The sequence below is a fragment of the Centroberyx gerrardi genome, chromosome 24 (genome assembly GCF_048128805.1).
Source record: "Centroberyx gerrardi isolate f3 chromosome 24, fCenGer3.hap1.cur.20231027, whole genome shotgun sequence".
NCBI lineage: Eukaryota > Metazoa > Chordata > Actinopteri > Beryciformes > Berycidae > Centroberyx > Centroberyx gerrardi.
Genome location: NC_136020.1, coordinates 9999584 through 10070652, shown reverse-complemented (window position 1 = coordinate 10070652; position 71069 = coordinate 9999584). Strand labels below are relative to the sequence as shown.

The 71069-nt window shown below is 43.3% G+C and overlaps 1 protein-coding gene across 1 annotated transcript; it reads left to right on the top strand.

Annotated features, from left to right (window-relative positions):
• The first annotated feature begins 10779 nt into the window (after positions 1-10779).
• Positions 10780-66181, top strand: pcloa (piccolo presynaptic cytomatrix protein a). The gene is made up of 26 exons (XM_071905641.2): positions 10780-10991; positions 13793-14756; positions 16689-17663; positions 31690-31893; positions 34481-38555; positions 38926-40469; positions 42374-44444; positions 46054-46101; positions 46749-46831; positions 47045-47120; positions 48136-48261; positions 51177-51285; positions 51920-51984; positions 52655-52843; positions 53595-53641; positions 54104-54234; positions 56242-56268; positions 57533-57626; positions 58544-58615; positions 58700-58946; positions 61063-61251; positions 62499-62640; positions 62888-62949; positions 64343-64477; positions 65364-65509; positions 66038-66181. The coding sequence occupies exons 1-26, from the start codon at positions 10780-10782 to the stop codon at positions 66179-66181; spliced, it is 12177 nt and encodes a 4058-aa protein (XP_071761742.1).
• The last annotated feature ends 4888 nt before the right edge of the window (positions 66182-71069 follow it).

The following is a 71069-nucleotide window of genomic DNA, read 5'->3' as shown; positions in this document are numbered from 1 at the left end:
CAAAAAATGTATTCTGGCTTAGTTCTAAAAAACAAATGGACAGGATGTGTGTCACATGCGTCATTCCACTCTGGTCAAATCCCATGGGTCAAGTCTTATGTTTCCTGATGATAAGCCAATTGTCAGCTCACATAAAAGAGTTTCCTCACTCAGAAAGAAGCAAAAGCCAGTGAGCAAAACCCTTCAGAATGCATTAGCAGCTGGAACTATTAGCTATTCAGCTTGACTATTCAGTAAGGATTAATACACGAGTATGAAGTATGAAGCACCAGCATTCTGTCAACTGTAATGGTAAAAAGCATCCAGATTTACCAAGAGAGACAATTCAGGTAGGAGATTGATGCACAGAGGTACAAAAAATTATTTTCTGACCATGTGGCACAGATTTCACCTTTTCATTGTCAACAAATTAAATTGGATATTTTGGAATCTGATTTGTCCTCAAACTTATGATAGATGACCTTCATTTTTTAGACTTACAAAGGGAAAGTATAAGTCAGTGGAGCACCATTACGGTGTCCCCTCTTCATTCAAGGAACGTTACAGGGGTTATAGCAAACTAAATTTACATTGTAATATACATCATGCAATTCCAGGTGTTGACCAGTAACATATCTAACAAAAGACACATGAACAATTTAATTTTGTCAACAGCTGGACTAATTGCGAGATTTAATGTTAAATCACATGAAGTAATCCTGTGGAGCATGATGGCAGCTGGATGGTGTATGTTATGAACCAGTTGTGAAACAAACAGTGACACTGCCGCAGTTGGTTATGATTTAATGTAATTACACACTTGTATGCATACACACACACAGTCTTTATTGGTGACAATCTTTATTTGTTGTACTGTACAGTATGTGGGACATAAAGCAGATGGACCATGTTATGACTTTTACTTGTAATAACCACTAGGTGGCTTTGAGCGTGGTGCACTAACTTCTCACCAATATGAACATTCAACATCACTCTGTGTGTGTGTGTGTGTGGTGGTTGAAGTGACCTAGCGATGAGTCACCTGAGGAGAATGAAATTACCTCCATCTATCCCCAAACTAATCAAGCACCAGACAGCTAGAGACATTTGAGTGTCTTTGCACATATCCATCAGACCATATGGTGTGTGTGTGTGTGTGTGTGTGTGCGCGTGCGTGTGTGTGCATGCGTGTGTGTGTGTGTGTGTGTGTGTGTGTGTCTGTGTGTGTGTCGGTATGAAAGAGAGAAAGACGGAGATTGGGCCTGTGATATTTAACGTGTTTCTACGTTGCCTTAGGCTAAGCACGTGTGTTTACACATTTATATACATGTAGTGTGTGTGTGTGTGTGTGTGTGTGTGTGTATGTGTGCGTGCACAATCGCATATGTGTGTGTGTTCATTTCCCAATCTCCTCACGACTCTTGAGAGTGGGCTCTCTTCAGAAGCTCTGACTCACTCCTTCCTGCCCAGGAGCAAGCCCAAAGGATTGTGGGAAATCAAGTCTGTGGGCAAGGAGAGAGGAGGAGATTTAGGTCAGCTGCAGGACAACACACCAGCAGGCTGCTAAACCCACAGCTAGTCCCCTCCGTCTACACATGTATCTGTCTGTCTCTGTCTCTCTGTCTTTCTCCCTCTCTCATTCTCTTTCATTGTGTATCTCTCGCACAGGCATTCCCTCTCTATCTCATTTCCCTTACTTCGTATTTCCCTCTCTCCTCCTCTCATCTTCACGCTCCCTCTCCTCACTCTCCCTCCTCCCCTCCTCGTTTCTCTCATCAGCTCCCGCTCGGCTCTCCGCCCTCCGCTGATGTCCAAACATCTGTAAAGCTTTGAACTCTATTTCATCCATCCTATTCCCTTGCTGACTCACTTTGCTCAGTGTAAACTGCTAAACTGCAGTGCAAAGCAATGCTACACTTGACTTTCACATTCCATCGCTTGGCCTTACATGCGCATAACATGCACACTTACAGCTGTAGCCTCTGTCGGAGTCCTACTGTACATTGTGCTGTGAGGGACTGTAAATGCACCATTGCTCTACTGTTGCACGATCCCATAATTAGGAACCCTGCAGGTGAGTGGCAGCTGCCTCGGAAACCATGGCAACCGCGAAGGGGGCTAATACAGAGCGAGTCTCCTTGATGATAGATGACATTTTGTATCTTGATTGAGCCCTACGGAGATGTAGGCCCCATTATATTCTCTAGTTTCTTTCCTCACCTCCTTTTAAGTAATTACGTTTTGGATTTACTGGAATGGTAGAATTGTTTAGAAAAGCATATTATATAAGCATATCACCATGTTTTGGATTGTCCTTTTCAATATCATGTTGTGACAACGAGTACAGTTTCCTTTTTAAGTGCTTCTTTGTTTAGTAATGCAACATCAAATTATGACTCTGTGTCTCAGCCTACACAACACGGCTGCTATACTTTCCTATGGTTTACCAAGAAGCCTTTATTCTTAGTAACTGGCAGTTCCACTACATTAATTAACACTTAAGAAATGATGATGGCTGTGATGGTCCATTACATTTCAACACTGAAGGAGATGCCACTCAGTCCGGCTTTTGGCAGGCAGTAGAGTCAAACGCTGATCGCATAACCAAGCGCTTTGTCTCTCTCCCAAGATATTCCTGGGGGTTTGAGTGTGTGCAGTGCCCACTGGGAGCGCTGCATCCCTGTCTGTTGTTAAGAAGCCATGATTTATTGCTGTGATCCCACCTTCTCAACACCAAGCTACAAGGTTGGGACTCATAAACAGAGACACCTTACACAGCCGGGCACGAGTGCACGGACAGGCACAAACACACAAATACACACAAGAATGAGCACACAGATACACACACACCACTTTGACTCATATACTCTCCTCACGCTGATTGCTTGGGATTGATGAGGTGATCAATGACCTGTCCCTCTCTGGAGAGAATACAGATTGACGCCGGGCTGCAAAGTGAAGTGGAAGGACATAGGAAAGCATCAAGACTTGGTTTCGCAAAAGCTTTCTGGTCCTACGATCACCTTAGTTACGTTACAAGCCAATAGAAAAAGATAATATTAATGCTGAAGCACTTTTTGGAAACTTCCTATAATCCTATAATATAGAGACAGTTGGCTTTCTCTGCTTTGCACTTCATATTGGATATTTGTTAGTATTTTATGTGACCCCTTTCTTAATGATTTGGGTGTTGCCTTCAGAGTAACGTGTGTGTGTGTGTGTGTGTGTGTGTGTGTGTGTATGTGCGTCTTTCCTTCAGTGTGACTCATCTGTGGCAAGCCTAGCTAATCACAAGGGCCCTGCCCCCACGCTACAAAGTGATGACATCACCACCTGTGACGCACCACCTTGACAACAGGTGTGTGTTGCTAAGGATTCATGAACGGCGGGGGTGTGTATGACTTGATCGGAAGTGCTAGTAAAAACACTCATTACTTTGGCATTGTCTCTCGTCTCTCTCTCTGTCTCTCTCTCTCTCTCTCTCTCTCTCTCTCTCTCTCCCTCCCTCTCTCTCTCTCCTTCTCTTTCAGAAATGATCAGACATGAGTATTGGTAAAGGATCCCTCCCAGTCCACTTCCACTACTGATGAATGGGCCCATTAGACCTGGGTGCTTCATCAGCTGAGATGTCAGCTGCTGTCAATTCACTTGAGGAAAAATGAGAATGAAAGAGTGTGAGGGTGAGACGGGGAGACGGAGGCAGTGGGGAGGAATTGCGGATGTGACGACCAACACAAATCCATTTTCCTGGTCGCCCAGGCTTTTGAGGCTTTTGCTCAAATCCCACATTTCTATTAAGCACAATCAGACTTGGGAGTTCAATCGTGTAAAAATGTTAACGTTAGCTCCACGGTACAGATATAATCCAAAGGATGGAGTAGCAAAAACAAAGATTATACAGTATAACAGATAGGTCCGGTCCTCAGTTCTGATTGGTTAAACCATGTTTGAGGTAAAAAAAAAAAAACAATAAATGCACACAAGACTGCATAATTCAGTTAATTTGAATATTAATGTATCAACCAAAAATCACCACTCATACTGCTACTTATGTGTTGCTTAGCAACAAGATTTAACTGCTTTACAGTGGAAGAATGACATTATTGTGATATTATGATTATTACTGATTAAAAATTAAAGTACTAATCCACCACATTTTCATATAAATTATTGTTAATTTTCCTGCTCCATATCACAGATTGATATAACACAATAGTGATTAAACCTATACCTATTTCATGAAAGCTTTAACATTTGCTGCTCTAACCGCCTGCTGTCTGGTAGGTATTTTGCAGGAAAAATCCTGTGGCACACAGGAAGTGATGTGTTTTAGTTTCCGGCTCAGGAATAGAAGTTTGTTTGGAATAAATACAATAAATAGAGAAAGAACTGAGTAGTTAGCATCAGCAGCGATAGACGCCATGGCTGAACAGACAAAGAAAAGAGCGCCACCTACAAAAACTCAAACTTCATCAACAGAAAATTCAAGGAAAAAGACGTCACAGTACTGGACACACTGTTTGATTGACAGGTGATCTCTGGGAAGTGCAGTGCAGAAACACCACGGCGATACCATGGCCATGGTTGCTGGTATCATGGCCACTTAGGAGACGGCAACCATATACATTTGGTCAGCAGAAGCTTTGTCATGGCTTGTCTTGAGGAACTCTTCCTAAGTGTTCTTACTTCACCTCCTCTCCAATAATTTCATCCCTGCCGTTGAACCAGTCTTGGCCAGTGGCTTTGCAGATTGGCTCCCAGACAACGACCAGTAAATCCTATTAACAGTCCTATTAACAGTCAAAGTCTCCTTCCCATGCCCTTCACTAAAGCACCAAAACAACTTCCCTGGAATAACACCTTCAGACAGTGATTTCAGTCAGTGATGTCAGTGATTTTCTCTTTATCGTCCTAAAATGATAATCTTTACCATTGGAAGGCAAACTGTAAGGAGCGCCTGTTCTCTTAGTGGCTTAGACTGACCACATGAACTGAGGTGAATGCTATGATCCCTTACTGACTCCACCTAGTAAATCCACTGCAGTCATGACGGGGTAGATGAAGGAGAGGTGACGCGGTACAAAAGGAGTGTTAGGCCTTGAGACAACTGAGACACAGAATATGCAAAAGCATGCATGTGTTCCTGATATTTTGTCCACTCAATGTAATGTAACCAAAAAAGAGAATTTTCACCCTATTCAACCAAAGCCAAAGCCAAAGCTTTTCGGCAGTACATGCGTATGCTCATGCCTTTGTGTTTGTGCCAGTGTATGTTTGTATGAAACAAAGGGCTTAGATGGACTTATATAACTCTGAGGCTCTCTGACATTGTGCTGAGTCTCTGAATCACACTTCTTTTCATGTCTTCAGAGAGCAGGGAACATTATTCACAGGGAATCTGGCTGGAAAGAAACTGCTTGTACATGCCGTGAGACAGACGTGCTCAATTTCTCAAATACTGTGTAATCATATATGTTTTATATAATGTTTAGTAGAGATACAGCTATGCCAGCCACTACCCTTCATTGTGTGAACTGGTGGCAACAGATGGCGTTCATCTCAATGCAGCTTTGGAGGCGTTTGCGGCTGCTGTGAGGGGAAAAGTATTCTGTGGGTAAACACTAATGTACTTTGGCCCGGGAATAAATAATTGATCATGACAGCCTTTTTTCTGGCTTGTTCATTTGTTGTCGTTTCAGGTGATTGCAGTTCAACCAATGAGTTGACCCTCAACTGAGGCTCTGAGAGCCAGGACTTCATGCACTCTGTGTACAAGAAAACAGCTTACTGTGCACAGCAGTGTGTGATTGGCCTATCTCTCAGAAGAAAAGAGGATTAGGTGGGACTGCACCTCCTCAGTGTGTGCATGTGAGCGCGTGTGTGTGCGTATGTGCACGTGCACGTAGAGGCAGGTGCGGGCGACCGTGCCTAGCCGGGTGCCAGTGTGTGTGCATAGGAGATAGTAAGATTGAGTAAGAAGTGGCGCCGCTGTGCCTTTAAAAGTATTTATAGTCCGAGGTGTCTCGCTGGTCAGCGGTCAGGGGAAATTGGCGTTGAGGGCGGAATTAGGCGCGTGCAAGGCCGCTAATAGGGATGGAAAAGGCTCAGTCCTAATGTACCAGAAATTAAACATCGCTCCAAGGTACAGCGTCACTCAGGAGCCCGCTCACACTGACTTCAAGGATACCACCAAATACACACTCCTACACACATACTGTCCAGCAAAGTAAAGGTATGTACCGGTAACTCCTCTTTGTTTGTGTATTGGAAAGGTAACGACTTGTTAGAGGATTTAGAGAGTTAAAGCGGTCGAGATAAGAATGTGTGTCTGGTAGTTTGTCTAGACAGAAATTTAACCTTACCACACGGGAGAAAGATCTGTTCTGGTACATATACAGTCTCAAAAGTATCTTAGGCCTATATGGGTAGCTTTGGTTAAAGGTATTGTTGTGTAAATCTGTCACTTGTTGGGTTAGGGTTAGCTTGGTATTGTTAGTGGTTTAGACTCGAGTTTCACCGTTCAACTGCCACTGAGGTCCGGAGCAAAGGACAGGGCCTTCGTTAGCTTCTTTGCTTCATACCCCGACTGAGTATTCAAATTTAATGAACAGAGTGCAGTGTGTGTTATCTGATTACCAGACTCAAGTTACGTTCTGCACCGGCCAAGCAAGACACTGCACAGACAGACAGACAGACACACACACACAAACACCTCACACACACTGTAAATATCCAGAAATACAGAGGTTGACCAAAATGTATATTGAACATGAGGCACATTTTATATTTCTTTTTGCTCTGTGGGTAAATAGGATCTTGGTCATGTGGTAACATAAATTAATTGCATGATAAAACAGGAAGTGATAGCACTGTTCCTCAGATTCAATGTAGACTGTAAGTGTGTTTGTGTGTGTGTGTGTGTGTAAATCGCTGTGTTTGCATATGCCTTGGGGTGCGCTTGTCCCAAGGCCTGTGTTTGATGTTGTGTATTTACACCTGTGTGTGTGAGTGTGTGTGTGTGTGTGTATGTCTGTGTGTGTGTGTGTGTGTGTTTATGCTCTGCATGACTGCATGCTTCAGTTAGTGTATTTATGTGAATGTGTGGGTGAGATACAGAGAGACAGACAGAGGGAGAGAGAGAGAGAGAGAGAGAGGGAGAGACAGCAGGCACGTATGGGCCGCTTCCGCCTCACAGCGTAGAGACAATCAGGCCATGCTTCAGTAGTCAGTGGGAAGAAGGGGAGGAGCAGAGCTATATGTACACTACCATCGTTTATCACTGAAGACAGAAACCAAAACTCACCTCTGCCTACACACACAGACTCATACACACTAAGAGGAGGAGGAGGAGGAGGAGGAGGAGGGAGGAAGGCTGAGAGGAAAGGAAGGAGAGAGAATTATGAAAGAAGAAGCATGTGAAAACAGGAAAGCCAAGGCAAGAGAAAGGGTATGACGTGGTGATGAGCAAGAGAGGATACTAAATAGTGAGAGAAGAAAAAAGGAGTGACGAAGGAGGGCTATCTGCAGGGAATGAAGGAAAACACAAGGGAAAGAGAGAGGCAAAAGTACTGGATTTGAACCCTGTGCAAGGTCAACAGTATATTCACTAAATCACCAAATTCCCTCTACTTTGTTGTAAATACTACTAAAGCTGTCATAACACTACACACCACATTAGCACTACACAGCATCAGTAAAGCACTAAGCAAACATTGCATATCACTGTTGTGTGAAAACCTTGTAACTCCAATTTTGGTGATTTTCATGTTTTAACTTCAGCTGAAAGATTACGTGACCTTTTAGAGACAATTCTGCAACCCCTTCGGCACATGAAACCCTTTAAAACCCACTAGGCTATATACACTCAAAAATGCAAAAACAAAAAAACAAACAAAAAAAAAAAACTATATTTTTTTTATTTTATTTATTTATTTTATTTATTTATTTATATAGCCCTTTACACACAACACAGTTGATCCAAAGTGCTTTACAACACACACAAAGGAAAACAGAACAAAAGAAGGAGACAAACACAATAGAAGAGGAGAAAAGATCAGAGTGATGATAAATAATGATGATAATAATAATTAGTAAAGGCACATGGTCACACAGAGCCCAAGTGACAACACAGACCTACAGAGACTCCAGGAGAAATACCTGAGCTGGTTAAGTTAAGTTAGGCACAGTTAAAAGCTAGTGAGTAGAAGTGTGTTTTAAGATGACTCTTGAAGATCTCAATAGTGGGGGAGAATCGGATGGTGGGAGGAAGAGAATTCCATAGTTTTGGGGCAGCGATAGAGAAGGCCCTGTCCCCATAACACTTAGTCCTGGATCTCGGGACAGACAGAAGTCTTTGGTCAGACGATCTCAGTACTCTGACAGTGTGATATGGGGACAGCAGTTCTGTAATTTTAAGAGGGGGCGAAACCATTTAACACCTTGTAAACAAACATCAGGATTTTAAAATCAATTCTGTAGCTAACAGGCAGCCAGTGTAGGGAGGCAAGAATGGGAGAAATGTGCTCCCTCTTTTTTGACCTTGTCAAAACTCTTGCTGCTGCATTTTGAACTAGTTGGAGACGGGATAAACAAGACTGAGTGATACCAAAATATAGCGAGTTGCAATAATCAAGGCGGGATGATATGAAGGCATGGATGACTTTCTCCAGGTCAGAAGTACAGAGAATTGATCTGAGTTTGGAGATGATGCGGAGCTGCATGAAGCTTAATTTTACCACCTGATTGATTTGTTTGTCAAACTTCAATCCTGAATCGAATATGACTGCTTAGTTTGCTTAGTTCCTGGAAATTTGACATTTGAGAGATACACAGTTTTTACCCAACAGCAACAATATAATAATAATGATAATGATAATAATTGCATCTAAAATTACATTTCTATTGGTTGTAATGAAGAGCTGTAATGCCGCAAGTTGTAAATGCATTTTTTCAGAGGCTTTTCCATGTTGTGGAAAAAACCCCTGATTGAAACGCTGCACTATTAGTCATCTCAGTGACTCTGGTACCCTTGGTACAGTATCTTGTCAGGGGTCTTCTCCTCCACCTCTGCCCAGGGAGCGAGAGCTCTGAGCTGGGTGCACAGAGGACACATCTGCCCCAGAGCTCTACACACACACACACACTCACACACATACACACACACACACGCCGTGAACGAGCAGTAGCTGTCATACTGCAACACGTCTAGCTGATGTACAGCAGAGCGGACATATTTTAATATCCACTGATTCTGGTGACTGGCTTCGCATATACTCCGTACAGTGGAGCTAAATATAGGTTTGTTTTGCAGCCTTTCTCAGTGTGTGTAAGCGGATGGGCGTTGTAATGCAATTGTACTCTCATTTTGTCTTTGTGTGTGAGGGTGTCATGTTTTAAAACTGTAACATAGTACTGTGGCCTCTGTACTGTCTTCTTATTTCATTATGGAGCTTTTATATTACGCTCACTTGATCACATGTTACATCCTCCACAATAACACCAGTCATCAGTTCATCAGTAGAGAGGAGGAGATTTGTCAAGCTACTGTGGCAAACTGACTTCCTCTTATATTTAATTGTGCCAGCTTCAAAATGAGATAACCTCTAGTTGAAAGAAATTAAAGCATACTCTTACAGAATGATTGCTGGCATGAAAGTAAAGTATATTATGGGTTACTGTTAAAGTTATGAGTCATCTTTACTGACAAACGTATGTTATGAGGAATAATCTATTTAGAATATTGACTGGTGAATTTCAGGCAGTGTGTGTGTGTGTGCGTGTGTGTGTGTGTGTGTGTGTGTGTGTGTGTCTGAATGAATTTCCAAGAGCCTCTCAGTGGAGCCCCAAATACTTGACCCACAAATAGTTACAAGTGCATCCACAGCATGCTGACCCGTTTTGTTTTGTACTGTAAAAAAGAACGAGAAAAAAGCAGCACTGAATAAAACTCAAAGCTTCAGTGATCGCACCTGTCCTCTATTTTCCACTCAAGCCTCGCCTCTTTAAACTATCAAACCAAACGCATTTAGGTAAGTTTGTCCCCTTTAAAAACATTTTTTCCTCCAGTGATGTCTTCTGATCACCTGTCAGAGGCGGAACATGCGCGGTGGGGAGGACAGCGGAGGTGCTGATGGAAAAGTGCGTCAAGTTAACCAGTGGCAGCGAGAATAAGACAGGAAGTTGGGCGATTTTGCCTTCGACATAAAAGCGTAAAATTTCTCACTTTGGAGGGAGAACAAAAATGAAGCGGGATGGGTACAGAGCATAAACAACAATCGCGATCAATTGAAGTTAGAAGACATCCTTCCCAGTTGTCGGGTATGTTGGGTTTTGTGGACTGCGATTTTTCGCAGCCCATATCTATCTGTGAATGTATGCTGTGAAAAGGACATTTTGAAAATAAAATCAATTATTAGGCTACAGATTCCTCCTTAAAACTATTCTTCATTTCACGTTGTTTCTTTGCATTAAAATCAATAGTCAGTAAGGGTTTTATTTTGTAAAATAGTACCGGAAATAGTGTTTTGTAGTTTTGTGTAACTTGACACTAGTAGAGCGGAGACCCCCTGACGGAAAACTGTGGTTTACAGCTGCAGAGATGCGCGACACAGAAAAACACAGAGAAACGAGGGTAATGGAAAGGCAGGACGGGGGAGGGAAGTAACGACGGAGAACAAAATAATCTGAGATGCTCCGAGAAACCGAGGAATACCGTCTTCGCCGCGCACTTTGGAGATAAAAACGCAGAGAGAGATCGGATCGCGCATTGATCCGGAATAGAGGGGACGGGAGGGGTCGATCATGGGGAACGAAGCGAGCCTGGAAGGAGGCGAAGGGCCGCTGTCTGGGCTACCGGAGGGGCTGGTACCTGACGGGAAGGGAGGCTTCGTCCGGGTCTCCGGTGGGACGGAGGCCGACCTGAGCCAACTCAGCGAGGAAGACAGGAGGCAGCTCGCCGCGGCGATGTCAAGGGCGCAAAGCAGGCAGTCCGGAGGCGCAGCAGCTGCACGAAGGCAGGGCTCTTTGTATAGTATTTTTTTTCCTGCACTTAAAATATCCACACTAGCACCCGTAATAATAGGTGAGAGAGGAACGAGAGGCTGTGTTGTGATAATGTGTCTGCAGGTTGTGTGCAGCGCATCATTTGGGAAGCACAGGACTCTTATAAAGAAGCAGAGCGCCCGTTCACGCCCATTTATAATCCTCCCAACCGCACCAAGAAATTATTCAATTCCTAGAGCTCGCATTAATGGATTATCGTTAACATCTGCTGTCTTGTATGGCTCAGAAAGATAGATGTCTCTCTCGCAGGGAACATGTTGTTATTAGCTCTAATTTGGAACGGACGCATCCATTTGATGCTTTGAGCGTTTTGTCACTACATCTAACAGCGATGCACAAGCCGCTCGTTTTAACTATTTGGCCTATGATGATGCCTCAATCTTAAATGTCTGGAATGGGCCTAAATTGGTGAATTGTTTGTGTCAATATCTCGTCTCTTCTTGGCTTGTCTCGGTGTGAGATCAGTGGAGAGAGAGACACACCTCCACTATTTGTGCGAAATAATCGAAATGCCTGCTGGGTAAGAAAATCTTCTGTCGTGCTCAGTGTTTTTTTTCCCAGTTGAACGACGCCTTAACACCCCCTCAAAACAAATACGCTACCAATATCAGCTGTGTATCTGCTTTCTAATTTTGTCAATTATACAGTCTAGTTTTGAATTTCCCTAAATTGGCTTTTGCATCGGTTGTGTAAAGGCACAGGTTGTGTCGTGGATGCAGAGCTCACAATGAAAACAATATGCCCCCAATTCCATACTGCCTCAAATTTTGGATGTAATTCTCATAATCGCCAAAGATTTTCCCAATTCCTCGGTATCAAATGGAATGACATGTTGTGCGTTATTTTAATTGCTTCCATTCGGGGGTGACTTGTTATTTATATCTGAGCTGGAAATGGGGGGAGGGGTGCATAAATATTAATATGACTATAAATAGAACAGCTAGCGCAAATGTCATCACTCATAGATTCCCCTCCTGCTGCTTTTTTAAATGTTTTCATTTAAACGGCAGATGTCATCTTATCAGCCTCGGAATGAGAGTCTGGTCGCTGTCCATGGTGCTGAAACACACTGCTGCGGTGGACTGGCCTACAGCGGGCATTTCAACAGCACTGCTTGTTGTCAGTGTTGGGCTCTTTACTCAATAAAGTCCCTTATTACTCATCACTCGGTACTCATTTCAAAAGTAATCTGATTACTTTACTTATTACTCTCTGGGAGCAGTAATTCGTTACACGCACTCAATGTTTGCATCCTCTCTTGCCTTCAAAAATCAGGTTAACGCTGGTACCTCTCCTGTGGATGATTAGGGGAACAAAATAGCAATTTGAAAAGTAATAATGTTACTGTAACATGACACTGAATTACACATTACCACTCAACACTGCTTGTTATTACAATAGCATGCTGATGTTCTGGCAGTCTTTATCTAAGATCATTTGTAAAAATTCCTGAGTAAACCCTAGCTCCAATCATTTGGTCCTCAATCATGAACTGTTAGATAGCATAACATGATGTCTTGGACATCATAGCAGAAGCACCATACCATAGGACATACAAATAGGTTAACAACACATCATCATCATCATGGGGCAAAAAAACATCATCCAATCCATCCATCAGACAAAAGCACACCATACACACATCACTGTTGGATAAAAGCCCATATCATAATTAACAAATGTCCATATAATTAACTAATTTCCAGCTTGCCATCGATTTGATTCCTCTAACGTTCCCATTGACGTTCATGGTTGTGCCTGTCAGTGTGTGTAGGTTGTCTGCGTTGCCTCTCAGCCCAAGCTAACAAAGACGTCTCAGCTTACCCCCATGGAGCCGAGCGTCTCCCTCTCTATCTCAATGATCTACACTCCATGTCATTCAGCGGTATTCACTTTCCTGTCAGCTTTACCCTAGGGCTGCTAGCTTCATGTTTTTGTGTTCACTGATGTGATGAAAGGGCCTTAGATCGGAGAGAGCTAGTGCTAAGGCCTTAACTTGTTATTATTAGTGTGATGATGCACCAGTATACTACAGTTACGGCGATGGAGTTGGGCAATTGGTACATGGATTGAAAACATGTGGATAAGATAGTGGGCACACAATTATAATCGCAAAAAAAGAGTAGATCATTTACCCATCCACATTAACTCAAAATGTTGCCCGTGTATTGTGGCCTTTAGGCCAGAGAAACAGCTTTGTTTCACCATTAGTATGCAGTCTACACAGTTGTGTCGCCCCGCCATACATCTCATACTGATGATCTCATATTCCAAGCATAGTCATGAAGCCCAGATATGTCTAGGTATCAAAAGAAACTTCATTTTTGTGATGGATTTTATTCATGTCAATCTAATGTTGACATTATTTCAGACTATGTGAGTGAGTGTGTGATTTGAGTCTTCAAATCCAGGCTGTATTGAATAATGCAAGAGAAGGAGCTATTTATGATATGCTCTCCATGGGTATTTGTTTCAGCTGTTCAACGCCATGATAAATTAGCAGATAAAGGAACTATATTACAGGACTATCCAGATCTTAGGGTTAGCGTTATATTGATTTAGGTTCTGGATCAGCTGAAGGTTTTGTGTTGATTTGGCTTATGTTTCTCTCTGAATTCAGATCAAAGAGATTTAGTGGGATTGATACGATCATCTTACAATGCCAGATGCCAAAGTAAACACACAAGAACAGTAGCAACAACAGCAATACTGACAAAAACACTCTCTGTCTCTTTCTCTCTCTCTTTGCCAGACCTTCAGATGCTGATGCCCAGCAGCGTTCCCAGCAGGTAGGAGTTGGGGCCTCCAAGGGCCCAACTGGTCTCAGTAAGAGCCGTACTGTAGACGCCTTCAACCAGGGTCCAGCTGGCAAGCCCACACCGGGCCGCAGCCCCTCGTCCCTCAGCCTCCTCGAGTCCCGATTCCGGCAAGAGCCAAAAGACCCTGAGACCAAGTCCAGCGGCATGTTTGGCTCCAGCTTCCTCAGCGGGGCCAACCCGCTCAGCGCCATGACCTCCTCCGTCTCCTCCTCCATGTCCTCCATGGGCGACGCTGTCAACATCCCCAAGTTTGGCCTGTTTGGGGATGATGAGGAGGGAGACACGTCTGCAACACCTGGGACCAAGCAGGGAGGAAAGCCACCAGGCAAGGGCCCCCAACAAGGCCCAGGACCCAAGGGACCACAACAAGGCCCAGGACCCAAGGGACCACAACCGGGGGGACCCCAAAAACAGGGTCAGGGTCCCCCTGGACAAGGGCCAAAGCCAGGGCAAGGACCTCCTGGGCAGGGGCCCAGGCAAGGTCAGGGACCACCAGGTCAAGGGTCCAAACCAGGCCAGGGTCCTCCAGGACAAGGGCCCCCAGGGCAACAGGGGCCCAGGCAAGGTCAAGGACCACCAGGGCAAGGACCACCAGGTCAAGGCACCAAACAGGGTGGCCCTCCCCAGCAAAAAGGGGCCCCCCCTCCACAAGGACCTGGGAAGCCTGGGCCTCAGCAGCAAGGGCCACGTGGCCCTGGTGCACAGCCAGGGGAGCCAGCTAAGGGCAGAGGGCCTCCTGCTCAGCCGGGGCCTGGAAAGCCTGGAGGTGGGCTCTGTCCGCTGTGCAAGACCACCCAGCTGAACATGGGGTCCAAGGAGCCGCCCAACTACAATAACTGCACTGAGTGTAAGAATCAGGTCTGCAGCCTGTGTGGGTTCAGCCCCCCAGACTCTGCGGTAAGAGAGTGATGCGTTTTCTTTTGTTTTCTTTTGTTTTCTTTTGCATTCTGCATTCAAGCATAATTCCAATCACTACAGGGTATGCTGCCATATTGTTGACACATTCATCTAATATTACACAAGACAGCCCATGTTATTGATGGCAATGGGAGGAAAAGGTCACATCAATTTGTGACCACAGATGCAACATTATTCAATTTCCTGTGTGTGAAATATCAGATTATCCAGTCAAAGTTTGCTCCCTCCATTACACACTGCAAACATCTCCATCTTAACAAGTCACGTAGTCTAGTATTGAGTCGTAAAATCTTATTTTTCTTAAAACAATTGAAAAAATCTGCCAATGGGAGGAGGTAATTTCACTCATGTAAATCAACTTGCATCAAGAATTTTCTTGAATCAAGTGACTTGTAGAGTGGTCGGCCTTATTTCAAGATATTGTGGCTTGTTTCAACAAAATTCTTGAAAAGGTGAAAAAACATTGGAAGTAAGTGAAATGATCTCACCCTAGATTGACAGTTTTGTTTCACTTGTTTAAAGGAAACAGCATTTTAATATGTAATACCAGACTTAATGACTTAAGTTGTATATTTTTGCAGTGTAGTTGAATCCAGCAGTAGCTTGTTAGCATATTGCTGCATGGTTAAACATTCCCTGAGTCCAAACATGACAGTGAGAGCCTGGCAAGGGAAATGCGACTCATAAGAGAGTGGCACATGATTTGAGGAACAGAGGGACCATATGGACCCAGGGAACGTTGATCAAGGTGACTCATGTCATGGCCACAGGAAGATATTGTGCCAGCCAGTGAGGACACTCAGCCACACATGGACTATAAACTCTGATGGGCCGTGATGCAGTACAGCAGAATGACTGGTTCCCACTGCATCAGCTTCTTCTGGGAATTTGTTAGTATATGTATCAAGGACGGGGTCAATTCCTTTTCTGTTTGATCAATTCAGGAGGTGGAGTTTCCTCAATTTTCCAAAAACTGGTAATCATTCACCACAAAAAAGCTCTTATATCTATCAATGAAGAAATCTTTGAGAATAAAAGCTCTATCAGTATGATTTGCTATTTCACTATACATTTTAAATTGCCTGAATGGACCCCAACCCTGGTTTGGATGTTACGCTTTGACTACCATTATACATAGAAAATGCACACACTGTTCTATTCTAGATAGTAATCAAATTGTCAACATTGGTCCTTTTAAAGACTGGTTTGTACACAGTGGAAACCAAGGGGATATGCTGTTCACCAAACAAAGATAGCATTGTGGTGGAGCCAGGCTTGTTGGGAACAGGTGTTGAGATATATTGTCAGAACAGAGACAATGAAAAGCAAGATAATCCAATGTTCTACTGTATACCTAAAGGAAAATAGGAAAAATACTGTTTCATCAACAGTATTCATCCTATTGCTAACTGTCCATGTAATATAATCTCTTAGATTATTATAGAAAAGAATCCTTAGGCCAACAAACTTTGTTTTATTCACTGAATGAAATCATCTGTAGAAATAATAGGTTTTTATTCCCATTCAATAAGAAAAATACTCAGTATTCTATTCATAAAACATCTCATTTTCAGTATTGCCCTAATACACAGTTCCAATGCTATTGTTAGTTTAAGAATGATTAGTATTTATGTAACAGTTCCCAAATTTGAAATCCCTCATGCTATGAGAAACAATTTGGCATGTGAAAACAGGATTCCACATCATTTGAAACGGCCTAATTAATAGACTTGTTTTCTCTCTTAATGAATTTGCCTTTATGTTAGGCTAAAAAAAGGATGTGATTATTTTGGGGGTTTGATTGTTTGTGCTTGCATGTGTCTATAACTACACATGCCATTAACGCCTGTGCTCACAACGGTGTGTCAATGTGTTCCAGACAAATCTAACCCATCTTTTGTTTCTGCGCAGGGTAAAGAGTGGCTGTGTCTGAACTGCCAGATGCAGCGAGCGATGGGAGGCATGGATCCCCCTGGCTTGACGAAGCCCAAGCAGGGCTCAGCCCCTCCCTCGCCCCAGAGACAGGTGCCGGGCAAGCCAGGCAAACTGCTGATCAAGCAGCAGAGTACCACCGATCCAGGGTTAACTCCACCAACCACACCCAAGCAGAAATCCCCAGGTCCTACCTCTCCAGGACCTCTGTCCCCAGCCTCCTCTGCGGCAGGATCCCCAAAAATTGACCCCAAGACAGGCCGCCCCATTCAGCAGAAATCCAGCCCCCAGCCCTCCCCAGCTAAAACCAAGCAGGAGTCCAGCTTCTTCGGGGGTTTGGGGGGTATTAGTCTGGGAGGCCTCACTGATGCAGCCAAACCCCCGGCAGCTGCAGAGTCTGTTACAGGGAAGCTGTTTGGAGGGTTTGGTGGGTTGGTGGAATCGGCGAAGCCCCAAGGGCAGGCCGCTCCGAAGTTGTTTGGAGGTTTTGGATCCTCCCTCTTGAGTTCGGCCACTAATCTTGTCACTGGTGCGGAAGACACGGCGGATTCACCACCTGGGTCGCCCCCGGACTCCCCCGACGACTCGGGTCCAGGGTCCCCTCCCGATTCTGACCCCGGCTCAACCCCCGACTCCCCCTTCTCTGCTCCTGGGTCTCCCCCTGATTCTGAGTCCGCTCCTGACACCCCACCAGCTAAGTCCAAGAGAGCCCCCAAATCCCTTTCCGTGGAGGATGAAGGGAAGGCCCCAGCACCTGCACCCACTCCGGGGCCTCCAAAGGCAGCTGACTCAGCTGCTCCAGCTTCAGCCTCCACAGCCAAGGAAAACTGCCCTCTCTGTAAAGTGGAGCTGAACGTGGGATCAGCAGACACACCCAACTACAGTCACTGCACTGAGTGCAAGAAGACGGTGTGTAATCTGTGTGGATTCAATCCTACTCCCCACCTTGGAGAGGTAAGAGACCTGCAATATTCCCCACAAAACAAAACAAATAAATTACAACAGTACAACAGACATTCTCATTTGCCCGACCTTCATTCCCAGATACAGGGCTTTGATTATTTGAGTCATGGTATTCTCCAGAGCTGCAGCTTCCCATGCTCTGCAATGGTTATTCAACATGCTGCAACTACCAGTAATTTATGCATTCTATCCTATATAAATAGAACACAAACATCCTCTGGATGTTTCCTTGAAATAGGTCACTGTTAAGATACCATCAGGAGCGATAGTTAGTTTCCAGCAGTACATTTGCCACTAGCATCGAGCAAAATACTCTGAGCAGAATAGCACATTATTAGTTACACTAATACCTTAGCTTAGCCCAAACTAACATTGTGTGTCATCATGACGTCATCATCACATCTGCACATGTTTGACCACTGAGGGAATGGATGTGGTCAATATGTTTAATCTTAAAGTGACAGTCACCCTACTATCAAGCAGCCAGAAATGTGAAGATAAATTAGGTCGTCTAAATGGACGTCTCATCATTCAGGAGCACTTCAAACAATTGACACTTGACTCTGAAATGTAACACTCTGTGCGCGCGCGCGTGTGTGTGTTTGTGTGTTCGTGTATGCTCGTGTATGTGCACATTTCTTCCTATGGACAGTATATCTTTGTGTGTGTGGGTGTGTGCATGCTTGTACGAGTGTGTGTACACGCGCATGCCCATACTTGCTTGTGTGTGTATGTGAGAGCGTGTCCATTCATGCTGACCTAGCCTGCCTAATGATGGACATGGAAACCAAACACGTTTGGCCTGCTTATCTTCCGGGGGCTGGGGGCCAGTTTGCTGGTGTTACCATGATGCATTGCTCCATATTGATGCATCATTACAAGGCTGTGAGTTCCAGAGAACAGATGGTACTCTATGTAGGTTCAGTATATTATGGCAATGGTTAAGCGGCCAAAAAACACTTACGGTTCAGTGGTTTCTCAACATGCAGTCAAAACATATTCACATATGCTGTGAAGTAACCAACTCAGTGTCATTGTACCACTCATAATTTACACATTCTGTAAATTCACTGAAATGTATGAGCCAGTCATGGTTGAATGCACTGAAGGCATAGGTCATGTTGAACGCTTGATTATATCCCCTTGAAACAGACGTGAACGTGCAAGTCAGGTCACGCTCACACGTTTGTCACCCAGCAGACTAGCAGGTATATCCGAGCTTCACGTGTTAACCTCTTCGTTTGCCGGTGGTTTTAGTGTGTCCCTTTAGTAATCTGCTGTGGGTCTATTTCTGGCTCTCTGAGGAGTTCTGGGGATTAAAAGGGTGCACTTCTGGATTCTCGTCACATGGTAAGAACCTGGACTTGGCCAGCACTCTCCTCAGCACCAGTGTCCATATATCATGGTCTAAATATCCAAATAAGAGCCTTTCTTAAACTGTAACACCCACTGGAACTGGCCCCCCAACCCCACCATACCTACAATGAAACTGTACAGGAACTGCTAAAGTCTTGTAGGAAATCAACTTTTCATTTCATAAAGAAAATGTCTGTTGGAGTGCTATAGTTCTCAGAACCAAACTATGCTTCACATTAGTATTACCAATGTTTTGTTTACGATGACTATCAAGAAAGGCATAAAGATGAATACTACTAAATCTAAGAATGTACATATTATTTTGTTATGGCTAAGTTATTCAGTCCAATCAGTATCTTTGAACTTTAACAACACCCTAACATGCCAGAGCGCAGCCTGGACCTTGAAAGGCAGAATGACACTCATACTAATATGTTTGCCTGGCCTTTCATGCCTACACAACCTTTATATTTTAGTAGTATTATCATCTTTAGTAGTATTATCACTCGCTGGCAGAAAATCATCCTGGGTGCTGCCACAGACATTGTCTGTTTAGCTGTATATTGGTGTGACACTGCAGATTAGGGAGTAGGGCAAACTAGTCTCTCTATTTCTTGCTAAGACAGTAATGAATGCTTGTTCATATTGATGGAACTGTCCTGGGGCATGGGAATATATGTATACCCTCCCCATTTAGCACTACTCCTACTACAAAATGGCCACCATTTGTTTACCATAATGACAGCACTATGAAAGACTCAATATTTCTCTCAAGTTTCAGATTCTTGTCCTTCTCTACAGCTCTTAATTGCATACCCTTGCTTGGATAATGAGGAGCTGAACGGCACATTCGTTTAATAGAGGCCAAGCATGGGGAAAAGTGTAATTATGCTGGAGAGATCAGCGTCCACGCCACTGATGCTCTAATTGGATATAGATTAGCCACTTCAACACCATCATGTCTTAATGCCAGAACTATAAGTTCAGTTTTAGAATGAACAATGATGTATATAGTTTTTTAAAAATATTTCACAGATGCATGATACAGGAGGAAGCTGTCATTCATTTTTGATTCACCCAAGACTGAATGAGATTAACAAATCATTGAAAACAATGGGATTCCACTGAACTACAATGTAGCTCACACACACACACACACACACAAACACACAAGCACACTCTATCTCACTCTCACACACACACACACACACTCACCACCTTGGTTGAGTCATCTACCCCCTATGTGCTGTGCCTCGCTTCTGTGTCATTCGCTGTCATAATGTTGGCTGTCAGCAAGGATTCATTTGCTGACGCATGTATGTGGGTCAGTATGTGTGTGTGTGTGTGTGTGTGTTTGTGTATGAACCGAACAGTACATTCTATTTGCAAGAATGTGTGAGGGGTTGTGTTAGTTGAGTATGGTGTAGACTGGGTGTGTGTTTGTATCGGTAGTTTTTTTGGGTCTGTGGAACTATTCGTCAACAGAATATATGTGTGTGTGTGCATACATGTAGGAGTGTGTGTATGAATTTAGTGCTTGTACTTTGGTATGTCATTGTGTCTAAAAACTCCTTAAAAACAGTGTGAAAGGTGAGAGTGCACGTGTATGTATGTGTGTGTATGTGTGAACATGTGTAAGTGTGTGTGTAGGCGTAATCTCTGTTTCCTAAAAGGATTTAAAGGGCAACAGGAAGCCTGTCATTTCTGCCGAGGCTTGATCCCTGACTCAGGTAGCCGTGCCTAATCCCCATCAATATGAGGAGCGAGAACAGGCGCCTTAGTAGCAAAAGCACTCACCTTATAGTGGTTTGTCTTTCTTTCTTTTTCTCTCTCCCCCTCTGTCACAATCTCTCTTTCTGTCTCTCTTTATCTCTCTCTGCCACTGTTTTCTTCTCACCTTTCAGATCTCCGCATCTTGGATTATTTGTTCTGTCCTTGTTCTCTGTATCCTTTTATCTGTCTCTGTCTTTCTAAGGCAAAGGGGGGACTTCGTGTCAACAGTGGCTCGGTGGTTACCCTCCTTTTAAACACTTTTTTCTCTGTATGCCATCGTTAGACTCTACCTTAGAGGTGCTATCCCCCTGCTTTTCTCACTGTCGCTCCCTTTGATGTAGGGAACGTCTGCAAAGTGTGTGTGTGCGCGCACTAGTCAGAGCTGGTGCTATAGCTCAGGCTCCATGTCATGTTGCCCTTATCAGACTGTAATGAGCGTGCTAGTCAGAGAAGCCTTATGTAATAAGGCTAAGATAGGAGACTGCGAGCTGCAGCCTACATCACCCACACAAGGAAAACCAACTAAAATCTCACTTTCTTACCAAGTTCTAATGAATGAATTAAGTATTCAAGCCCACACCTGCTGAAGTCTTCATAGTTTGAGAATTATGCTGAAGCTTATTAAAAATCCTTGGTTCATTTAGTAGCCTGCAGCTTAGGAAGATCCAATCATAGGTATACAGTGATGTACTGGAGGGTGAACCCACCTAAACCCAGTTTACCCATGATATATCAAATGCATAGTATTTTTGATATCACTTGTTCATAGTGGTGGATTGGTTTGCCTTATGATGATCTCCGATTGGAAGACATAGTTAACCCACTTTTTTATTTACCATTACATCACTACAGGTATACAACTGACAAGTTGTCTCACCTGGCAGAAGACTGTGCTTTACTCTAATACAATACATCAAACTGGTAGTTGGTCTGTCTCCGAGGACTCCATTTTGAAATCCTCCCTCCTCTCTGGGATCAAAAGTGCTGAGCAATTGAAGGGTTTCATTCCAAAATGCCTCATATCCATCACAGATGACACTATCCTTAAAAAGTAGAAAGCAAAGGTCTTAAGATGGTAAGATGGTAAAATGGCTTAAATCGCACTCGCATGCTTTTACTGTTGAGTGTGTGTGTGTATGCGTGTGTATGCATGTGTGTATGCATGTGTGTGTGTGTGTGCGTGTGTGTGTGTCCCTGCACTTGGTAGGCCTCCATCCTGCACCCATTACCCGTCTGACTTTCTGTCTGTGTCCTCACATGTCTTTCAGGCGTGATAGGGTAACACACACACACACACACACGCACACACACACACACTCAGATTCTTCTCTCTGCGTGGTGTTTCCTGTGTCCTGCTCCCTCATTGTTATTCCGCGACCGTGCCCACGCCTCCTCCCACACTCCGAACCCTCCTCAGCAGACACTGGCAGATGATCAAGCCTCGCTCCTTGGTCTCACACACACACACACATGTACATGTACATTAACCGCCTTTGATATCATCCAACTGTCATACACATAGATGACACACATGCAGTAAAGTCCCATACACACACACCCAGCCTGGTGTAGTTTGTTCTCCTCCTTACATAATCCATCACATCTTGAATATACAACCCACGTTATGTGCATCTGTTGTTTACTCTACCTTAAATCCTTGTGTGTGTGTGTGTGTGTGTGTGTGTGTGTGTGTGTGTGTGTGTGTCTAACCCTATGTGTAAGCCTGTCTGTATCTGCCCCATACCGTCCAGTTGCCTCACATCTTTCCTGCTCTTCCCATCACTTGCCCAGGAGACTGAAGTGTACAGAAATAGTCATGGCCACAAAAGAGCCACAAAGGCGAGAACACAAGCTACTGCAGGGCCTCTCTCTCTCTCTCTCTCTCTCTCTCTCTCTCTCTCTCTCTCTCTCTCTCTCTCTCTCTCTCTCTCTCTCTCTCTCTCTCTCTCTCTCTCTCTCTCTCTCTCTCTCTCTCTCTCCCAGTCTCTTCCAGTTCTTTTGTGTTCCCTCTTCCACATGTCTTCCTTTGAAAGGGTCTTTCTGCTGCACCAAGCTACCCACAGAGTCCCCCACATGGCCACGCTGGAAGCCTTGAAATAGATGGTATTTTTAGACATGAAGGTGTGTGTGTGTGTCTGTGTTTGTTTGTGTGTGCGTGTGCATGCTTTGGAAGAGTGTCTGCGTGTCTGTTGGCGGAGTATTTTAGCAAAGTTGGCGGTGTATATGGTGGTGCAAATGAATATAAAATTCATGTTTTGCCTGAGAGATGGCACATATAGGCTTTATGCAGGCTATATTTCTCTTGGGAGAAATAAGCATTGTGATGATGTCAAAGTTCAGAATACATTGTGTCACTACATACTGTAGGTTCACTCTCCATTACTGTTGCATTTGAAACGGTACACAAAACACAGTAGTTTTGGGTCATATGGTTTAGCATGTTTTCATCAGTAGAGCCGTGAAAACATGTCATTTCCAACTCTAAATTTAATTTTGGGGGGCATCTTCCTCAGAACAAACCTGTTTTCACATTTAATATTTAGCATTTTTAGCAAGTGAAGGCTTTCCCGCATTCAGGGTCCCCATACCCCGTGTATAATTACAAGAGTATTACAGTAAACTAAGACTGTCAGTCTCCTCACCAAATGTCCAGCCAGGTTATGAAACAAATCGCTCACAACCTGTGAGAAGTGGTTCATTCTCGTTTTTGAAATTGCTGTGATTGAACCAAGCTGTGCTGTTCACATGTGCGCCACAAATAGCTTCTTTTTTTTTTACACATCCCACTCCAGCCCTACTACAGAATGATTTCCAATTATCCCCCTTCTACTTTACAAGTGCTTGGATGCTTAGCAAGGGCCACATTTTAGCCACTGTGCCTTTGGTGCCAAGAAGAGAGGGGGAAAAATGCCAGGGCATCGTCTGTGCCAGCACCAAGTCCTGGTGAGACCGAGAGGCAGAAACAAACACACACATGTAAACATACACACACTTGCACAGACCTCATCTAGTCAGCACAGGCTGTTGTATTTACGTCATGACTGTTTCAGCTATCTCTAACACCCCACATGCACACACACACACACACACTTACTACAATGACAGGCGAGTCCCTCTAGATAATTTGAGTTGAAACGGTGCAGTTGGTATTGTGGATACAGCGCCTGACTGTTACTCCCTATCGAAAAATTCATGCTCAGTAGCTGAGCCCAAAAGCAGAGCTTGGATTAGGAAATGGCTTCAAGTCATAAGTCAAGTCATTTATGTGTATCTGGTTTGAAAACCTGAGAGGCAAGTGCATCAGCTCTTTTGACGTTTTAAGGTAGCACCTTTCAGTTCCTATTGAAAAATGTGGAGTGTGTTATAGGAAAGCATAGAGGGAGTGCAGCTGGAAGGCCCATGTTGGAGTGACAGATGGTGAGAGACACAGCCTGGATCCAAACCCACATATCACTCTTTTTTTTTTCTCATTTGCAATTAAGTAGTAAGGTGGTTGATGAGAAAATGTGTGAAAACAAAAATGAGCAATTCATAGAGCTTTTTCCAGGCGAAAAAACACATAACGTGCATTGTAGAACGATTGGAGAGAAAAGATGTGAGGAAGAGATGAACAAAGGGAACGTAGAGAGCAGTGGAGGACTCGTGCTCGTCTCCGAGGATCACTGAGCGAAAGAATAGACAGATAACATTTGAATGTGGAGTGGAGGAGGATGGGCCCCGACACGGAGGAGAGAAGAGGAGAGAGAGATGACTGTGACAGAGGGAAGAGCCCAGCAGGGTAGTTGAGGGGGGGTGTCACAAAGGATATGGGTGCCAGCTCACGCTACCCTAAGCACAGCAGACCATGGCAACCTGACTATTGTCATTTGTTTTAGCACTAGTGAGTCATGCTTGTGAGTCACACCCAACAGCACCTATAGGCAGAATTTACCGTCACCCAGAAACATCTGACCAAGCAAGAATCACAACATCGCAAAATTTTCGGAGAGTAGAGGAGCCAACGAACAGCTTAAAGTAGTTGAAACTCAACACAGCATTAGTAGTTCTGGCTAGAATGTTGTGTTGATGTTAAGTTTTTTACAGAGTTAGATTTAGACTGATTTAGTATTCAAATGGTTATGTTAGTATTTCAAATATGTTTTGAGCTGGAACATTATATTCTGTTGAGATGAACTATGTCTCTGTCCATTCAAGTATTTTGGTGTGAATTATACATGGAAAGGCTGAATGGAAACAGACAGAATGAATGGAAATGGCAAATTTTGATAAAATATCCTGAATATCACACTTTTTTTTTTAGGTTTGTTGAGGTGGAAATGTTTTTTGTTGCAACAAATTTAGAAATAAACATGTGATTGAAACATATTTTTCAAGTAAATAATGATGTAGTGTAAAGACTCAATTTTTCTTATGGATGTGTTTTCTGACACAGCTATATTCTACGTTCACGAGGCCTATTTATATACTTCAACACAGCTGATGTAAACACTCCTACAGTAATTTGCATTTCATTTTCGGAAAACATGGCTACTTATTCTCTCTCTGTGCGTCTCCCCCTCTCATTACTCCTAACCTTTAAACTGAAAGGAGGAGTGGGTGGAGATCTACTATCTCCCCTCCGTGCCTCTTTCTCCTCCCTTCTTAGCTCTCTTTTACTCCGGCAGCACAGGCAAGCTGGCACCTTACACCTGTGCTGACAAGCTTGGTAGTAGTAAAAACGGCACACACACACACACACACACACACACACACACACAAACACCAAATGATGAGGCTACACGCACTTGCAGTTGGTATAAATTGACATAATGTGAGAGGTAATTGGACATAATTCAGTCTGACAGAAACAAATCAATGGTCCTGTATAGCTAAATGGGTAGATTTAGGAGGATTAGTGGTTTGATTCCCACTGGGGTCACCCAAACAGAATATATGCACTCCTTTTTGCTGTAAGGCTCTTTGGATATAAGTGTCCACTACATGACATATGATATATAGAGTGACAGATGTAGAATGTAATATAAAGGACCTTAACTTGACCCAGTATTTTCTAATGTTCTGAAATGTTTCTGTTGCATTTTGTTCTGAAAGAGAAGAGAAGAAGAAGATACTTACTAGACAGTGACTAAAGAGAGAAAACTGAAGGTCTTAAAAATCCTTGAGTGCGTTTAATGCAAAATTCAGTAACTTGCTTTATTTCAAATTGAAATTCTTACACACACGGACAGTTTATGAACTGGGTTGTGGATCGACAAAGTGACAGGCAGAAAACACCCTCAAACATACCTCTCCCTCCTTATTCCCCCAGCTCAGGGTATATATAGGCACTGTCTCTCACCTCCTCCTTTGTGTCAGATCCACTTCAAACACACACACACACACACACTTGTACACACGAACACACACCGTCTGTCTCTTTTGTCTTCCTCTCTCTCTCTCACCTGACAGGGGGATACTTATCCACAAGGGAACAACACATCCTGATACTCTTGTCAAGAGAGAGCAGAAACATTCAGGCTCTCATTTGTTGCGTGTCAGCTTTGAGTTGGGTAAAAGATTTGTGTATAGAGTGGCATAATTAACTTTTATTTCAACCTTTATTTACTCAGGGAATGCATGCTCTGCTTTTTGTGCTTCACTCTCATTCAGTTACTCACTTTCACATCTGGGAGCGGCCCATTACAACCACACGGTCTTGGGATTCAAGCCAGCCACCTTCTGGTCACAAGCCCAGTTCTGTAACCTTGAGGCTACCACCACTCATATAACACTTATTTCCATGATTAAAACGAGTATTACATCAACACATGAGCACGAATCCCACGAAAGGATGCTCACACTACATCGAGGAGGAGATGTGAACGTCTGTAACAGCAGGACTTTTATTAGGCCAAAGATCTTTCTTGGCTTGCAGATGAGCTGATGCTCGCAGTCTAGTGCATTATAATTAAGTTGGCCACTCAGCATCCCTCATCAATGAGAAAAGGGCAGCGACTTCCAGACTTTCATTCTGACAAGAGCTTCATGGGTGAAAGTTGGCTTGAGCGCTGTTTCTGTGATGACTGTGGCAGAGAAAACACACTGAAATATTGTATTTGCCTTGACTCTGTGGTGTTCGATACATCTGGGTTATGATCCTGTCATATCAGGTAAAGAGCTGCAAGCAGAAGCAGAAGCAGAGCATAAGGTTTGTTCGCCCGATGTGATGTGCTGGGATTTTACACAGATATCCAAAGACTATGTGTGTGTGTGTGTGTGTGTGTCCTTACCAACATTCAACAATCATTCTCGGCAGTCAAGCGCTGTAGCTTGTCTTGACCTCCTGTTGATTGAATTGTAGATTTAGAGGGTGGTAATGTTAAGCTTGTTGGCAGGAGCCTGCGTTGAGTCACCTCTGATGGCCATCAAGTCCTCCCTCCTTCCTCTACCTCTCTCTCTCTCACTGCCTCCACCTCTCCCTCTCCTCATGCCTTTTGTCTCCTGCCGCTTCTCCCTCTTCCTCTCTCTCATTCTCCTCACTCTCCCTGCCTCTCTCTCTCTCCTCCCTCCCCTCCATCATCACCCTTCTCTTCCTCCCACATCTCCCTCCTCTCTCATCCTCTCCTCCTTCCTCTACTTCTCTCCCGCTCCATCCTCTCCTCTGTCTTCATCCCTCTGTACCACCACCCTCCTCCTCTAGATCCCCTACCTCTCTCTCTCTCTCTCTCTCTCTCTCTCTCTCTCTCTCTCTCTCTCTCTCTCTCTCTCTCTCTCTCTCTCTCTCTCTCTCTCTCTCTCTCTCTCTCTCTCTCTCTCTGTTGTCTCTGTGCCAGGCTCTGTCTAAATTTAGATGGGCAAAACCCTCGCAGGATCCCTCTTCGTAATCAAAGGGCTGCACCGACCTTCACAACACTCCAACTCCCCAGAGATTGGAAACACAACCGAACAGGGCTACAACCCATCGCTTCTTAGTATCTGGTTGCCGTCTGCGGTTTTCTCTTTCGGTGTGTCCTTGAAGGAAGTTTGAGGAAGATGGAAAGTTTGGAACACTCATATTGGATGCTACTTATTCATACATATGTATGTGTTTGTGTGTGCGTGTGTTTGTGTGTGTGGGAAGAGAGATCAAGTCATTTCCCTCTGCTGCTACAAGAGTCACTGGTTTGAGTGTATGTCATCAACACCGTCACAAGCTCAATCCTCTCTATGGATGCTGGCATGTGCCAACTCTTTGGTACATACGCACACAAGTGACTCTATAAAACTTCCTTTTAAGCGCAACGTGGCTCCTGCTTGGTTATGAATCATCCATGCTGCTGTTTGCAGAGCTCATGGTCTACAAGGGGTTGGTAAACATGAACGTGCTGTGTGCAGTTCACTGACGTCACGTTATATGATTTCTGGGTATTGAAGTTCAAATTTCTCAAACAGTTACTTGCTGCCATTTGGAGCTGCCAATGTGCGAAGTTGCCTAGTGCAGCTTCATGCTGCAATCCATTGGAAGTTGGAAGTCGATAGTTCCGAGTTGGTATTCCCGACTTCCGATCTGAATGCATTCCAGTGCGTCTGCTCAGGAAAACATGGACGCAACACCCTTTACCCACTAACGTTAGCTATCTGACAGTGCTAAACTAACGTTAGTAGGCTAGTTCATACTAGCAAAGACTTCGATCTAGTAACGAAGCAACCATATTACATTACAAATGGAAACTACAAAGTTGTTACCACACGTTTTCATAACACAAAAACTACATGTCAAGTAATCAAGTTTTATTACAAATTGATGCAAAGGGAATTCAGTTTACCTTTCACCGTGTGCTCCGCATGTCAGGTGTGTTTATGTCGGCGAACTTGGGCGAGATGGATCTTGCCTGAATTTCTGACTGGGAACTCCGACTTGAACGACTTGAAGTTCCGTTGCCCTTTTCTGTGTCGGAAGTCGTTTTTTTCCGAGTTCCGAGTACAATGGAACGCACCATTAAATGAGGCCAGGAATACGCTTCGCCACTTAATGACTCGATTGGCCCTTTGTGTTCAGAGTGATTACTGAAAGGCATGTCAGTAGGAAATGCTTTGGATATGGCCACTTAGCATCAGTGACTGGAATTAACATCCCTGCTTCAACAGGGAAGTCATTCAAAATGGCTTAAAAAGAGGTGATTCAGCTCTGCACGGTAGTCATAAGACACACGCTGTGCCAACACACATCCACCTATCTGAGGAGTTTGTGAGTGCATGTGTGGCATGTGTACTCTTCAGTGATTGTGTGTGTGTGTGTGTGTGTGTGTGTGTGACCTTGTCTGTGTGAGGGGGCAGCAAAGCTTTTCACTGCGCCTGCTGTGATGTGTTGATAACGTCAGCGATGACAGAGCCTGAAGTGGCTGAGGCTGGCTGGCTGACTGGCTGACTAAGTGACTGACTGGATTTTCAGCATTTCCTATCGGCGGCCATCTCTCTGTGTCTGTCTCTCTCAGGCTACTCTCTCTGGTGTAATAGACAGAGCGGTCAAGCTGGAGAAACTCCCATTGCAAGTTCTCCCAAGGGTGGGGGTGAGTTGCAGGGTGGGGGGGGGGGGGGGGGAGTGGATGGGGAGGGGTCATATTGATAGAGCGTGTTGGTGCGCACACACACACACACACACACACACACACACATCTACGTCCATGTACTGAGTCTATCATCATGTCTGAGGATTAACTGGATTTCTGTAGAGTCAGGGAATATAACTCCCTGCCGTCAGCAAACCTCAGAGACGGAGGGAGAAGCGGTTCTGTGGCATCTCCGTCCCTTATTCTTTTCCTTTGGCCTCTGTCTATCTGTCAGTATGTCTATATGTCTGCTTCTCGCTATCTCTTTCCAGCTATTAAATCATCTCACTTCTTCCATCACCCTCTCTTCTCGGCTTCTGTATCTCTCGTTCCCTCCTCACACACACTCTCAAACATTCATCTTTTCAAAACAATTTCTCTGCCTCTTTATAGTTGTGTTCCTGGCACTGTGAGGTGTGTGTGCGGCTGTGTCTGTCTCTGTCTGTCTTTATGTAGGATATGTTTTATACTGTTAAGGCGTGGCAGGCCGTCTGCGGCTATGCGTGACATGGTGGCTCATGCCTTATTTACCCTGGCTTTGCCGCTGCGACATGGCCAGCCATGCACTCTCTCTCCTCGCTTGCTCTACACTCCTCTTCCTTTGTCTGTCACTCTGTCTCATTCTCTTTCTCTTGCTCTTTCTCTCCCTTTTTCCCTCCTCTTCCTCTCTCCCTCTTCCTCTCTCTCTCTCTCTGCACTCTGGAGAGTGGCCTATCTGTGCTGGGTGGCTTAACAAGGCTGCGATCTTCTCTGAAGGCTGAATTTAGCATAAACCCTGTTGTTAAGCCGGGCAAAGGCATGCATAAGAGGGGGTCACAGAGGAGCATTACAGCGCTGCAAAGCTCAAGTTGGCGGTGTGGGAAATGAGGTGTTTACGTCAGAATGGATGCTCGATGGAAACATGCTGACTATTACCTCCTCTGAGACTTATGTGTGTGTGTGTGCAAGTGGTGTGTGAGAGAGAGAGAAAGAGAGAGAGAGAGAGAGAGAGTCTATATTGTTCTCTATCCTATGAGAGGCTTTAAGAAAGTATTAGATAAAGGATTCCTGGTTGAATTTGTAGTTCATAAAATCATTATTCTTCGCACTTAATAAAAGAACCAAGAAAAGTTGTGAGTTCACTAAGTCGGCACTGTTTCATATTCCTCTAGTTAGCTATGCAGTGTTTTTCAAATCCCAAGGTGTTGAATGTTTATCATCACTTTTATTTTCCCCTTTTGTGTTGGATAATAAAGCAGTATTGGATATTAAACCCCATTAATGGCTACAACACTTGAATCATAGCCCCCGACAGGGCCTTCAGCCTTAATATATTCCTCTCGAGCCCTGTGTTTTTAAGTGAGCACCTGAGAATATGCAGCAATAATAAGATAACCATGACAGGACAGAATTAGCAGAGCTCTGAGATGACAGATTAGCACAGCTGTGCCAGCAATATGTTTGTTTCTTGTGCCGTTGCAACACTGTTTTCTTTTTATTTTCAGAGCTTTTGTGATGGACTACATCCCAGCTGACTTGATTGTACTTAAAGAATAAACAGCACACTGAAAACATTCTTTAAATTGCCCTATGTTAGGCTTCAGTGTTTGAAGGCAAGCTTAATTGGAACTAAATAAGATCTTCAGAGAGCAGAGAGTCTCTCTAAGAAGGTCTTGACAAAAACAGTTGTGGTTCACTGCCTCACCCATTTGTAATGCAAGCTGACCTAGTTTTTTGAGTCATGAATGTTTGTAAATGGTTGAATTTGGAGGGAAAAGACTGGTTTAGGATTCACACATACTACTGACATGTGCACAACACATATACAAACACACACACAAAGACACACACACCAAGCTATACAATCTTACAGATACACGTACACACTCAAACTCAGTCTCTCTGCTAAGTCTGCGCCATGAAATGTCTGCACAGGCCACCCAAGCCTTTCTGACATGCTTTGGTAAACCCCTGTCCCATTACCATGCATTATGGATGGGCCTATCTCTAAGTCCCATAAATGTAAAAAGCTGGCCTTGAAATAGAAGAAGTTACATTGGCTCCTTGTCACAGTGACGTTTTAACTACGTAGAAACTCAGTAACATTGTTCAGTAACATGTTTCAGAATGGAATATACATTTCCTAATGTAATTCTATGCTAGGATTCCCTGCACAGTGTTGTGAAGTCATTTCATGCAATGCAAACCAGGCACTTCATATAAAAGATCTATACCAACTACTAATTTACTAATGAAGAGTTAGAAACCATAATATGAAACGATAACTGAAAGTTTTAAACAATTTATATTAATTTCCAACTATTTATTTTTTGTCTTTACAGAAAGAATGGCTTTGCCTGAACTGCCAGACCCAAAGAGCCATGTCGGGCCAGCTGGGAGACATGCCACCTCCAGCCATGGCTTCCCCCAAGAAGCAAACACCTGCTCCAGCCCCTCCCCTCTCCTCCACCCCTGCCCCTGCTGCTATAGATAGCAAACCTGTGGTAGAAGCAGCAGAACAAACCCCATCAGCTCCTGAGACCAAGGTAGTGCTTGCACCCACCCCAGCACCCGATAGTGCACCAGTTCCACCTGAGGACAATTTCCCTCTCCCTCGTGCCCCTCCTTCTGATATCAGCCCTCAGGGGGCACCACAGTCAAAAGAACAAGAACAGCCTCAAGCAACTGAACCAGTATCTGAGCCTATATCTGAGCCTGTGCAAGAAGCTCCCATTTCAGAGAGTGTAGTTGAGAATGTCCCCGAAATCCCAGCAGTTGAGCAACGGCAGAGTAGCTCTGAGAAAGCAGTAGAGGAGCAGCCTTCACCTAAGACAGAGCCATCTAATGCTGAGCAACAAGCACAGAGTGAAACTGCTCCTACAGAAAAGCCGGCATCCTCAAAGGAAGCGCCTTCACCCCCAGCTGAGGTTGTAGAAAATTCAGCTCCAGTAGCCCCTGTTGACAAAGTTGAGGTCCCAGAGCCACCAAAAGATTTAGAAAATGTAAAAGAAAGCCCCCCAGTTGCAGAGAAAGAACAGCCTGTCTCCGCTCCAGAGGAGAAAGGTGAGGCTAAAGAGGTAGAACACTCTGCTTACATAGTAGAAGAGAAAGTGACTGAGGAGAAAATAGTTAAGGAGAAAGCTGTTGAGGAGTATGTGGTTGAGAAGAAAGTAGTTGAGAAGGAAGCTAAGTTTGAGGAAAAAACAGTTGAGGAGAAGGCTGTTGGAGAGAAAGCAGCTAAGGAGGGGGCTGTTGAGGAGAAAGCACTTCAACAGAAAACAGCTGAGAAGGCCAATGACCAGAAACTTCTTGAGGAGAAAGTTAATGATAAAGAATCAGAATCAAGTCCAGCACCCTTCTCTACTGAAACCGTTATGGAGAAAAAAGAATTGGAAAGAGCCGGAGAGCCATGTCTGCTGCCCAAAGAAGCAGAGCCAGCTCTGACTGTCCCAGTTAGTGAAAAAGTCTCTGAAGAAGAGAAACAGACACATCAAGAGGCAAAACCAGCAGCACAAAGTGAGCCATTCCCAGCTAAGGAAAGCCCTGTGGAGATAGTCTCACTGGCAGAGAAGTCTGAAGAGAAAGAAAAAATGGTCAAAGCAGAGAGTGTAGCACAGAAGGGGGAAAAGCAGAAACCTGTAGATACAAAGGTTGAAGCACCAAAAGTAGATGATAAATCTGAAAAAGCAGTGGTCAAGTCTGTTCCCCCAGCTCCTGATGCTAATGAGCAAGAAAAGGTCAATGTCAAAGAGCCACAGCAAAGTGCGGAGATGGTGTCCTCATCTGTGGTTAGTGAGGCACAAGGCTCAGATAAAGTCTCTGAAGAGAAACTCATACAGAAAGAGGCAGAAGCTGAAACACAAAAGACAAATAGCACTGCTGAAGTTGCTGAGCAAAAAGTGTCAACCAAAGAGAAGGAAGCAAAGCTTGACAAAAATGAGAAAGAAGTTGAGTCACAACCTGTTGTTGGCAACAAACAGGAACATATTTCAGTATCAGAGGCGAACACAGTCTGTAACAAAGAGGGCAGTGCAGGGAATGATGTAGGAGAGAACACAATATCAAAGGAGGATAAAACATCTGAGACTGCTTTTCAAAATGAAGGTTTTTCTATAGCTCCAGTCCCTCTAGCAGACACCCCAGTCTCTGTAGTTAGTAAGCAGGAAAAAGACAAAGGCCCAAAGGAAGAGAATGCTGACACAGAAGAGAAAAAGGAGGCTGAAGCTCAGCTTCTGGAAAAGCCCAATGATGCAGATGCAGTTGCAGAGGTGACTGTAGTATGTAGCACAAGTAGTGGTCTAGTGTTGTATTAGAGTGCTCCTACTTTGATGACTTAAAAGGCTTGATTCTGACCGATTACCATAAATATATTTAATCTCATTCATATAATAGCAGTGTACTTTATTATCTTTTTACATCATTCGCTATATTTCTATTTTATGTAACAAATGCATTAAGTTACATGTGGAAGTTACATTTCCACTATGCTGGGAAATGGTTCAACTAAATATTGTACAATATTTAAAATGATTATCTTTTGTACAATAATAGCATTGATTACAGATTTTTTTGACAACGGCATTTATCACTTACATTCTTGAAGAGTGGGGCTTATAGAGTAGCTTACAGCTTGCAAATAATTCTAATTCTAATTCTGTGCACTCTTTAGCTGTCTAGTCCTGTTGTGCTGTTCTTGTATAGAAGTATGAATTAATCACTTTAAAAAGAATTGAAAACGATGCCTCAAATCCCATGTTTTGGCTTCCTGTGTTCCTTTAGTACTTTAACTAATAAATATAAACAACATCTTAGCCCCACCACAGAAATCCAAAACACGGAGTGAAGCCAACATTTTTGACATGAAACTGATTAACAGAGCTCTTGACTCTACTGTTAAACATGAATTTAAATGTACATTCAAATTACTTTATTTATCTAATAAATAAATGAAGTTGCAAAAAGCCTATTTCCATCCACATTTCCTCCTTCTCAAGAATCTATATGCATACAGTATGTAGTACACATTTAGCACACTCAAATTATCCCATATTTGGGCTATAATTTAAGGGTGTTATTGTAATGTTTGAAGAAAAATTTTAATTGTTTCTTATTTCATTCCAACAGGCTAAAAAGGTGAAGGAGACCCTGAAAGAGCCTGGAGAAAAAGAAATAGCTGCCAAGGAGAGCAGTCCCACCAGCCCCTCAGACTTAGCTAAGCTGGAGAGCACAGTCCTTCCCATTCTTGAGGCCCAGGCAAGCACGCAACCAAAGGATGATGAGGAGAAACTCACTGACACACTAAAGACCAGGCGTAAATTAGAGGTGCTTCCTCTCTCACCTGACTCGCCCAGCTCAGAAGAAGACAGAGAACTTTCTGAGAAGAAAAATACCACTGGTACCCCAAAGAAAAAACTCCTTGTGCCCACAGATTCATTGGATGACAGCAGTGAGAGCTTTGGAAAAGAAAGCCCTGTGTCTGGGGATGAGGAGGATTTCATTCGAAAACAGATCATGGAAATGAGTGAGAATGAGGATGCTTCTCCATCTGATGAGGAAAACCTAATCCGGCGAAAGATCAGAGACGAGGAGAAGAAACGGACGGAGCAGAAAACTGACATCAGGACATCAGGAAAAGCCAGACGACTTCTCAAGAAGAGCACCATAAGCCCAGATGATGAAGAAGACAAGCAACTCTGCTCCTCATTGAATAAACCTGAGACAGAGAAAGAAGTGGGACCAGAACCGAAAGAAGGGGAGCCAGAGAGTGGCATCGCAGTTCGTAAATTCCGAACTATGGAGCTCAACGCAACGAGCACCCCTATGCGTGTACCTAATGATGATGGAGAGCTTGAAATGGAAAGCCTCACAGACTCACCAGATGACCGGTCCAGAGGTGAGGGGTCATCCAGTCTGCATGCATCCAGTTTCACTCCTGGCACATCTCCAACATCCCTCTCCTCTCTGGATGAAGACAGTGATAGTAGTAGCCCCAGCCATATCCGCACTGGTGAGGGGAAACAACACAGAAAAGCCAAACACAGACAACCTGGCCAGATGCTACCAACTATTGAAGACTCTTCTGAGGAAGAAGAGTTACGGGAGGAGGAGGAGCTGCTCAGGGAACAAGAGAAACAGAAGGGATCTGGGAAAAAGTCCAAGAAAGACAAAGAAGAGATTCGCCAGAGGAGACGAGAGCGTCCAAAGACACCACCGAGCAACCTCTCTCCCATTGAAGATGCCTCACCAACCGAAGAATTAAGGCAAGAGGCTGAAATGGAGGAGATCAGACGCTCATCCTGCTCTGATTTCTCCCCCAGCATTGAGTCTGAGCCTGAAGGGTTTGAAATCAATGCTGCAAAGATTGCAGCCGTCCAGAAAAGTTATCAACTGCCTACATCAGTATCTCTTCACTCCCCAACTGATGATCAAAATGCTGACAAACCACAGATAAAACCTCTCAAAACCGCTGATGAGGCTTATGAAGAGATAATGCTGAGGGCTAAGTCTCCAACAGTTGAGAAACATGAGATCCAACCAGGGAAAGAGTCCCTTTATGGAGGAATGCTCATTGAGGACTATGCCTACGAGTCCCTTATTGATAGTTCAAAAGCCGAATCAGAGAAGATCATTGTTCCTCCTCAGCCCAAAAAGCTGAGATCACCAGATGAAGTTTACGAAGACATGATAAAGAAAAGGAAGGAGTTCATGCAGCTGGAGCAGGAATATCAAAAGATGCAGCCAGTAAAAGAAAGCACCAAACCAGAAATTGTTTTGCAACCTGCTGAGTGTACCATCTCCAAAAGCAGTACAGTAACACTAGGAAAGGATGGGAAGCCATTGCTTGATGCTGAAGCTGCCTATGAAGAGCTCATGAAGAGAGTTCTGACTCCTGGAACGAGTCCAACTCAACAGGAGCCAGAGGTTGAAGGCACAGCATCTAGAAGGGCACTCCACCCCATTCCAGACTTAAAGGTGACACAGTGCTCTTCAGGAGAATTGTCTTCTGATGAAGAGATGAGTGTGATTAAAAAGGGAGAAGAAACAACTGCTTCATCAGAAACACCAGTAGTAACATCACCTATGGAAACTGAGCCTGTAGCGGTGGTTTGTGAGGTTCCTCCATCATCCACATCAGATAAGCAACCTCAGACCACCATTGCAGCATCCCAGTCTGATGTTGTAGATTTATCCAGTGCACCCCCAAGACCATCAGCTCCTGTGGTTGCCAGTGTATCACCCTTACCTACCGTCCCCCAGTACACACCCACTACACCCAGCTTAGTGTCAACTGCCCCACCTGTGCCCCCTAAGCCAAACATCCTACGCAGGGCTAACTCTCAGGAAAAAGCGGATGTACCTGTTGCACCTCCACTGCCTCCTCCCACCCCACCAAAGCCTACAGTTTTCCCCAGGAAACCTCCAGTTCCACTTCCAGCTCAGGCTCCAGCAACTCCAATCAGGCCAGAACCAATGGCATTGACTACAGCTCAAGGATCATCTGTAAGACAACCAGTCACACCAACATACAAACCTCATGTTCCCCCTCCAGTTCCCCCAAAGCCATCCATTCCCGCTGGGATGACATATAGCCACAGGCCAGGGGATGGTGTCAAACCACCAATTGCACCAAAACCTGGCTCCCAGCCATCTTCGCCTGCCCATGTCCCACATCCACCAAGACCCACTGTACTTGCCACAAGCCCCACTGACGTAGCCCTGAATCTGAGTCCCTCTTCTGAAAGCAAGCAGTTTCACCCCTCACCAAAGTCTCCTTCTTCACCAAGATATGCCAGCAATCTTCGTGACACTTATGTGGTCATCACATTGCCATCTCAGCCCAGTTCTCCAGTAGAGGGTGTCTCAACCCAAGCCCCCTCTAGTCCTGGTCCAGCATCTCCTTCACGACAAGCTCAACCCCAAAGTTATCATCAACCACAGCCTCAACCTCAATCATATCCACAGCAACATCCACAACTACCCCCTCCGCAAACAACCAGGGTGCCTCTGGCATACACACGAGTCACTGAGTCTGTAGAAAGCCAAGAGATTTGTGGCCCAGAAAAACATGTATCTAGTTCTTGTCATATTATTGAAGCTATATCTGCCTCGGCACAGCCACCTGTGGTTATGCCTAACCATGTCTCTCAAGTGGTCACTACTGAAGTCCAAAGAACCACTGTCTCTGTTGTACATGAAAGGACACCACCTCCAATGCCAGCTCCAAGAGCAAATGGTGTTCCAATCTCAATGGAGAAACCCCAACTGCCAGCACAGAATGGACAGGCCTACCAACCTGGTGAGGTGGTAGACCTTAGGACCATGAAGGTGGACCCAGAATCAGACATGAAAGGTGTGGATCTATCTGCTGGCCCAGAGTCAAGACATCAGTCCTTTGCAACTGACGTCAATGCTCGTCAGAACAGTGCAGTGCAGTCACCTGTGGTCAACCTCAGCGCTGAATCATCCACTGTTTCCATTGTTACTGATAGCATCACCATCGTTACCTGCGCTGCCACTATCCAGCGGTATGACAGTGTAGACACCTCACAAGCATCTTCAGTGCCCCTTCAGCTAACAAAAAACAAATCATTTGAGCCTATTTCTCAAATTATCTATCGACCAATTGATTCTCAGCCCTCCACCACTACCAATGCAGAGATTCCCATCAACCTCTCAGTTGGATCAAGCACAGGTGGAGGAACCTTCCAGACCCCTCCTATCACTGTCGCACCCACTCCTGTTCCAGGTTGTGTGGCCAATGGATTAACTACGGGTACAGCTACAGTGGCAGGAGCCGTGGACCTTAGCACAACAAAACCATTCAACACTGTGGTATCAGTGGATGCTGCTTCTGCAGAAGTGGTGACAGCTGTGATCACAGAGGATGATGGCAAACCTGTGGATCTAACTGCAGGGAAAAGAGCCGTATGTTGTGATGTTGTATACAAGCTCCCATTCGCAGGAAGCTGTACCACTCAGCAGCCCACCACACCTCTGCCCGAAGACCGTTTTGGATATCGAGATGACCATTACCAGTATGACCGCTCACCCTATGGCATGAGAGGCTTCGGTGGAATCAAACCGTCGATGTCTGACACTAACCTGGCAGAAGCTGGACTCTTCTTCTACAAGAGCAAGAACAGCTATAATTTCAATGGCACCACAGAGGGTGCAGTAGACCTTACCTCAGCAAAGATTTCCGATGCAGGTCAGTGCAGCGACATTGCAGACCTCTCACTGAAATGTCACTTCGAACTGCCTCCACTCATTCACGGCTAATACATGTGGCATTTTTGTTTTGTTTTTTGTTTGTTTCATCCTTTATCATCCTGATTTGCATGGACGTTCAATTTTCTTTGTTTTTTGTTCTTTCGTGATGATATTTTTGCATGTGCCTGCATGCTGTTACATATTGTTTGGGCTTGTCGCACTTCTGGAGATTGGAGTTTTTATTTTTATTTTTTTCCCTTTTTCTGCCTTTTTCATAATTTGGATGAAGCATGGCTTACTGTTTACTTCTTCAACGTTGAACTAGTCTGTATTATTTGGATTCAACTGATATTTTTGACTTTTGACAGGTGAAGCTGTGGACTACTCCAAAAAAGGGGCATATGCAGGAATGACAATTCCACCTTATTCGCAAGCCAGAGTAACAGGTGCTGTTGGTACACTCTTTGGCACAAGCAGTGTCTTAAGGTCATCAAATGGGGTGGTCTATTCTTCTGTCGCAGCACCAATCCCATCTACATATGCCATTACCACCCAACCTGGGTCCATCTTTAGTACTACATACAACACCCTCTCGGGTATGCATACCAGTGACACCATGCCATCCCTGTCCAACCTCCAGAACTTGCCACTTACACGGTCCCATAGTTTCCTCTCTACCATCTCCACTACTGCAACAGGAGAGCAAGGAGATGCCCCACTGAATCTGGAGATCTCCAAGGAGGGCACCACTGCTGCTGATGGTGTCACCACCACAACAACCTCACTATCCCTTGACACCTACACTGACGCGTCCCTGGAGGCCATAGCTGCCTCACTGGAGGCTCTGTCCTCACCCATGGTTCCTGGGGATGGCCAGTACCAGGCAGAGCGTGAGAGGCTAGAGATGGAGAAGCTCAAGCAACAGCGCCTGGCTGAAGAGTTAGAGTGGGAGCGCCAAGAGATACAACGTTTCCGTGAACAGGAGCAACTCATTGTACAGAAGGAGCTGGAGGAGCTGCAGGCCATGAAGCAGCATATCCTGGCCCAGCAAGAGGAGGAGAGACAGGCTCACCTTATGATGCAAAAAGAGACCTATGCCCAGCAGCAGCAGCAGCTTGAGCAGATTCAGAGGCTCCAAGAGCAGCTTCGTGTGCAACTGGAGGAGCAAAAGCTTCGACAGATGTATCCAGGTGGAGACATACCGGGGCATGGCCCACAGGAGGCAGTCGTCCTAGGACCTGATGGCACAGTGCTGTCCCGAAAGATCACAGATAGCGGGTGCCAGACAGATGAAGAGGATGATGCAGTCAGCAAAGCTTACACAGCAGGGAGGAAGAAGAGAAGTGGTAAAAAGAGTGTTGATAGTTGCGTGCAGACTGATGATGAGGATCAAGAGGAGTGGGAAGCTCAGTCAAGAGGCCGGCGAAGCCGTCCTCGCACTGCAAGGGGAGATAGAAGTGGGCAGTCAGACATGTCTCTTCAAGCCCACACAGAGATCTCTATACAGACTGACACAGAGGGGAACATAAGAATGGACACCAGAATGGAGCTGTCTGATTCTGAAAGGACCTCACCAAAGAAACGACCCACTCCCTTAGAAATAGGCCAGTCCCCCAACCTCAAAGCTGAGTCCTCCACCCTTCAAGCCCCTCCCAAATCTCCCAAAGTACTCTATTCCCCTATATCCCCCTGTATATCTCCTAGCAAATCCCTTGAGTTTGTGTCCTATGAGAAATCATTGGGTGACACAAGCCCACAAAAACTAAGAGGAAGTACTGAACCATCCAAAGTCTCTCCAGCAAGTCCTAGGGGACCAAAGGCCATGCAGAGATCCATGTCTGACCCTAAGCCCATGAGTCCAACAGGAGAAGAAAGAGCGTCATCTGGTACACAGTATGGCGATAGCTACACTGTGAGTATATGATTATCACTCTAATGGACACAAATGTAAGAAATGACATAAACACTGGCATATAATAATACACAACTGGGTTTATTTTGTCTTTATGAAAATGAGGGCCTTATTTGTGCTTGAACTTTCCTTAGTGATTAGTACTATGCATTACAACTTGATAATATACCATCATAATACTAAAATGATGTTGCAGGGTCAGTTTTGTTTCTCTCTGGCTCATTATTGCAGCCTTAGGTTTTACCGTATTTTCATTCAGCTTGTTAAATTAATGTGATCCATTCATAGCAGGCCCTTTCCAAGACACTGCTGCTGTAAAGGAGATTTATTTATGTTAGCGTTTAAGTTCCTTCTAAGCCATAGCTTTTGATACTGGTGGAATTCTCTGAATGATTTTCACCTCTCCATATTTCAAATATGGTGCTTTTCATTGCAAATTAGACCTGGTAACAATGTGGGTTAATATGTCATAGTAGGTTTTTTTCAATACACACAAATTATGTTTTGGCTGATTGATACATTGCCCTTCAGGGTAACATTTGACGTGTCTCAAATATATCTTTATAAGTGTGATAGAATTATAAGCAATGATAATTGCATCACTGCATAAACTAAAATAAACTAAAATCACCAGTGTTTCACCTTGTTAACTTCACTGTAGAGGCCAATGAGAAAATAACTCACCCGATACTTAAATTAAATTTTAAGAGATTTTAAAGAAATTGTTTAAATTATTCCTATGGACTAATGCAGTCAAAGAATTATTTGTCCAAGTATAACTAACCATTAACAATTATTGCCCAGCACCAAGAAGCAATACCATAGTCTGTCATGTCATACTCATGTACAACCTGGAGATTGAATAGAGCACTGACTTTATGGACTTACACACAAGTAAATTTAATGTTATATTTAAGTGAATATAATGCTAAATTAGATTCGAATTATGAAGTGTACTCATCTGAAAATTATGTTGTGTACTGCCACTGTTTCTATCCTTTTCAATTCATTCTCCATGGCATCGGTGTGACCTCAGACTAGGGGATGTGACAAACCCTCTAATTTCTGGCTTATAGTGACAGTTGTGAAGTTAACAAATGCAGACTGGAATGTTCATTATGTGAATGCTTAAATTCTGCATTATTCCACTAAGATTCATGCACTTCTGCCGTATTATGCGTTTTGAGCAGCACTTGAAGTAAACTGTTACCCACAAAGCTCTAATTTCATTGTGGGTCGCAGACATACAGGGGGACATGCAGCGAAGTAAAAAGAAATAACTGAAAGATTTATTCATAGGTTACACACACCCACTTAGGCTTCTTATTTTGCTTCTGGCCCTCATGGGGTATGGAAGTCAGTTTTCTGCCTGGGCGATTCACTGTTGAGAACCTCATACATACATAAAAGGGTGGGCAAAAAGCTGAGCTTGCAAGAAAATATTGAGCTGTCAGAGATCCATAGAGGCCTAATGTGAATAAATTACTTCTTTTGAGACCACACTTAAGAAGGTACAATTTAGTGAGCAGTGGGGAACATTTATGGGCAGGAATACATATCTTACTGGGAAGCACAAAGGGTGATCAATAAACTGTTTTCCAACAAGCTTTCATGCAGTCATACACACCATGTTTTAGTCATAACGTAGTATAATTAAGGCATAGAGACATTAGAATTGATCCACTTTCCCCCTATTTTTGCCCCTTGTTAATTTGATTGCATAATTGAAATCATGCAAGATTTAGCAATTCTCTCAAGTTAATTTAATCTGTATAATAAGGTTCAGAGAAAGTCATTTTTCAAGTTCTGCAGAGTATATCCAGCTGACTCATTCTTGTGGGGAAAAAGAAAGCTGTTTGAAGTCCTACAGTCCTTATAGGTTTTTGTTTATTTTTTTCCCACAGGGGAAAGGCTCAGGTGGCACACCAACAGGTACTCAAAAGAAGGTGAAGAGGACTCTCCCCAATCCACCCTCAGAGGATGAGTCAACTGCCAGTGGCCAGACAGCATACAGCACTGGTTCTGCCCGCCGGAGAATGTGCCGCAATTCTAACATGGCACGTGCCAAGATCCTACAAGACATTGATCGTGAGCTGGATCTGGTGGAGCGTGAGTCCTCCAAGCTCCGCAAAAAGCAGGCAGAGCTAGATGAAGAGGAGAAAGAGATTGATGCCAAGCTTAGGTACTTGGAGATGGGCATTAATCGCAGAAAAGATGCGCTACTGAAGGAGAGGGAGAAGAGGGAAAGGGCCTATTTGCAGAGTGTGGCTGAAGACAGAGACTACATGTCAGACAGTGAGGTCAGTAACATCCGGGAGACAAGAGGTGGCCGCGGAGGTGGTGAAGATGAGGAGATTGGAGGTCATGGTCTTGAACGTCCCAGGACAGCACCACAGTCAGAACTGGATGAGTTTGTCCCACCTCAAACCAAACATGAGTATGGGAAATACTCACAATACCAGTACCCTCAAAGCCAATACCAGCAGTCTCTCTACCAGACCCCCCAGTCCTACCAGTCTCAATCTATCTACTCATCTGTCCCCTCGCTCACTAGCTCCCAGCAGCAAAGCTACCACCAGATGCTCCTGCTCCAGCAGAAAGCAGCCAGGCAAGCAGCCCTCCTCTCAGAACTGGATGCAACCAAATATGATGTCATCAGCCGCCAGCCTGATCCCACATCATCCGCCTACCTGGGAGTCAAATATGACAAGTATGGCAACCACCTGGACCTGCGAGCCTTAGAAGGGGGAAGTATTGCAGGTAGCCCCATGTCAACTGTCTCTGATTCCTATTATACAGATGTGGACCACCATACACCCCGTAGTTACATGCTGCTGGAAGATGCTGCAGAACTGGCCAAGGGCTCCACAGGCCTATCCTCGTCCTATAGCCTGGCTGAGAGGGAGCTAGCCAAGGCAGAGAAGTTGCTGCGCAGAAGTGCAGCAGATCTAGGGTCTACTGACTACTTGGGTTCCACCTCCAGACTCCATACTTATGGAAAGACCCCTGATGAGGAGGATTCGATGGAGGAGCCCTATGAACTGAAGCTCCTGAAGCAGCAGCTGAAGCAAGAGTTCAGGAGAAGTACGGCTGGGACAGAAAGCTTAGAACAACTGACAGGTCTCTCCCACCACTACTATACCCCTAGCTCTGGCATCTCTAGTTACTCCCAAAGACACTACCCAAAGTCAGAGAAGTATAGCATCAGTAGACTTACTCTAGAGAAGCAGGCAGCTAAGCAACTTCCAGCATCCATGTTGTACCAAAAACACAAGACTCCACTAATAGATCCTAAGATCTCCTCCAAGTACTCCTCTATTACGGACAGCAGAGGTTTGGAGACAGACTATACCAGTTATCTGGGGACTACCAGTGGATCCCCAAGATCCAGCCGACTCATGCAGGATGAGATTACCTTCGGCCTACGCAAGAATATTGCAGAGCAGCAAAAATACCTGGGTTCCACCTTGGGTGCCAACTTGGCTGGTTCGCTAAACCTGGGCCAGGGCTTGGGCTTGGACTCTGCCTATCCTAGTGGTAGCCGCTCTAGACCCTCATCTAGACCTACTTCTTGCTATGGCCTGGACTTGTCCATCAAAAGAGACCCTTCCAGCTCATCCCTGAGGCTTAAGGGGGACGGTGAAGCATCTGGGGATGGGTCAAGCTACCAGACCCCGTCTGGTCGCACCAAACCTACCAGTCTGCCTATTGTGCAAAGTGGCCGTGGTCGAATCCCCATAGTGGCCCAGAACTCAGAGGAAGAGAGTCCACTGAGCCCTGTTGGGCAGCCTATGGGCATGGCCCGGGCATCAGCAGGACCTCTGCCACCCATCTCTGCTGATTCAAGAGACCAGTTTGGTTCCTGCCTATCCTTGCAGGACTCCCAGCAACAGCAGCATATCAGGGAGGAGCCAACCAGGGGTAGGGGCTATGCGCTGCTGGATGACCTTCAGGGCACCATGTCAGACAGTGAAGGTAAAAAACAGCCTTGTCACAACATCACACTTTTCCTATTCAGTGTTTCATCTTGGGGACTGTTTGGATGTGGTACTTCTTGCATGCACTCTGTAACGTTCATGATATTTAGCTGCTGTCTATTTATCAAATGTCAACGTGTGTCTGTTGTCTTTTTTCATGTTTTCATGTTTATCCGTGTATCTCAGTGAATGTAGCCTATCTCTTCTTTTTTTATTTTCTATGTCAATGTATTAGGTTTAACTGTTGAGTTTTGGCTTGCATGCATGTCTTTGTCCATCTTGCAGTCTTTTCTGTTGGGGTTTGTTTGAATGTATCCTTATGCATGCATTGTATTTCTGTCTGTATTCCAAATATTGGGTAACATTTTTCTATATTAGTTCATTGCATGACACCATACAGTATATCTTTCTCTTACAGCTATATTGTGTGGGAGGTTTTCCTCCTCGAATAGCAATATCTCTCTTGTGGCAGCCTGCATTTTATTTAGAGCATACTGTCATCTGTAACTGTTTCAACACGGCCACTTGAAAAATGAAGCTTTGTCCTTTAAGTCTTAAAGAAGATTTCCATAGTCTTTCAAATCCTTCTTGTTAAGCACACAAGGCTTGAGCCACAATAGCAGAATAATCCTTCTTCAAAACTCAGGTCAGATTTGCAAAGAACATGCTTTTTTTGTCATTAATGATACACTGAAAAAGTGCCTCCACAACAAAATTAATGTAATTGGTACAGGATGTTGTCAATCTAGACAACTCTTTGAAAATAATAATTCTTCTTTCAAAATGATAGTATATTGAAATCCGATATATGTAGTATATTTTTGGATCCTAGGATAGTTGATCTGTGCTGTGAATGCTGGACATTGTTGGTATATTTTGTGATTGTTATTTAAGTTTATTAAGTTTATTTAAATATATTTTTGGATTAAATGCATTTGTCGTGATATCAAGTTATAGGTCAACTCAATAGGTAAACTATGTTTTAAATGCATGTTATTTGACTGCAACACTAATTTATGTGTAATAAATATAAAACCTTAACTTGCATGTCTTGTTGTGAGTACTTGCATGGATGTATCGTTATACATCAGTGACTTCTATGTTGCATGATACACATTTATGCCTTCTCTTTTAATCTTTGTGTTTTTTTATAAGACCTGTAAGTATTACTGCCTCACCTAATAGAAAAAGTACATACTATTTTACAAATGCTCATAGATTAAAAACTAATCAAAAAGTTAAGCTTATGTATATTGCCAATGCTTATTCTGCAGATAATTACAGCCATGACTAAAACCTTTTTTTCATCATTGCCTTCTTTGTCCGTACATAATAATTCAAGTGTGATCAAAACAGCTTGGAACTGGGAAATTTTTTGAGCTGAAGAGAGAGCAGTGTTGCCATAAAAGGGGATGCAACATGTGTCAGTTTTTAATGCCAAAGTTCAGGCTCTCGAGAAGATGCCATTGTTTATCCTTTTGGTTTGGAAGTTTAAAAAAATCCCAGTTCTGAGCTGTCTTGAATGCAGCATTACTATTTGACACTTGTTGATGGCATCACATGGGTCCCAGTATTATGCGATGTAAATCCATTTGCCTTGGTTCCAGCCCTAAGTGATTCCCTGATGGCTTTGAACAGAGACGATGCAACCACTGGTAGAGTATTAGTTCAATTCTCCAATCATCCATAAGCTAACATCTTAACTTGCACCAGAAGTCAAATGCACATCTCAATAAAATGATAACTAAATGTTGGGGAAGTTTAAGGCATTCAACAGATGGTGAACAGTGACCGCTTGAACATGCCATCCTTAAAACAAATTCCTTTAGAATGACTTCCTAACTGAATTATGAATCCTCAATAAAACAGACAAACATTCCCGAATTTTAAACTGCAAAGCTACACATCACGCATGGTTTGGAGGGAGCACATGCACATTGATAACAATTGAAGTTAGAGGATAGTGAGAAATATACAGTATACCCAACATTTACACTCATAATAAAATCACCACACTATACAGGCTTAGATTCAAATGTTATTTTTGCTGCTTATATAACTGTAATATTGTTGCTTGGAATCCTTTTGACAAGAAAGTAAAATATTAATGGCCCTTGTATTTTCCTCATATCTGTCCCTCTATCCCCATAACAAATGAATATTGTCCTTTCACAAATGGACTTCCCCTTAAAAGCATGTATTCACCTTTCAATGAATTGAAGAAACCAGTTCCCTGCGGTAGGATAAATAAGGACAGATTCTCTGATTGGTTCTGAAGTGATGCTTGTTTTTATTCCTGAAGCCTACCACCTTAGACGAGAAGAGACCGACTGGTTTGATAAACCTAGAGACGGACGGTCAGAAAACGGACAGGAGAGGAGACAGGTGACAAAGGAAAAACACACACACACAAACACATACACCCTCATCCACTCACACGGTCGTCATGCAATCTAGATGCAGTTGTTACACTCGTATACACAGTAGCAAAAGGCACTTGGGCCACATGAGCCTGCATGTTTTCAAGGTATCCATACTTAACTGTTCTCAGTTTATCTTGTGCTTACATAACATCTCACCGGTGTGTATGTGTCACAGGGGAAAGGCCCATACTACCCCTTCCCTCACCTCAGGGTCAAACTGCAGAGGGATCCAAAAGACCGCAGTGTCTCAGGTAAAGGTATCACAAATTACTCCTTTTTATTCAATAACATCAACAGCAGCAGCACACTAACAATAGCGGGACACAGGCCCTACCAGGAATAATATATGTGTTCAAAGGGGCATGTAATACAAGCTATTGTGATACATGCTATAATGCATGCATTAGATATTACTGACCCCATTGCTTGTTTACCGTATCAAATATGCAATGTGTATAGCATACACATTAAGTGTTTTCATTCAGCTGCATTTAAATGATCATAAAATAGAATGCAGTAATTCAAAATGATTAACAAATGATAAATACAATAAAATGAAGTACAAATTAATATTCATCATAACCTCTCATGAGGTTAATACTATAGAGCATGAATAGTATGTTTCATGCATCTATTTACTTGATATTTATGCCAAACCTCAACAAACTGGCAAGTCACTTCTCCTACCGTAGCGTTCCATCATACCACTCCTTCAGGGCCAAAGCAGGCAGACATTTCATTTCCTGGCTTCTTTGTTGATTTGGCTCTTCTCCACACTCATCAGTCATTGCCATGCTCAAAATGGCGTATCCTTCACACACTGGATTATCTTATGCAATTAACAAGCGGCCCACAAAGGAAGCATTTTGTTTACGAGGACTGGGTGCTGAACTGACTCATTTTGTCCCAGCGATTTTGTTCTCGCCTCCGTAAGTGTTTGATAAAGGGAGGGAGGTTCTGGTTCTGTGTAGTTGAAGGCTTATTAATGTGTGATCCCTGGAAGGATACAGTAAATAATAGGTCAGATGATTTGTGTATAATCAGTACAGGGGTTGGAATGTATGCTGGTGTCTGTGTATGAGTTCACAGTTTCTCTTTTCTTCTGTCTTGTCTGTCTTTGGTGTGTGTGTATGTGTGTGTGTGTGTGTGTGTGTATGTACAGAGAGAGAAAGAGGGTGAATAATGCCTAGGCTAGAGATTACAGTTGTATTAATGTATCTATTTCTGAGTACCACTCACCTGTGTTTTGTTTCTCTTCCTAACCAGGAAATGGACTAGGTATCCGTGTGGTTGGAGGGAAAGAGGTTCCGGGAAGTAATGGAGACATCGGAGCCTATGTTGCCAAAGTCCTACCTGGTGGAGCTGCAGAACAGACAGGGAAGATTCTAGAAGGTAAGGTCCCTCACTAAACGCTACATCTGTTCTTCAATCAGTTTGATGTGCTAAGAAAAAAAAACATGCGATGGAAGACAATGCTGTGTCTACCTATTCTGTTGATGCACTCATCTTTTGCTGCCAGGTGTAAAGAAATAAGATGGAGATTTGTTTTCATATCTTTCTATCCTACATCCGTTTTTAAGATCCTTAAACATGTGATTTACATGCGTAACTGCATCTGAGATACCTCGAGGTTGACAAAATTGAATCAGAATTGGACATGCGATGTGTGTGAGAGAGGCAGAGCAATGACAAAAATAGGACTTAATTTGCATTTAGTTTTATCACCTCCCAGCAATGGGCCATGACTCAGATTTTGTCATGAAAAAGGAGAAAGAAAAAGGAAAGCTTACAGGTAGAGGGTTTATAAAGCAATGGAGTTGTGTTTTCATTGGATCTTTCAGGTGAATTATGAGTGATAGGAATGGAGATTCAGTCTAATGATTAGCACATAATATATCATATATTCCATCATATATACAATATATAATTTTCAATAAATGATGTACTAGCTATCCATACGGTTAAATGAATATGCAAGCAGTACCACTACTTATGTGTCTGAATAGAATGAATCAGCTGTAACTATTTATTAAACCAAGCCAGTAGCCATTGTACGCTAACCCACAGATATACAACCTGTGATCTCAGCCTTACACACCTCTCACTGACACTACCTCAGGATAAATTGCTGTGTGGTATATTAACCGGAACACATTTCATGAGGTGTATTGATTTCACAGGAGGTAGGCTGGGGACAGTTAACCCCTCTCACCCTCTCAGTCTCTCTATCAGTCTAATTATAGTCCCCTTTCATCTCTCTGTGCTGAGGGCCACGGTAAATTGGTAAACCTGCGGCCCCCGCCTTTGTGAAGCCGCCACACTGGTGATCTATGGGTGGTGAGACAGGGAAAGAGAAACACAGCCTGGTTTGGACCTGTGTAGTGAGCTACCCATCTGCCTGCGCTCTGTGGATGTGTGTGTGTGTGTTTGAGTGTGGGCGAATCCTCTTCTCACTTTCTGTTCTCGCTTGCTCTCCTTCCTTTTCCTCCTTCTCACAATCCACATGACTGTTTCTCTCTACCTCTCTGTCCCTCTCTGCGCTCCTGCCATCACCTCGCCTGTCTTTATCGTCTCTGTCCATTTCAGTCTCAATCCATCCACCTTCCGTTCATCTCGTTGCCTCTTTCACCTTCCATCCTATTTCCCGCTTCACATCCTTCGTTTCTCCCTCCATCCCTCCATTGCCTCCTTCATCCCTTTATCCCTTCCACCACCTCTCCTCCACCTCTCTCTGATTTCCTGTGGCTTTTAAATGAGCTGTCTGCTGTCTACAAAATCACTTTTAAGTATTGTCCAGCTCTAACCAGGGTATTAATGCATGGACAGGCAGAAGATTCTGCAAGCAGTGTAATTTCCCAAACACTTCTCCACCTTACACTACTCCATTCTTCTCTACTCCACTCCTCTTTACCTTAATCTAGTATTGTCTAGTATTGTAATCTGTAATTGTCCAGCCCATCCTAGACTAGTCTCGTCTATGCATAGGCAAATAATGTTGATGATTGTTTCAGTCCAAGAGTCAAGATGCATCTGTGGTGTTGTTAGTGGAGATGACAACTCAACCATGGTAACACCCATAACCCTGTCATCAGCACTGAGCAGAATGACTGCAATGTACTTTGGCTCTGCCAGCGGGAACATGGCATCTCACTCTGGTGGTGTGAATATGGGGAAATGTTGTCAAATCTAGCAGGTGTAGAGGCCTGGTGTCATAGAGGGAGAGAGAGAGAGAGAGAACGAGAGAGAGAGTGCGTATACATGTGTTTGTTTGTCTGATCACTGAAATGTAAGTTTCTTTGAATGTCTGCAAAGTGCAACATACATGCAAGTCATACATCCAATTCAATGAATGGTATCAGAATGAAACTACAGCAGCTTCCATGTCACTCACACACGCAGCTCGAGAGTACCATCGCAAACAGAGGACCCTCCTGTTACGCTGTTTCAAACTGTGTAAGTCCTGCCAGAGAGCAGGGTGTGCTTTGGGTGATGTAGTGGTTTTTTGCTGTGCCGTGTGGACTCATATGAGCTGTCACTGCTGAACTTACTGTAAGTTAAGGGTCAATTCCTTCTCTGCTCAAGGAGACACTTGTCATTGCTGGAGCAGATCGGGGAAAATACTTGATTGGATTTTAAATGCTTTACAAGTCATAATTTACGTTTGAAAAAAAGTGTAGCACATGATCTATCTTATCTTGCACATTATGTTACTTTTAAATCTATTTCATTGTCTGGCCAGATAAATCAAGTGCACCTCAAATAGTTGAATTACAATGAAGACATTTTTGAGTTCATTTTTACCCAAATCTGTGCCTGAGTGCTCCACATGCAGCTTTGTCACACAGCTGCTATTTGGGTTGCCTCCAGCAGTTATCCCACCTGTTTTGGCTTGCAAGTTGATGCAGATGTCGTTTCAGTGTACAGAACTTTCAAGAATCAGAGCCTCTTTGAAAGTTTGACCAGTCCTTTTAAAGGATTACACACTCTTAATTGAATCAAATTATATATTAGACCCCTTATTTTCATTGACTTTGGCCTGGTCACTCATCCTCATCAATTCTCATCCTCATGAATTTGTTGATTAGAATATATTGATCCCTTTCAGAATTTAAACAGCTGCTCACGTATAGTCTTTTACTTGCATACCTTTGCAATTCTTTGTTTTTTGTTTGAGGTGAAAGTTTATATATAAAGATAAAAGTATGGAATCAATAGACACTAATTTTGTATATTTTGGACTGCTTGTGTATCCCTGTGTGCAATTTGTAAATTGTAATTTGTAATTGTAAATTTGTAAATGTGTGTAGGAATGCAAGTCCTGGAGTGGAATGGCGTTCCTCTGACGGGGAAGACCTACGAAGAGGTGCAAGGGCTTGTGGGACAGCAGTGCAGCGAGGCTGAGCTATGTGTCAGACTGTGAGTATATACTTTGCCACTCCATCTAGTTCTCCCCCCACCTCTCTCTCTCTTTCTCATGCTCTCTCTTTCTCCTCATCCCTTGCTCATCCTTCTCTCATATTTCTGTCTCTTTATCTCCTTTCTCATTCTCTCTCGTCATCACTCTCAAATCCATCTTCCTCTCTGTCTCTTGCTAATCCAATCCTTGGTCTCTCTCCATTTCCTGCCTCTATCTCCGTAATGCTTTCTCCCATTCTTCTTCTCTCTTTTCCACAGTCATTGATTGTCATGACTTCCAAAAGCAGGATTTTTCACCTAAATCATCCGTTAATGTATTATGCCATGCACACACTCAGATTAGAACCCGACTTTCCATTTGAAATGTTTGAAAGCAAGTCATGATTACTAGCTTTGCTGTCCACAGAATATTAATATACTGAAGGTGTGATTCATAGTTGTTTGGGGGCTTTCAGTCTCAAGTCTGACTCATCAGTCCTATTCTCGTCATCATCTTTCTTCTATTGACTTGACATGTTATATTTTTTCTAGTCTCCTCAGCTTTATTTATTTTTTCTTTTTCTTTTTTTACTCCCTTTTTTATTTTGAGTTTTCCTTTTCAATATCATATAACCCATTTTTCTCTACTTTTCAGTGATCTCAACATGCTGGCTGACTCTGAGGGTTCCCAGCACCTGGATTTCCAGGAGCACACCAAAGGTGAGATATCCCATATCCCCTCTACTCCAACCCGGCCATGCCTTCACTACATCTCTCTTTCTCTCCACTGTCACCCCTGCCTCTTCCTCTTTAGTATTTCTTAATTACCTCCTGGCTCTTGCATTTTTTACGCTCTCTTCTCACATTGCTTTCATCTACCAGTCTCTCCTTTCTCAAGTTCTTTAATGCATCAATTGTGGCCTATTTTCTCTGACTGCAGTACATTGAACCATACTGAGAACACTAGATTGTTCTCAAAAGAGCTATACCGCACCGTAGCGCCTGAATATCCATCTTGAAGTTTTCTTTCCATGTTTTCTATTGCCCTATTTCTATCTAAAGAAAGTAGCCTAGAAGTTAGAAAGGAAGTTTGTTGGGTCCAATCCCTGGACATGCTGGAAAAATGTGGGTGGGGAAAGTGAGAGAATAATGCTCTCCCATTGGACAACAACTACTGTTGATGTGCCCTTGAGCAAGGCACTTAACCCCCAACCCCCAACTCCAGTGGAGCTGCTCAGTGGCCAACAGTAGAAGACTGTGATTGCACTGGGAAGCTCTCAGGTGTGTCTGTGTGTAACTGTATAACTGTGAAGCAGGGTGTCACTGTAAAAGAGCATGTGCACTCAGTCTCCAGTTTCTGTGTCTATGTCTGTATGTGCGTACCCTCCAGGCGACAGGCCTCCCAGGTCTCCAGGCGTTGACCCCAAGCAGCTGGCGGCGGAGCTGCAGAAGGTGTCGCAGCAGCAGGCTCCTCCCACCTCCTCCACCTCCTCCCTGCCTACCACCACCTCAGCAGCCTCCAGCCCCGGGCAGCCAGGCTCCCCCTCCGTCAGCAAGAAACGCCACAGCAGCAAGGCGAGTCCACGGGTGGAGTTTTTTTGTTTTGTCTTGATTGGCTGAGGAGAGATAGAATTGACTTGGAGATTTTGCTGATCAGTGTTGTCTTTAAAAACTCTTTAAGGCCTATTTCTACCTTTTTCTTTTTTATATTTTATTTTGGCTTGTTAGTATGCTCTTATCCCCCTTCCCCACCCCTTACTCTAACCAGAGTTTGTATCCCAATTTCCTTCTTTGCTTTCTGTCACAGTCTTCTTCTTTTCTTGTGCAACCTTATTTCTGTCTTTTGTTTGTTTTGATTTTCAAGGACATTGTAAACTTTGCTTTACAAATGTGCTATACAAATTAAGTTTAAAAATATTATAACAGAAAGAGTCAAATGAGAGAAGAGTTGATGTTGATGATCTCTCTGGGTCTTGTGTATTTGTGTTTGCCATGTAAATGTGTTTGCAGGAGCATATACCAAGTTTATGGTTGTCAAAATCTACCATATCAAGTTGTTAGCCTGTTCTTATTATCAATATAAATATGGAAATTGAAACACTGATTCATCAAATTTGAGAGAGTAAGTTGTGGTTCAACAGTTTCTAAAGCCTCAAGCACTTTGAAAGTTCTACACACCAACTGCATAAACAAACTCACTGACCTACAGTACAGCACAGCGCAGTACACAGTGTACAGTACGACTGAACACCCACTAGTAAACACAGAGTCTCCACCTACAGACTCTTGCTGTGGTATCTAAGCATGTTGCTCTCTTGTTTTACAGACAGCAGAAGGGGCCAAGACCCAGTCCCACCCCGTCTCTGGAGAGATACAGGTCTGTGAAACAACGAAAAGAAAGGATAAACTCTGTCATGTTTACTCATAGTATAAATCTGGCCCTTTTTCTGTAAGTGATCATTGTCAGTATGACCGAGTCTCTTTGTGTTTTTAATACATGAAATCAAATGAAATGCAAGTGACAGGACATATTTTAGTAAACACAAATAAAGAATTTTATTCCAAAATGATATAGCCACCATTTGAAAAAACACACCTTACAAAATGATTGATAGCCAATTAAAACAAATGACAGTACATTTTAAAAAGATAGATGACTTTAATCTTTGGGTGACAAAATGATAACACTTTTACAAACTGAGTCCTCTATATTTTAGAAACACTGAATGACAAACTTCCGGCAATGTTGGGTTTTTTTTCTTCAATCTTCCATCTTTCATTCTTTCTCTCTCCATATGCATTTGATTCCATTGTAATCCATTGTGCTTTTGTCCTGCAGCTTCAAATCCACTATGACAAGCAGCTGGGCAACTTGATCGTTCATGTCCTCCAGGCCAGAAACCTCGCCCCGCGGGACAACAACGGCTACTCTGACCCCTTTGTCAAAGTCTACCTCCTACCAGGGAGAGGGTGAGTCAAGGGTGTGCAAACTGCAAGCACACCCCAAATACTTCAGGATAGGAGAACTTATACAAACTGTTGCCTAGGAGAGAAAAATATTCTCAGTTTGGTTGATTTTGTTTGATGGTAATGTGGATAGACAGCAGTGGTCATGATAAAAATTAAGTATTCACAATGTGGTTTGACAATGAAGATGATAACTAACTCTTAACAGTATTATGTGGGGACAGCTTGTGAAGAAAAGCATTCTTAAAATTATTGTCATTCATAAGAGGAAGGTTCAAAAATGTTTTCATGTTTTCCAATGTGTTATAAGTGTTCAGGACATTACTGTTTTCATCCTGTACTGTCTTTTTCAGCTGTTTTTGGAGAAGGAATTTGAGTGCGTAATACACATGCTTAGATTTTCCCATTGAAATCCAGGTTTCAAAGGCAGCCATTTTGTTAAACTCAAACCTAATTTCCATTCATTTTAAAATCGATTTACAATTGATTTTGGCTTACCATGACATCTTTCAGTGTGCAGCACATTACCTTTCCTTGGTATCAATTCCATCACACCAACTGTATAAACTATACATCAGGTCCGTTAAATGTTAAATGTTTTATAAATCTAGTTCCAATAGCGTCATATGAAATGAACTTGTTAAGGGACTCATCAATGTTGAATGACAACTCAAACATTATTATGTAAATGATATGGGGTTGTTAATGTACTTGTGTTGACGTTGTCCCTGTTGATGGGTGTTCTAGGTGCGAGGGCAGGAAAAATCAATAGCTCTCATATTTGCTTGTAATACAATCCACACTCCCTCATAAGTCTAGGCTCCTTTCTCACTGTGATTGCGCTGTAATATAATTGGCTCTCCCACCTTCTTTGCTCTATCTATGGGGTCCCTCGAGATCCACTGGTGTTTTTACAGGGGCCATTTCAGATAAAAGTGGTCACGCAAGCATGCGCACGTGAGCGCATGTGTGCACATACACGTGTATATGCTACTTGTGTATACACGCACAATCTCACAGCTATCAGAGCACCAACTGCAATCTGTACAGAGGCTTTGCAGCTGCATCACAAATCTCCAAGCAACCACGACTGGCGCCATCATGGAGGTCCACTGGAGAAATGGCTGAGCGCAAATGGCTACTACATACTGCGACGACCACACCAGAGAAAGGGATATACCTGAAAAAGATAGTTGTGGTGTGGGTGAAGATCCATTTAATAACATTATAAGTCGAAAGTGATAGTCTGATAGATTTGATTCCAAATTTAGATTGTTGTGACACAGGAATTTTGTCTTGTCTTTAGCCTTAGACACCACACATTATTGCTTGAGAGGAGCTCAGTTAACCTGAACGAACAGTTGGTTTTTGGCTTTGATAGCTAGCTAACTAGCCAGCAGGCTAATGTAGCAGAGAAAATGATGCTAATGTTTGCATGCAAGCCACTACTAACACTTGCAGATACATTAGCTACTGCGCAGTTCAGATGCGTTTACAACAATGACAGTGATGGACCAGATGATTTCCTAGCTAATAGGCTGACACAAAATTGATCAAATTTATTAGTGGCAAAATGATTTGTTCCCATTCAAAAACTGCACAAAAATTAACCATGCCCATTGAATTCTGTTGAGAAGGCCAAGTTGTACATTTATAAATGCAACCAGCTATCCACAGCCACTCTTGCCCAAGAGCTGTGGACCTCCACTATGGCTGCCAAAGGGTGTGTTACGTCACCTGAAAGCCCTCTGTACATACACCCACACACATGACACACAAAAGCACATACTCTAAAATCCACCTACACAGCCACACCACAGCCCCCTGCTCCTGCCCCGACCCTGGACACAGACAATGCATAAAACACCAGGCCTATTTGGTACCTATAATCCTCTCCCCTTCCCTCACACACACACTCAGTCCACTGACACTCTCTGACCCCCCACCCTCCCTCTGACTATTGTTTCTGTATGTTGTTTTCTATATTTAATGCATGCTGGACCCCCTCAGTCAGGTCATGGTTGTCCAGAACGCCAGGTATGTGACTTGCCCACTCTGATTATGCCACTTTGGTCCTTTGGTTCTGTTTTGGTTGAAATTTGGTTGTCAGTTGGTCAAGGTTGCAGATTGGTCAGCGTTGTTTTCTAACTCTAATTGGAAGTTCATTGCTTGTACAATTAGTTCAGCCCTGCTAACCCCCTTCACCCTGGCACAATGTGCACTTTCCCTGTTCCCCATAACCTCATGATGTTCCCTGCACCTTTAGAGTGAGTGTCTGTCTTTGCATTTTAGAGCAGAATCTCCCTTTAAACCCTTAATATTAACATCTGCCCTTCACTTTAACATAATACATACAGTACACTGTGCCAACGATAACCTTTTTCCCAACTAACTGTTATGTTTTCCTGATAGATGGCCTCTTTGTGTTCCTAACCATTGTGATTTGACACCATAACATTGCGCCGTACACCCTTTAGGTTGTTCTCGTTATTGTGGTTGAAATCCCTCAGCAATGTTCTACATCGTGCCCCAGCATTGTACCTTTGATGCCCCAGTACACTCTGTACACACTCCCATTATTTTGCCCTGCAATCCTTATTTATTTCATAATTTAGTTGTTTCTTTACTAAACTAACTCTCACACACTTACATCATACTTTACAATCTTATATCAAACCCTACACACTGCAAAAAAAAAATCCATCTTAACAAGTCATTTATTCTAGTCCAATGAGGCTGCCGTGACTTCAAATATTATTTTTCTTAAAACAAGTGTAAAAATTCGGCCAACGGAGTCAGACAATTTCATTGTTTCTGATGCAAATCAACTTGTTTCAAGAATTTTCTTGAATGAAATGTCATTTTCTTGATACTAGTGGAGTGATCTGCCTATTATGTCTTGATACTAGCACTTGTTTCTAGAAATTTCCCTGAAAGAAGTGAAACTGCATTGGAAACAAGTGACAATCTCTCCTCATTGGCATAAGTTTTCACTTGTTTTAGGAAATTCATATTTTATGGGTGACTATCAGACTAAATGACATGATGGACACAAAAGATGGACTTTTTTGCAGCGCACCCTAACATTGTACCCTGACGTCCTTGCACGGGGGCCCATATATTGTGACCGTCACATTGTGCCATCCACCAAACACTGCATCACACTCATTTTCCCCTCTACTGTGACATTGTGCCCTACACCAGTATGTTGTACTCATTGCATTGTGGTGGTCCCCTAAACTTCAGTCCTGTTGTATGGCCTGTCGGTGAGCCAGTATGTCTGTGATTTATGTTCCCTCAGTGCTGAAAACAAGAGGAGGTCCAAACACGCAGGCAAGAGTCTCAACCCCGAGTGGAACCAGACTGTCATCTATAAGAATATCCACCTGGAGCAGGTTTGTGGACTGACACACTCAGATAAACAGATGCAGACACAGGTATATAGGCACACATGCAAGTTCATAGCACCTATTTTTGCAGTTAAAAGTTAAGGCGTGCACAGAAGCAGCATATGTGAGTAAACACAATGAATCCAGGCTCATTTAACTTAACAGAAGTCCATTCACACATTTCACACCACAAAAAGTTTGATTAAAATGTACTTTTGTGATTCAATAATTCATAATTCAAACAAAATAATGTTGACCCTGATTATGTAGTATACTATTGTAAAGCTCTGTAGGCAACAATATATGACAAATGAAAAAATTACCCCCCAAAATGTGCTGATTTTCCATACACATTTACAGACTAAGACACACACACACACACACTACTAATTCCTCCTCAATACAGGCTTAATCATACATATAATCTCTATTTCACTGAGATCAAAACAGACCCACAACAGAAGTGTTCTGCAATCCCCATAGACTTTTTGTTAATTACCATTGCACTGAGGTTGACCTCTCCTGAATATTCTCCTGTCTGTTTGCGAGGGTGTGCCGACAAATCATCGTCTTTCTCTGCTGCTGGCACTCTGACTAGCGGTGTGGAACTGCTCTTAATGTAGATCCCCCTGTGACCGATGGGTGAATAATTTTACTAGAGCAGATGGACATTCCGATGGGATTCAATTATTCCATTTTAGATTCTACTTTAGATTCACTGATCCAATATCAATCACAGCAAAATATATAGACTGCTTTTTTCTTGTGTGTTTTATTCCTTTGTTAAGAGTTTGAATATCTGCTGTTACTTGATGTTGAAATCAAATGTTGTTTCTCTAAGGTTTGCTGTGCCATTTTGTTGTGTTACTCAGCCAAAGTAAGGTACTGTAAGGATACACACTCTTTCACTGTGTGTGTTTCAGCTGAGGAAGAAGACCCTAGAGGTGAGCGTGTGGGACTACGACAAGTGCTCCTCTAACGACTTCTTAGGAGAGGTAAGTCCCCTTGACGGTGATACCAGCTTCAGGACGCCGGTGTATTGATAAATTGATTCATTAAATTGCTGTATGTTTTCCCAGGTCCTCATTGACCTGTCCAACACCACCCAGCTGGACAACGTCCCACGGTGGCTCCCCCTGAAGGAGCAGAGCGAGGGGGACCACCACCGGCGCTCCCACTCGGGCCAGGGCCGACAGCACTCCTCTAAACCCTCCTCACAGCACTCCTCCCCCAAAACCACCGGCTCCTCCCACGATAACCAGGAATCACCAAAATCGTCCGTCATCAAGAGCCGGAGCCACGGGATCTTTCCCGATCCGGCCAAGGGTAGGACACGATGAAATTCCCTCACCTGCTTGACTCTGTCACCGCCATCCCCTAACCTTCTGTACTCTACTGGTTTTCTACTCTTTGTTTGCCTCTTCTCTGTCCTTTGATTTCCTTTCTCTTTCTTTCTTCAGACTTCTGTTACTTTTTTCTCTCTTCCTGTCATTGTTTCTTCTGTCTTGTATTTTTTCCCCTTTATCTCGGTGCCTTCCTCTCTCTGCCTGTTTCTTTCTCTCTGTATTCCTATCTTACCAGGTCCCACTACCCATTTTTGCTTGCCCATTGTAGCTTCAGCTTCATGCTTTTTGCTTTCTCGTGATTTGTTTTTTTGGGTTCCCATGATTCCACACAGCTCAGAGGCCTAGCCTTAGCTTCCCTCTATCTTTCTCCTAACACTGAGGGCAACGTGGTCGTGGAAGGCTTTGAACACTCCCCTAATTTAACAATAAACATCCCTCAAATTATGAGGATGCTACCAGATCATACCCTTAACAAGGCAGTTACCATCCTAGCTAGATATCTCACTAGCAGGCTTACTCATGCGCCATAGACTGTACACAAAAGTATACAGTCTGGTAACAGCCTCTAAGTTCCCTAAACTAAAAGCTAGGATTTTTTTTTTTGGTAATTTGGTGAATCTGGTTGTTTTAGACACGCAGGTGCCCACTATCGAGAAATCTCACAGTAGCCCTGGCACATCGAAGCCTTCCCCGTCCGAGGGCCTGAGCCAAAGCCACAGCCACGGACACAGCCAACACTCTCGCTCGCACGGCGCTTCACGCTCCAGCAAAAGCGCCTCACGGCAACACCATCAGGACAGCGGCACTGGAAGCGGCGGAGGCGTTGCCATAGCAACGGGCGATGCCCCTCAGCAGCCACAGCAGCAGCCGCCGCAACGCCTCCAACCAAGTAAACCAAGACGCAAATAAAGCCTACGCAGCATGGCCTCCTCGCGCTCATCTGTTCCACCTTCTGTTGTTTTTTTTTTTCTGTTTTTTTTTTTTTTCTTGCTATTCTCGGTTTCCTTCACCTTTGTACCTTCTGGTCCTCTCCCCCTTGTATTCACAGTGTGTCCACCTCTCACCGCTTCTCTTCTGTATGTACTCAGTGTGTAGAGCCAGCACCTCACTTGTACTGTAGCACACTGTCTTCCACCCCCTTAAGTTTGACCCCCTTTCCAATGGACCCAAAGAGGCATAAAGGTTTCTTGTCTACCTAAAGGCTAGTTCCACCTAAAGGAAACTGTAAACATTAAAAATACTAAACAGGTTATAAATCCTCTTTTAAATATTACTATAAGATTAAACTAAACAGAAATAATTAGTTTTACTTATTTTAAAGCTAAGTTTTTCTAATTTGCTGTTTTGAATCATTTAAATTGACTTCAGAGTTGAAAGGAAGTATGACAGGGAAAAAAAAAAAAATTGCTAAATCTGAACCATGACCAGCAGACTTGCGGGACATATTCTGAAGGGTCAAGACAATCTATCAGTCAGAGCACAGCCGCATCGCCAGCTCTCAGATGACTAAGCTAGCAAATGACTAACTTTGATGCTACAAGCCCAGGAGTTCATCAGGAGAAAGTTTGGGTACTTTTATGGCTCCAAGAGACATTACTGCAGCCAGCTGTTGTGGATTGATTGACTGATCCAAGCAGTAAAACAGAAGAAAGTTGCACTCCCATCCCCTCCCCAAGATATCATTAACCTCTTTTGTTGTTTTATTTTTTGGAGTTCCTTTTGATTTCTGTTTTGTTAACAAAACAACAACCGGCTTTTCTGAAGCTCCTCCACTGAGATGGCTGTGCATGCAGTCCGCTGCCCCACCACCCCCCTTTTTGTTTTGACTACTACCGGACCCACAATGCACCTCAGTAGACGCTGCACACCCCGCCCCTTAGTGACATGCGGGCGGGGCGAATGTGTACTGCGCACTGTGGCTGCATGTGATTGACAGTCAAGCTGGTTGCCATGGTGAGGATATACCGCTCTCTGAGTCTCCATCTTGCTCCTCCCCCCCCTTCCATCTTGACCTTTCACCCCACCGGCCATGACCTTTGTCTCCTGGCGTGATCCCCCGACCTGCGCCTGCGAAAATAAAAACACCGCCCGCCCAGGCCAAAGAGGCCGCCTCTCTTTGAGGCGCCACAGACACAGCGTAGTAGGCGTGCTCACCATTCAGAGAGCCCAGTCCGATTGGCTGCCTGCCCTGCCATCGGTTGTGTCGGCCAAAGGGAGCAGAGCAGACGGCAGACACCTGACCCTCAGGAAAGCCATGTCAGAAGAGAAGCCGCAGACCACCGGAGGTGAGAGTTTGCCCAGGAGTCTCCTCTCTGTCGTGTGACTGAAGCACAGATGGAGCAAGGAGAGAAAGAGAGAGTGAGAGAAAGAGAGGATGGGATACTACTAACGCACACCTGCAGAAAGAGAGAGAGAGAGAAGTCTGCAAGGCTAAAAAGAGAGATAGAAAGACAGGGAGAGAGAGAGAGAGTTGCACTCAGCCACATCACCAGAGATTCATGCAGCGAGACACAATTGCTTAACGGCCGCCAACACAGTTCACTAATACCAGGAAATGAATGTCTCCAACTGTGATATGATTCATTGACAGTTAACGCTGTGCCACTTCCACAACTGCTGCGTCACGACTCCCCATTGGTTCATTCAAGTGGTATTAGTGAACTTTTTTCAGTCCTTCAATTACATCGTGTTGAGCGGCCCGAGAGAGAAGCGTGTCGGCATGGATCCTGTTTTGCACCACATTCACGCATTTCACATCATTCATATTCTACCTCACTGCCTTATCAACTGTTGGAGAGCAATGGCATCACTTTGTTGAAGTGTTAAAACATTTAAATAGAAACAGTCTGCCTTTTATTAAGGATTACATGCAAAATGTACTACATATAAACAGGTTTATTAAACTTATATTAAAACAATGGATATCCATAAACAGCCTTTTAACTCCTCAAGATATGAAAGTGATATGGTAGTAATTTCACTTTGATTAGATGTTTTAACTACACCAATAGTGAGACGGAGATGGTAGGTTCCTATAAACATCTAGTACTTTCATACAGATAACTAACAATGTCAGTAGGGTCTACGTGCCTCTTGTTTGGTCTTCCGTTTACATATATGTGTAATATTTCTCTGGATTTATTTGTCCGTTTCATGTTAATGCTTTCTATGTGAGTTAATAAGTATACTGTCTTGTCTTTGTCTTGAGAGAAAGATGCTAAGTACGCTACATTTGTCCACATGCTTCTCGCTAGTCGTCAGTGTTTGTGTGCTATTCATTACAATTCAGTTTGGTGTGTTTTGAATAAGCTTCCCTTACGCAAGTTAGAGAGAAGTTGATTGGGGCGTTGGAGTTTTATCTTAACTGGTAAAGTTGGATATAATGGTTTTTGAATTGCTCAAATAAATAGTAAATTGATGTTTACTAATGCTTCTTGGCCCTAGTTTGCACATTCTTGGACCCTATTAGAGGTGCGGTTTTCCTATCTCTCTCTCTCTTTCTCGTGATGGGTGTGGTCGTCCCTCCACACAGCTCGGTCGAGCTACAGGTCCGGTGATGCCCCGGTCACGGCAGCCTCATTGGACAGCGGTCTGAGTGGCAGCGCCTACAGCCTATTGGATGAGGAGGGAGAGACAAACGAGGTGGACAGTGCCATCTTCCAGGTGCCCCGATTGTGAGTTGGCTCATTCAGTTCATTAAATCTCTATTAAAGGCCTGTTAGCGTCACAATTTTTGATGTGATGTAAATATGTTTATTTGATGCTAAACTGAGTAATGATACAGCACACAGTCAGCCCCTTCACTACTCTCAACAGTCTAGCACACCTACGTCCATCCAAAGCAATAGAAACATTCCAGGGTGTCATATTATTAAATAGTTGTATGGTTTTATAACTAGTAGCATGTTGTTTTCCCCTCAGTGGAAAGATCCCAAATGGCACAGATGTGATGAAATCATCCATGGGACACAGTGACTCCGAAGGTTAGATATATATATATATATATGTATGTGTGTGTGTGTGTGTGTGTGTGTGTGTGTTTGTGTGTGTGTGTGTGTGTGTGTGTTCATAATTGCTTGCGTTGATGCATTTGGGTATTGAAAAAACATACATACTATACCAAGTTTTGCTTTTTTAAGGCTTAAGAAATTGAAATGCTTCATTATGTTGAGTACTTACAAAGTAATCTCAAGTTTTCTACCATTTTATGGACATTAATCATTGCAGTATAGACTTAAACTTTTTAGATCATAAGCAAATGGCAATGTTACAGAGAAAATAAATTGCTCTGTTAATGAAACATGCTTTCAACATAGGTAGGCATTGAAAAAGTTTTGCTTTAAAGCTGGTTTCAGGTTTTCCCGACCAGAAATGGTATCGGTATTGAAAAACATCCATCACTACTGAGTCTATACATGCATTTGCGTATGCGTGTATGTCACTGTTTCCATTTCCAGCAGTTTACATTCTCCCTCCCTGCATCACTGCCATCATATGTAGGCCTACACAGTAACAGGTTATTTTCATCGCTCTCTCTTTACTGATTTATTTCATTCTTACCTCCCTGCGACCTTGCAGTTTGAGTTGTTATTATAATATGACTAATGTGAAGGTGACAGCAGTGGCTGACACGACTGTCTGGAACAGCGTGACACGACCTGAGAAAGATAGAAGCTGAGGGAGTACTCACGGACTCAGAACTCACGGACTCACGTTTAAAAGAAACATTCATGCAATGTCAGACTGAAGCATAGGCCTAATATACACACATGGATGAAAGCATTAACACTTTCATCCTCATTCTCATCCTCACTCTCATTCACTCTCACTACCTACCGACCTGTACCTCTCTATCTCTCTAGCTATCGATGTATCTCTCTCTCCTAGTAACACACACACACACACACACACACAAGCACTTTTCATCAGGTTACCATTACTGTTTTCCAGGATCTTGTTGACCTAGCTTTCAAAAATGTCATTTCTATTCAGTTGCCAAGGCAACTGGAGGCCAGTCAGAGCTTCTCATAACTTCTCCGCGTCCTTGTTAAACAAATAGATGTGATTGGTTTCAGGCCATGTTTGCCATTACTCATGGTGAGAGTGCATTTAGTGTCCAGTAGAGGGCATTTTTCACATAGACAGGGCAGATACATGAATGCCTCAATAACAGAGAGAGAGAGAGAGAGAGAGAGAGAGAGAGAGAGAGAGAGAGAAGAAGAAGAAGAAGCAGAGCTAGAAATAAATATACTGGGAGCAAAATGATGCCAAAGCCATTAATAAGGGAACAACTTCAAACCTATATGAACTGTGTATTTGATTGTCCCACTGACTCAGTCTGTGTGTGTGTGTGTGTGTGTGTGTGTGTGTGTCCAGGTAAGACCCAGGTAATGGGGGAGATAAAGATCGCTCTGAAGAAGGAGATGAAGACGGAGGGAGAGCATCTGGTCCTCGAGATCCTCCAGTGTCGCAACATCACCTACAAGTTCAAGTCTCCAGACCACCTGCCTGGTACTGGACATAACATAGCTAGACACATGAAAACACACTCACATGCAGGCACGCACACACACAAACACACACAGCTATATATCTATATATCTATATGAAAACAGACACACACAAAAATAAACAGTTGAATCTGAGCAGTGAGCAAAGTCATACCCCTACTTATACATAATGAACACACTCATATTCACACTCACTCACGCACACAAAGCCATAACAGACACATAGGCCCCCTTCACATCTGGCACTAACCTGACTTGTATCCAGATTGTGTCATATAGTTCTCAGTCCTGGTTTCTCTTTCCTTTGCTAAAACGCAGATTGCTGTGTGATTCCTTCCATATTTATATTTATTTCTATCCAAGCTGCCTGCCACCTGTTTGATTTGCATGTGCTTCCTGGTGGGATCTGCACACAAAGGCTTATTTCCATTTATGTAGTTGGTACACAGTGCAGTATGTGAATTGAAGACCCATTGCATTTACACTTGGTTGTTAATGTGGCCAAATGCACCTGACCACCTCTAGCAGTGTTTTGGGTGATCAGCTCTTCAGTGTTTCTTGGGTGCATTTGCACCTGCATTTTATGCGGCCTTGACTTCTTAAGCAAACATGGAAGTCCTGGGAAAGACGGCTCCTCTGTTGCCCTCCACTGGTTGGCTGCAGAACAACTTGAAACTCCACCCACCTCAATATAAGTCAGTGGGACCATGGCCCATCTTCCATGTGGAAATATATGTGGTTTTGGCGCTATCCGATTACCCAGGACGCATGTTATAATGCCAGGTGTAAACAAGGTCACTGTTCCAAGACTCTCACTAATGACACACTCATAGTAATGTTATACATCAACTGTGTGTGTGTGTGTGCGTGTGTGTGTGTGTCTGCAGACCTTTATGTGAAGCTGTACGTGGTGAACATCGCCACCCAGAAGAGGATCATCAAGAAGAAGACCAGAGTGTGTCGTCACGACCGCGAACCCTCCTTCAACGAAACCTTCCGCTTCTGTATGAACCCCACCGGACACTCCCTACAGGTAATCCCTCCCTACACACACTGTATCTGAACTCAGTGTGTCATAGCACTGGCTAGTGTTGTATACTAGTGTTGCATACTACTGGTCTGCTTAAAGGAATACACCAAGTTGTTGGGTGATCGGCCCGTTGGTCAACTTACCCATTAAGTGATGAGAACCAAGACACCAAAATCATTCATGTAGATCATTTGTGCTCCATGCTAACATTATCTTAGAAGTGAGAAAATGAGAACTTGTAACAGCACTAAAGCTAAATGCTAGGTACCTATCTACTAACTGCCCAGTACTGTGTCTACTGTTTACATAGGAAGGGAAGGTGGTGGGTGAAGGGAGACTGTATAGCTAAAAATAACTGCGCAGCGGATGAATATGTGGTTGTTCATCTGAAATAGTTAAAACAATAATATATATAGTTTGTTATCTATGTTCTCCTCACTTAACAGGTAAGCTGACCAACAGACCAATCTCCCATGTATTCCTTTAAATGCTCAACAGTGTGACATGCTGTGTTTTCTGTTCTGGCACTAGCTGTTCCTGGTGTCCAACGGGGGCAAGTTTATGAAGAAGACGCTGATCGGCGAAGCCTACGTGTGGCTGGACAAAGTGGACTTACGCAAGCGAGTGGTGAGCTGGCACAAGCTGCTCGCCAGCACCGCCCAGATCCACTCGTAAAAAAGGAGACTCAACCTCGAAGGGGCGCGCAGAAGCTTCTGACACCTGGGGATGCTTGAGTTCAGCATCTCCGTTACTGATTCACTCTTTAAGGATAGAATCACAGGTCTACTGCTGGGGTGGGGGGGGGGGCGGGGGGCGTTTTGGGTACGGGGAGGGGGGCGAAAATATCTCTTTCTTCAATCTCGGTTTCAGGGCAAAGATAGCTCGAGGTGTGGCTCGTCGTTTGGGGAGAGGCAAAAAAAGGAAATTGTCAGAGGTGGGGCTTTTATTTTGGTGATACAGGAAGTTGGGAGGAGGTAGTTATGTGTTTACAAGACATGAACACGTGTTTACAGGACGTAGTGTAGCCAGAGGGGAGTCGAACATAGGTGCTGAGTTCAGAAGGCAAGCGCGGAATCAACCAGGTATTACACACTTTAATACATGCACACACACACACTTACGCACACATGCACACATAATTATTTACGACAATTTTGCACACATCCATTCACACAGAAGATAAAAATAAATTTTAATAGATACAGGGAATGGACACTTGTAGATTCTAATTTATTTATTTAGATGTTTTATCCATGAATGAAATTCTTTAAATGGACTCTCCTCATTGCTTTATTATGATCTGCAGAGTTTTATTGATTTACAAAGCTTTTTGGGAATGAAATATTGAAGACTCCAGCTATGGAGACCTCTTATTTATTTTTGTATTATGATTATAGCATAGAGTTCTATCATTTGTCTTCTCCTCAATTATTTAAGTGCATAAAAAAGTCTATCCTGGGAAGCATGGTATATTTTATAACACACTGCCTAGCATTCCAATTTAAGATATTTGAGATTCGAAGAAAGTCTCTCAGCAAGCATGTTTTTGAATTTATTGACAAAAACATTTCCTTGTTCGCTTTGGACCCCATCTCTTCTCTCCCTAAGTGTAAATTTAGTGATATCAAATGATGATTATTGTTCGATAAAGAATCAATGTTACTATATCAGATTGGACACTATATATTGTGCACATGAGTCTATCTATGTGGTATGAGAGTACCACACGTTCTGCACAAAAATGATCACCTATAAGGTTCACTTTGTATATAGTGAAGTAAAATGTCATAGCTGAAAATTAAATATAACATATATAGATAGATATAGATATCTTTATCACAGACAATCCAGTCTTGATGATTGTGGCATAGAGGTTTTATTTATTCATGATGCCCCTTAGAATGTGAGACATTTACCCCATGAGATTCAAGCATTTACTTGTTTTACTTTGTAGCGAAATACATTGTGAAATCCACGCACATTGCTAGTCTTCAAACAGTCCTGCTTTAAACTATAAGGGCAGTCCTTTAACAATGCACGCTTATGTGTTACTTTGCACTTTCTGCTCAGAATGTAAAACTGACTTCATCGGCCTGCTTAAAATGAGTTTGACGGAGAGTGTTCCAAGGTGAGGAAGTAGAGAGGTGAGGTGAAGCCGTTACCGTGCTGTCAAAATGCGTTGTCAGGATCCAAAATGTCAACAAACATTTTCCATTTGTCTCTGTGTTCATCTTTGAGAGAAGTTTGAGGGTCAAATACATTGATGGTTGACTCATACTTACAAGTAAAGTCTTTAAGCCTAGAGAAAGCTGAAATCCTTCATTGTTTGTTGCCCGGTAACAGTCTTTCCACGGAAAAACATTACTACTATCCCAAGGCGAGGCTATAATGATGACGTGTTGATGTTCCAGCTTTTTGTCATGACTGACCATATCCATGTTGTCTTGATCATACCAATCTATAAATCTCTAATGTTACAGTATGTCCTTAGAAATCTATTATATCCATACGGTCTTGAGGAAGACGATCCTGTACAGGGGTCAAGAGGCACGAGAGCGGGGTCATTGTTAACCTTTTCACTCATGACACCACAATTTGAGTGATTTCTATGCAACATCCATAAAATGTTGTAACTGCATCTTGACTTGCCTCAAATGATGTACTGAAATTTGACACTTTGTGGGAGAGGAACGTTGCATCGGTCAAATTTGTATATTGTTTTTTTTTACTGCTGTATTTTCATGTCATCCGCAATATGGATATCACTTTCATATGATTTGTTTTTAAGATGTCTTATTTCGTACTGCTGTATGCATCTTTATTTATTGCCCATGAGATTTTATTTCTTATGTTGTATTATATTTGTTTACGTGTCAGGTGTACATACAAAAATGAGAAATTTTGTTTTTATACACAATGTAGTGCTTGTTTACAATGTTTAGAGGGCCTGAAACTCAGAGAACCAACTTTTTTGCCCTTGCGCGTGCGCACGCATACACCCACACACACACACACACACACAGAAATTCCCATACACAGATCCTGAATTCCACGTAGCTTTGAATTAAGGCAAGAAGAACCATTCCTACACACACAATTCCCCTCTTTTTATGCACTCCTTCTTTGAATAGTTTTATTTTTCCAGTACGTATGTTATATGAAAAATGACCAAAAAAAAAGACGATCAACATTGTAAGCACTTGATGTTATACCTGAAACGATTACGTGTTTGTTTGTTTTTTCTCTCTTTTTTTTTTGATACCCATGTGCTTGTGTGTGCAGCATCTCCATACGAAACCCATGCATGGCAGTGCATATCTCTTCCGTTCAGTGTCATCTGTCTAGAAATATCGACTTTACATCTCTCTCACACGTACACACGAAGAATTACACATGCTCACACACGATGAAACCCTCACACAGATGCCATCTCTCTATTTCCAACCTTGTAAATACTTATCTTTTTTTATACCGGGGTGGGTGGGGGGGGGGGGGGGCAATAGGTCTTTTAGCAGACTAAAAGAGCATGTGATCGTAGAAGTGACAGAAAAAATGTTCTTCTCTCGGTCAATGTACAGGGGATAGATTGAGAAATGACCTTATATCTGTCTATAGGGACCCAGACTTACCCTTCCCTTTACACCAAACACTAAAGGTTTACCAGAGTCTAAATACACAGAAGTCTATCTTAACAACTCAAGTAGTTGCAGGAGAATTTAAATGTGCTCACACTGGATGTTGCATGTTTCGTTGGTGGTTCATACTATTTTTGTGTCCAGATACTATTAAAAAAAAAAAAACGAATGAGAGGTAGAGAAAGACATAGAACAAAATGCTATAAAGGGGGAAATTATGAAGAAAACTTATTCAAATTATTTAATGATGTATGCTGACTGTACAAAGATTATGCTTGTAAAACCTGTCTGGTTTTCCACTTGTACGTAAACAGAAAAAAAAAATCTACTGTCATGGTTTTGTGATTGTACACAGGAGGTATTGATAAATTATGCAAATTGTGCTGTAAAAATGGCTGTTGCCCCATGTCTAAATATTAAATATCTGTACAAATGAAGTGTTGTTGCGTATGTGTTACCTTTGACTTCTTGACTGTGCAAAATCCGTGGGTGGGGTATGTAATAACAATGGGCCGTTCTGGGAAGATGGAAAATTGAGGCTGATTATGGGTCATTGTTTGTAAAACTCCCTTAGAGGTTTCATGTCTGTTTGGCAGCCGGAGCACCGGTGATGTGAAGTAACACAATATAACCAGAAGATGGCGCCATGTGACTTTATTCTCAACATCCCAAGTGTTTGCTCATGAATTCATTTGTAAAGATAGACCAAATCTTTCCAATGGCAAAATAACTCTACCAAATGATTTTTATAAGACTTTAATACTAACGCAACTTCTCTCCATCTTATTTCCAACTGTTCTCAATAGTTCACATGCTTTCAGAAAATGACACACCATACTCTTGCAGTCTCACACTCTACTTCACGGCTTGTGGCTAAAGGCAGGCGTGGGTGTAGACACACACACACACACAGACACACACACACACAAACCTTCCCCATATCCACAGTATAAGATGACCCTGAGCAAGTGTTCATCTAGGATGTCCTCTTAGTTGCTCTGTGAAGTCATACTAATAATCAGTGAGAGTATGCATTCACCTCTTCCTGTGTGTGTGTGTGTGTGTGTGTGTTTGTTTAGTGCCATTTAGTGGCCTCATAAATCTGCCTCTCATTTGTCCTCCCTCAGTTTGCAGTCCTAACACAGTGGCACTCAGTGATTTGTGAGCTGTGACGTGTGAAGGGGACACAGTGTTCATGCTAACTGTACTGTGAGTGGATAGGAAGGGACATGTCAAAGCTAGCTGAGAGGCCAGAGGGGGAGGGAGAGAGCATCCACTCAAATACAGTATATTCCCTCACTATTTGTTTAGACGCATGGTGTATGGATAAAAAATGCATATTGGCCCTAATTTCTGAAAATAGTCTTTGATTTGATCTTGGATTGCACTGTATGACCATTTCAAAGAATATATATATATGATAGAAATTAGTTTTAGATTTTGTTATACCATAGGATGAAGGAGAAAATGAATGTAAACTGCTGCTTGTGATGTACAGTGAAACTTTTATGTATCACAACTTTGGGTTGGATTTGGATTTCGAAGGGTAAAATTTGTGCAAGTGTAAGGAGTGATGGTTACATTTTGAGGGCCAGCACTAACAAAAAAGTGAATTAATCTCAGACAAGACAAGCTAACATTATACTCAGTTGGGACAAATGAGCAGCTGTGTGTCCAGTCCTCAATACTAACCTTAATCTTCGTCAACTCTTGTTTTGAGAGTCAGCTCCCAGAGGAAAGAAATGTCTTGGAGAACAAACACAGGAGCTGGAGGAGATTTATGAGAGATCAAGTCATGGCCGGCTCTCCTTTCTCAGACATGTCAAGTGGTGACGAGGATTTGAAAGATGTTTGTCTTTTGCCATGCTGTCTGCAGTGCGCCTATAGCCACTGTCTGCCTGGGGCTGATGAAATATGTCTCTACTTAT

What these genes read in the sequence shown, in the direction of transcription:
- pcloa (XM_071905641.2), top strand. Translation starts at nt 10,780, where the DNA reads ATGGGGAACGAAGCGAGCCTGGAAGGAGGCGAAGGGCCGCTGTCTGGG. An exon ending in GCTGAGCTATGTGTCAGACT is followed by an intron (nt 51,286 to 51,919) that starts GTGAGTATATAC and finishes TCTACTTTTCAG; the next exon opens with TGATCTCAACATGCTGGCTG. An exon ending in CTTTCCCGATCCGGCCAAGG is followed by an intron (nt 58,947 to 61,062) that starts GTAGGACACGAT and finishes CCGCCCGCCCAG; the next exon opens with GCCAAAGAGGCCGCCTCTCT.